This window comes from Bidens hawaiensis, unplaced genomic scaffold, assembly GCF_021521415.1.
Source record: "Bidens hawaiensis isolate Kalapana, Puna unplaced genomic scaffold, B.hawaiensis_p1.1 tig00038090_1, whole genome shotgun sequence".
In the NCBI taxonomy this organism is placed as follows: Eukaryota; Viridiplantae; Streptophyta; class Magnoliopsida; order Asterales; family Asteraceae; genus Bidens; species Bidens hawaiensis.
Window position 1 is genome coordinate 10,146 of NW_027496672.1, and position 72,089 is coordinate 82,234.

General features: G+C 38.2%; 1 protein-coding gene and 1 pseudogene across 2 annotated transcripts; both read right to left on the reverse strand.

Moving 5' to 3' along the window:
* Positions 1–31,443: 31,443 nt before the first annotated feature.
* On the reverse strand, positions 31,444–35,111 carry LOC143590012 (metal transporter Nramp7.2-like; annotated as a pseudogene). Its single transcript, XR_013145389.1, has 12 exons — positions 34,969–35,111; positions 34,811–34,889; positions 34,698–34,738; positions 34,530–34,608; positions 34,145–34,444; positions 33,716–33,897; positions 33,544–33,613; positions 33,275–33,448; positions 33,077–33,181; positions 32,810–32,941; positions 32,637–32,732; positions 31,444–32,553 (listed from the first exon to the last, which is right to left on the reverse strand). The product of XR_013145389.1 is annotated as a metal transporter Nramp7.2-like (transcript).
* Positions 35,112–52,103: 16,992 nt separating this feature from the next.
* LOC143590011 (putative inactive leucine-rich repeat receptor-like protein kinase At3g03770) lies at positions 52,104–58,340 on the reverse strand. The gene is made up of 7 exons (XM_077070615.1): positions 56,867–58,340; positions 54,239–54,372; positions 53,870–54,113; positions 53,396–53,586; positions 53,261–53,310; positions 52,877–52,994; positions 52,104–52,751 (listed from the first exon to the last, which is right to left on the reverse strand). Exons 1-7 carry the CDS (start codon positions 58,230–58,232, stop codon positions 52,494–52,496), a joined length of 2,361 nt encoding a protein of 786 aa, XP_076926730.1. The 5' UTR covers positions 58,233–58,340; the 3' UTR covers positions 52,104–52,493.
* Positions 58,341–72,089: the final 13,749 nt, after the last annotated feature.

Consider the following 72,089-nt stretch of genomic DNA (forward strand, 5'->3'; position numbering starts at 1 on the left):
TGTATGTATGTATGTATGTATGTATGTATGTATGTATGTATGTATGTATGTATGTATGTATGTATGTATGTATGTATGTATGTATGTATGCGTACGATGTTTTTATACAAAGCCACAAGTGAAACCGAAACGAGCTAAAACACATGGCCACCCATGCACATGCAATACCGTTGGCATTTAACAACCACTTTGCCCCAAGTATGTGTAAGAATAATATATATTTATATATGGCCATTATAATCATTTATATTATAATAGATCAAAATATTAAATATACCTTATTAAATATTAGTTTGGTAATTGATGATGGGTCATATTACCTATAATTAACTAATAAAGGGTTTTCCCTTGGGTGTATATAAAGAGAGATAAATATTTGTTGGTGCATAGATGTCAGTAGTTCATATGTATAAAGTCTGTAATTGAGTCTGTAATATTGTTTAGGTAATTGTTTGTGTAACAGCGAAGTTGTTGACAAGTTCGCTTAGGCGAACTTGTTAACCAAGCGAAGTTGTTGACAAGTTCGCCTAGGCGAAATTGTTCAACGAGCGAAGTTATTGACAACTTCGCCTGAGGCGAAGTTGTCGTGAATTTAAGTAACCTACGGGTTACTGTTTCAGAGTTGGTCATTTTAGGTTTTGGTTGATCGAGTTCAGTTACGTGTGAGTCTATTGACGTGAGTCTGTAAGCATCTCGGTTTGAGTTATCAATATAACGTGTGGTTGTTCGTATTGTGTGTACGTGTGTTCGTGAGCTAATATTCTACGTCCGTAACGATCTACACAGGGATTCCGCACCTGTGTATATCGGGATATCTCGTGTAAGATCCGTCCAGGAACCTACAATTGGTATCAGAGCAACCTCCGGGTTTTTCTACAGACTAAGCGAACTTGTCACGTGTACAAACTCGTCCCGGTAACACCCGAAATGAAACGAATTCTACACCCGCGTGAATATCCCGAACCTCATTTCGGGTGTTACCGGGACGGGTTTTTCTACAATTGTTTGTGGTGTTTTCTACAGACTAAGGTGAAAGATTTGGGTGCTAGATGTGAAGAGTGCGTTTTTGAATGGGATAGTTGATGAGGTTGTGTATGTTGAGCAACCTCCGGGTTTTCCTGACCCAGACTATCCAGATCACGTGTACAGGTTGAGCAAGGCGTTGTATGGATTACATCAGGCACCTCGTGCCTGGTATTCAACGTTATCGGACTACTTGCTAGAAAATGGTTTTGAAAGGGGTTTGATCGACAGTACTTTGTTTGTGAAGAGAGAAGGAAGTGACTTCCTGCTAGTTCAAGTCTACGTGGATGACATCATATTTGCTGCATCAAGAGTCTCCATGTGTCAGGAATTTGAGGCCGTTATGAAGAAAAGATTTGAAATGAGTGCTATGGGTGAACTAACTTTCTTTCTAAGATTGCAGGTTGATCAGAGGAAGGACGGGATGTTCATTCATCAAACGAAGTATGTTCATGATGTGCTCAAGCGCTTCAAGATGGAGGACAGTTCTCCATATGATACTCCAATCCGCGTCAATCACAAATTGGGTGCTGAAGTAGACGGTGATGCAGATGTGGACCCAACTCAATATCGGGCGATAATAGGTTCTTTAATGTACTTAACTGCATCTAGGCCTGATATAATGTTTGCTGTTTGTCTTTGTGCACGTTTTCAGGCAAATCCAAAAGAATCTCATTTGAAAGGTGCAAAGAGGATGCTGCGGTATCTCAAGGGCAAGCCGAAGCTGGGGTTGTGGTACCCGAGAGGAGGTGACTTGGAGCTGGTCGCTTACACGGACTCTGATTATGGAGGGTGCAATCAGAGTCGGAAGTCAACAACTGGAGGTTGTCAGTTTCTTGGTGGAAGATTAGTTTCATGGCAGTGCAAGAAACAGACGTCAGTCGCAATCTCAACGTGCGAAGCTGAATATATGGCAGCATCCAACTGCTGTTCTCAGGTTTTGTGGATTCAGCAACAATTGCGCGACTATGGTCTGAATTTCTTACTCACTCCTATTTTAATTGATAACACTGCTGCCATCTCAGTAATTAACAATCCCGTGAAGCATAGTAAAACTAAACATATTGACATTCGTCATCACTTCATACGGGATTGTGCTGAGAAGAAACTGATCAAGGTCGAAAAGGTCGATACGCTGGAAAATTTCGCTGATTTATTTACAAAAGCGTTTGATAAATCCAGATTTCAAAACCTAATTGAGCTAAACGGGATGATCAATCCCGAGTAACCATGTTTTTGTGTTTATTAAACAAAAAAAAAAAAAAAAACATCACTATTGCTTAAAATTAGTCGGTTACCTCAGATTGATGGACATATCCTCGGATATGTTTTGGTCCTCGTTTCTACTTAGAGAATGAGGGTCGCCATTAACCAGATGACTGAAAGTGACCGGGCGATTATGATGTGTTTTCTTTCTGTCGCTGAAAATTAGTCGGTCATACATAGTTAGAAGGACACATACTTGTATGTGGTCGGTCCAGTTGATCCATTGGATCTTCAGGATTGCCGTTTACCTGAAGACTTTGACGTGATCGGGGTGACTGAAGTCAAAATTTTTTTTGGGGAAATGAAATTACTTTTCAAGTCTAATACTTCGTAAAGAAGTTCTTTGCTATGTTTAACAGAAAATTGATCCAACCGTGGAAAATGATATATATACTAACTTTGTGTGCTTAACTGGTGAAGTTATTAGGCTTAAAAGGCTTTAGGACAATCATTGTATGTCATGGTAACTTTTTATGGTGCGTAAAAGTAGATGTGATACAAATTAAAGTTTACTTGATTTTATGTGGAAACTCCTTAAGAGTTTTGCATGTCTTCATGTATATCTTTCCGAATGATAGGCAGAAAAGTGATTACCCAGTCATACACGAGCCCGTAAGTGTTCTGATTCCTGTGAAGAAAGCGTTTCAAGACACTACAGTGATCCAGATTCGGGACTTGCAGTTATTTATTACTCTGAAGTCTATAAGTATGTTTGAAAAAAAAAATAGTACTTATGAAGTTATTGTAACATTAGAGAGTTCAAGATATCGAGACTTCTCAATCATGGAGTAAGAATGAATACGGGATCCAGACATAGAATACTTACAAGTTAATCAGACACTATGGGTCGAAGTCAATTCGGGGTGACTTGGGGAAAGCCAAATACGCTTTGAGGATAGATAGGAGGCATCAATATTTCTGAGTTGTTGCCCACTTAAATTTTAAGGATTAATTGAACCTAACTCGTATCACAGAAACGATGAAAACCATCTTAAGTATATTACCTGCTTACAACCTGTCTCTGTATGTCATAATACAGCTAAACACAGATCTATGTAACAGTCACGTAGTTAGTATGATTCCTGTTAGGATCTTTTCTAAAACGTGGTGTCCCTGACTAGACTGAAATTTGATCCCTTATTTGTTAAATTTTTATAAGTTTTTCCTATTTCTGTAGTTGTATTATTTTATAACTGGTTACTTAGACATGATCATATTTGTTTAACTCTTTTTGGAAGTTTCAAATGTAAATTGCAAAATGTTCAAACTTAAAGGTTTGATTTTGAAATTATAGGCGAGGTTGTTGAATCAGGCGAACTTGTGCTTAACTTCGCCTAGGCGAAGTTATCCGTAACTTCGCCTGAACTATACTGACCCTATATAAGGTTTTTCAAACAGTGATTTTCATTATTTTCAAAGTTATCAGCGAACTTAAGCTCCGAATTTTCCGGCGAACTTAAGAATTTTCCGGCGAACTTGTTTCCTATTCCGATTTCGATCTTCGTTTCCAGTTTCGATTATCAGTTGAGGGTACGTGTTGTCGATATACATCACTATCATGTTCTTTCATAGAAGTTTTTAGCCGGTTCGAGACCTCGGGTCGTCGGACTTTCAAAACCGAGTTTTTCAAACTTGTGTTACGTGTTCATGGACGAACTTTTCGTCTTAATAACATTAATATGTTGTGTTCTTCTCTCCTGGATCGTCAAATCGTGCGAAATCATCGGATTTTTGGCCGTTTGAATCTGAACAGTCGCCGATTCAGATGAAGGCGAAGTTAGGGTTTAGGCGAAGTTATCCGCAACTTCGCCTGGGGCTTAATTTCGCTTGAGGCGAAGTTATCCGCAACTTCGCCTGAAGCTTAATCTCGCCTAACTCTTATCTTCGCCTAGGCGATGTTGTGATAAGGCGAAGTTAACATCAACTTCACCTTGATCATTTTACTTAAATTTAATTAGACGAACTTAGAGATGAAGCGAAGTTGTTCCCAACTTCGCCTCACCTTTAAGTTCGCCTATACATGTTTGATCACAACTTCGCTCATGGTATAAAGCGAACTTGTGTGTTGCTTAACGGTTATCTAACTTGGTTCGTTTAGTGCAGATATGGCTGCTGTTGGAGGAGCTGGTGGTGATGACGGTGACGATCAGAGGCAATTCTTTCCAGCTCATAACCAGTTCATCACTCTAGATCCAGACGCAAAAGGCGTGGAGGACTACCGGGAGATTATTACCTTTCTACTGCGCTCAAGAATATTTCACGCTATCACCACTACCCTGCCTATTTCACTGCCGAATATTGAAGACTTTTGGCAGACGGTAGAGTATGATTGCCGGGTTGAGCCCCCGGTGATGCGAGCCACCGTTAATGGTCAAGTTGTTCAGTTTTCCTCTGAACACATACGGGTGGCGTTGCAATTTGGAGAAGAAACAAGAGATGACCCCACGGAGTTTGTTGCTCCTTTCCGTGATGGCGCGTTCCTAAGGATGGGGTATTCAGGTCTCTTAGGGGATACACAGCGAAGGAAAGGATTCTTGTTAGATCAGTGGCGCTTCCTAATGCATGTCATGATAGTCTGTATGTCGGGACGGAAGGCGGGCACTGATGGAATGGGTGCGACGATGCAGTCTGCTATGACTGCCCTGACTTACAATAAAAGATATTCTTTTAGTCAGATGATCTTTTACGAGATCGATCGTCAGAGGAGGGCTGTGGCGCGTGAGCGGTTTACGATGTATCCACGATTCCTACAGATGATTTTAAATCATGTGGCTCCGTCGCTACCCCAAAGACGCCCTATTCGATACGTGGAATGTGTGACGAAACGTATCTTTGCTCAGTGTCGCACTTCCAGCGCACGAAGCAAGCCTGAGCTGCGTCCCAGGCATACTCCGCTTTTTGGGTATCTTATTAACCCAGAGTATGTGCCTGCGGCAGGGGACGAGTTTAGGGATCCAAGACAACAACAGGCGGCAGCACCCCAGGCTGTATCAGCTGCGCCTGCTATATCTTCTGCTGCATCTGCTGCTGTGCCAGCTTCTGAGATTGATCTTGACGCCATGTTCGGCGGGCAAGGGTTGTTTGATATGGACCGATTTGATCCACATGAGAATACTCAAGTATCGGGTCCACAAGCTGATTTTGATGATGTGATGGAAGAGGCCAGACAGATGATGGTGAGACATGAGAGAACGGTGGGTAAGCAGAAGAGAATTGTTGATGACGAAGATGAGGAAGCTGATGAAGAAGAGGCTGTACAGCTGGTGCGAAAGCGCTCAAGAAGGGAAACGACAGGTATGGGTGTAGGAGCCGGAGAGACTTCAAGGTTTGCACGTTTTGCTCCACCTGCCTTGTCTGGTATGTCCCTTGTTCCTACCTCTGTGCATGTATCGAGTACAAGCGCTACGGTTGTTCCCGTAGTGGCTACATTGTCGGCTGACCTTCCACAGATCACAGCCGTCCAGACGTCGGCTCCAGAAATTGTGTCTCTACCACCTCAAACGCGTACTCCACCGGTGGTAGTAGCACGATTTGTTGAGTCTACGGTCACCACTACTGCAGGAGTATCGGGTACGGTACCACCTGCGGACACGCCCAGTTCTGACTCGGAACGGATAGCTTCACTAGAGCGGATTGTAGCTGAGCAGTCAAAGACTATTCAAAGCCTAGTGGAAGCAAATCAACGGCAGGCTTCCCTCATGGCTGAGCACGGGAAAATAATAGATACCTTGAAGGAGTTCTTGGCATCTCAGGGGGAGATGAGCTGTAGAGGAGATGAGTTGAGGACCAAGCGTAGAGAAGACCGAGACGATGATCCCAATGCACCGGAAGGTGCAGGTGGTGAGCTGCCAAGAACCTCACAAGCTCTTGGGGCTTCCACAGCTGAGGGGGAGTCTACCGAAGCGGCTGGTGGTGATGATGACGTGATCGATGCACTGAAGGAACTTGATGATGACATGTTCAGCGACGATGTATTATTTGATGAAGATGTTCTGCCAATCAGTGAGATTGAAAAGATTGGTGCAGAAATTATTGTTGAGGATGTGATAGAGGAAGGAGAGATTGTGGTTGAAAATGTCGAGCACGAGATCCCTGAAGTTGAGAAAGCCGATGTGAGGGCTGAGATGGATGAGACTACTGAGTGGGAGAAGCAGCCTAGGTGGAAGGAAGGCTGTGCTCATTGGTTTATCAAGACCAAGAAGCCTGCTGTTCCAGCCATGTTCAAGAAAAGCTATAACATTAAAGGCTATGCTGAGGCGAAGAAGGGAATCATCTGTTGGATTTATGATGAACAGATCAAGTTATTTGTGGTAAAACGTTATGATGGCATTCAATACTTCAAGAGAATGTTGAGATCTCTCAACACGTTGCCGGAATGCGAGGTGAAAGATTTGGGCAGATTGGGCCTGATAAACAGAAGTGACAACAATATGGCAAGAATGATTGAGAAGATTGTGTGGAAAGAATGCGTAAAAGAAAAGAAGTTTGAACTATTAACGCCACAGAAGGGAAAGCTCGTGGAGGATACAGAGAGGGGATTGAGAGCAGATGGCAAGCCATGGATGGTGATGAAGTACAAGCCGATCCGATGCATCAAGGAGGTTCCAATGAAGAATATGCCTCAAGATGTGTTGAAGAATCTAAAATGGTGGTACGTTGATTGCCAGACTGCTGAAGCCGTGATGGAAGACGAAGATGAACAAGAAGTGCTGAGGGTGTATGACCCGATGCATCTTGTTAACTTATCGAAAGCTGATTTGCAAGCGTTGAACGAAAAGAAGATATTCTATATTCCTGCTTGGAAAGATGAAGCAAGGAAATATCAGCGAGTAGTCACGGTGTGTGTTAGAGAAGGAGTGCACGCATGAAGATACAGGATTACAAGACACAAGCTATGAAGATCAAGATATGAAGCTACTGCCAAGGGGGAGTCTGTTGGTGCATAGATGTCAGTAGTTCATATGTATAAAGTCTGTAATTGAGTCTGTAATATTGTTTAGGTAATTGTTTGTGTAACAGCGAAGTTGTTGACAAGTTCGCTTAGGCGAACTTGTTAACCAAGCGAAGTTGTTGACAAGTTCGCCTAGGCGAAATTGTTCAACGAGCGAAGTTATTGACAACTTCGCCTGAGGCGAAGTTGTCGTGTATTTAAGTAACCTACGGGTTACTGTTTCAGATTTGGTCATTTTAGGTTTTGGTTGATCGAGTTCAGTTACGTGTGAGTCTATTGACGTGAGTCTGTAAGCATCTCGGTTTGAGTTATCAATATAACGTGTGGTTGTTCGTATTGTGTGTACGTGTGTTCGTGAGCTAATATTCTACGTCCGTAACGATCTACACAGGGATTCCGCACCTGTGTATATCGGGATATCTCGTGTAAGATCCGTCCAGGAACCTACAATATTAACATCATAACCTAATCACACACACATAACAATTTTGTGTGCCTCCTCTCTCATAAAACCGGGTTCCTCTCAAGAACCCTAACCCCATCCTTAATTATACATCCTAAAGGGGAACTCGATCAAGATGACAAACATGTCGACTACATCATACTCAGCTGCGATGACTGCTCTCCATGTTGTAACAGGTTCATAGGATTAATATTTATCATGTTTTCTATTACTTACATGAAGAACTGATCAACATGTGGCATCAGAGTGATGTTGATTAATCAGTTCTTCATGTTTCCCTAAATCTGGAATTGAATCGGAAGACATGGACTAAAACTTTATAAACCCTAATTTTTTCGGTTTCTTTTTCATGTTCTATTACGAAAACAATATATGAAACTGTTTAAAATTGCTAAAATTCATATTTAATAAACCCTAATATTTTCGAAATCTGTTAAAATCATGTTTAAAGATTTCAATTCCAGTTTTGTATATGTTTAATAATTAAAAAAATTTCAACGGTGTTATTCGTGTTCATCATAATTTTTTGAAAATTATAACATATTTTTTTTCAAATCTGGAATAAAATCTGTTTAAGTTAATTTAGGGATATAATTTTTCAAATCTTGAATTAATTAAAAGTTTTGGTATTTTTTAAAAAAATTTGAATCTCATTAAAATAGGAATTAGATATAGATGCTAATCCTTAAAAGATTTGAACCAAATCTTATTATTATCCTTTTAGTTTTCGAAATCTGTTTAGGGATCAACTAGTTTACGGAATTATTTGTATGGGTTTTATTATTGTTTTGTGTTTTCAGTTTAATTAGGATAATATTAATTTTTGGATTTTAGAGTTCTCGGATTCTAAATTATATCGCCTTATACGGGGTTTTTTTGGAATAGTTTTCCAATCTTTTTCCCGCAAACACGCTAATTTTCTGAAAACTCATTACTTTACCCAAAAACCCATACTACTCGAAAACCTATTAACCAAGAACCCATATCATCTGAAAACTATAATTTACCCAAAAACGTTATTTCTCGAAATCCTTAACTTTACCCAAGAAGTTTTTGCTATTAACTCATTAAAATGTTTTGCAAATACTTAAATATCATAAAATTTTACAAAACATAAAGGCTTAACTTGAATGAACTTTTGATGTATCACTTCTGCCAAAGGTGATGAGTTACATTTACCAAATCATTCAAGTCTAGCTGAAAGCTTTTGTTAGTTTTTGCCTAACATAATATAAATATCTCACTTCTGCCAAAAGGTGATGTGTTACATTTTTATTCAGCAAAACTAGCATGTGCATAATTAAAATAATTGTCTCACTTCTGCCCAAAGGTGATGTGTTACAATTATTTTGCACACATACTTAAATATTTAATTCTGCCCAAAGGTAATTTATTTTTTGTTTAAGTAGGACTTTTAATTATAGTCTATTAGTTTGATGTTAATAATAGACATATCAAATCTTCAATAAAATATAATGATCCTCACATTAATGATCCTTCATTAATCTAATGATCATAAATTTTAATCTGTATTATTTGATATCCCATAACATTACTCACTATAATTTTCTTCTATAAATAACTATCTCATCCAAATCATCAACTCTAATATTAAAACATAATATAAGTTTTACTTCATAAAGAGTTTCATTAACTTTTAGCTATTCTCGTTTTTTTGATTATCCTCAAGACATAACCATCTCGTTGCTCCTTCTAATAATATTAATAACGAAGAAACCTAGAGCATGAAAAATGGGATGAGTCAAACATAGTGTCTCTTATGATAATCAATAAACTCATGCAATCAACTAGAGTTATTCTAGATTTAGTTTTTCCTAAGACTAATCAAAATAACTCCCAAGATTCATGCACTCCTTAATTTAAGGTTAGATGGTATTATTGAATATATTATAATGTACAATCATCCATAAAATTAAGGGCTCACACATGATATTAAGTACAATATTCTAGTACATTGCATACTTAAATTTTCAATGGTACAATTTGGTGCCTTAAAATCAACTATAATACTCAAAAGTACCAAAGGAAAATGAGTGCGTTGATCAGCAACATATGTACAAGAAAAGAAGCATCTGATACTGGAAAATAAGATGTTATTCAACTCACTACCACTAAAACCTAAAAGAGAATCATTCTAAGGTTCATAGACAAAATACAAGTATTACTTCCATCTTTAAGTTCTCTAAGAGGAAGTCTCATTGCAAAAATATGCCATTAGATTAGGCATAGGCATTACAAGATTATCCATAACTCAAAGAACAACTAGCTAAAATTGATAGTTATATATTAATGATATTTAGTCTGCTAACCTAATTCTCATTAACACATGATTGGTTGAGTCTAGTTCTATATGTTTACCCAAGAATCAACAAATAACTAACATGAGGGTTAGTGACAAATTTAAATGTTAAGGTTATTAGAACCATGATAAACTGTCTTCAAATTACGCTTTATGATACCTTAAATATTCTGGAGATTAATCAGAATTTAGTATCAATACTTAAGCTACATTATGACAGTTATAAGGTTTGCATAGCCAACATAAAGTCATTATTATCTTAAACTCTCATATGATTTGTTATCAATATTTGGATTGAAACATTTATAAAATACAACTAGATAATACCATATATTTTCACAACTTTTGTTATCATGCAAATAAAAATGTAACAAAATACAAATTAGACATATAAAATTCATTCATTAAAACCAAATTTCATGAGAAATCATGACATGGTTAATGAGGGTGATTTTTCATATAATCTCATTCTCAGTGATTTTAAATCATGTGTTAGATGCCATAAACATTGTTTGGCTTAAGAAATAAGTATGGGTCCACCAGAAGTTATATTTCACTTACATTGGTGGAACTTATTCATGCAGAATATTCAGACATAATTATTTTATCATTTAAAATGATATTTACTTGTATCTAATCTGTCTTCTATCATTCATGGTCTTAAAGAGATCCATTCGTATATACATAATATGGTTTCTTCTAAATATGTCTCCAAGTTTCTTATGACACATAAAGGAAATCAAATTAAGTCTAACGTATGTATGACAAATTCCCGCATCACGTACATCATTGAAACTTCTCATGTAGTTTTTCCTAGAGATATCGAATATTAATGGGAGCCTTAAGTATCTCAATCATAACTTACAAGATTTGCAAGAGGTGAAGGAGTGAAAAATTGATATTATCTTAATTACACCTCTTATACAAGACACTGCTCCATCACAACACTATTTCATCAAAACTTATCTCTGTAGAATTTACTACTACTCTTACAAAATTTTCGGTGTTTCTTAAATGTGAGCATACTCCGATTTCTTACTGAAATAATCCTCACAAAGAGAAACTGCGATGACTTACATCATTAACTCGTTTTTCTATTAGAATCTATTGGTCTTTAAATATTGACCCTAAGCATGCTAATTTTCCTAAAGGCTTCTAAGGTCAATAAGAGTAGTAAAAGTCCTTATAATGACTTGTAAGAAGTACAAGAGTATGGGGAAGAGAGTCAATAAATTTTACTCCATATAACTCTAATTGCACCTCTTGTACACCATACTGCACCAACTCTTATATACTTAGAATCCTAAAAACGATAGCAACCTAACCAAGAGCTAATCCATAAAACCGAGACTTTTAAAATTACCCAATAACCAACTCAGGAGGCCATCTAGGTTTTAAAATCTACTAACACTAATGAATATGTAACCTTCCTAACTAAAGTTGAAATGGATGTTGGAAAGTTTAATGATCCTACCCCTTATAATTAAACCATTAGCATCAATCATAATTGACTCCATAAGTCAGGATAATGTTTTGAGATTTGGTTTAATCACCTTAGAGTGTTCATAACTAAACTAAATCCTAATACGAAACGTTAAGACAATAAGAAGCACGATTGATTGTTAAAGGTTATATTCAAGGATAAACCAATTATCAAAGAATCTTCTTACCTATATTACAAAAGATTTCTTTAAGGGTCATTATTGTTCTAGTTGCTTATAATAGTTAAGAGCTACATTAGATGAACATTAAAAAAACTTTCCCTAACAATCGGCTTACATATTTATATTTTCATAAAACAATCTAAAAGTTATAAACTGAAGGGCAAGAACATTTAGTCTATAAGTCAATAAAATCCATATAGTGGTTAATTCAAACATCAAAATATGATGAAATCTTTATACAATTATTTTCATCAAAAACAAGTGGATTAATGTACCTACCTCAAGATGAGTAGGAGCAACTAAAAATAAACTTGTCCTTATATAGATGACATTCTTCTGACAAGTATATGTTACATGAGTCAAAGCATTTTTCACACATACTTTGATATTATAAATCTCAGAGATATTCCTTACACATGTAACAAACAGTATTGCTTTACTTTAGAGGAGTAGGATCACATAGATTATTTCCTTACGCTTCATCAAGTAGAAGCCTTATATAAGTTCAAGTCTATACTCGTTTAGATATTACTCAAATTGCAACACACTAGATATGTCTAGATTAATGTGAAGCATTTAATAGAGTATTAAAATATCTTTAAAAGAAACGAAAGACCATAATTTAAAAAGAAGTGAGAATTTAAACAGGTAGATTACTCTAAACTTTGTCATATTCAGAGATAAGAAAATGTAATTTTCGGGATGTATTCTTATGTCAGTAGATAAATCTATCTCATGGAGAAGTCATAATGAACTGATAACAACAACCTAAGTCATAACGACATAATATGTTGATTCATTACAATGTTGTTGTCAATAAATGTTGTTGAACATTTATTAGTGGACTCATAAGTTTTATTAAACTCCATATAAATTATATATTGAAGACTTATTGTGATAAAGTCAGGTACCATGTTTTCTCATACAATAACAGTTTGAGAGGTGCTGCATTAAATTTTGATATGAAATTAATTATTCGTTTATAAACGAATTGAGGAATCTAGTTTTTCGTATCGAATACCTTCTTGATATGCTTAAGGATCCAATAACTAATGGTTTGTCACCCATAAGTCTTATGAAAGCGCTTAATAATTAAGACGGGATTACTAATGACCATGTATAATTGCATATCGTACTATGAATGACTAATTGTAATTTTTCCTCAGTTTTGATTTTGTACTTCTCTTAATATGTTCTGCATGCATAATGACATATAGACGAATTAATATACAAATAAAACGTTCTGAAGGGCTTACTTGAAAATTTTGATCATAACTACTTAGGTTTTAAATAAGAACTACAGTATGATTAATGGGGGTCTTGAGCTGATATTCAATTCAATGACTGTATTTCTCTGCTCTAGCTTAAGTTTAAAGCTAAAATGAGTGTTAACTCCTGATCAGGCTTATCTAATACTCATAATAAATGATTACTCGGCCAAGTGGGAGAATGTAAGAATAATATATATTTATATATGGTCATAATAATCATTTATATTATAATAGATCAAAATATTAAATATACCTTATTATATATTAGTTTGGTAATTGTTGATGGTCCATATTACCTATAATTAACTAATAAAGGGTTTACCCTTGGGTGTATATAAAGAGAGATAAATATTAACATCATAACCTAATCACACACACATAACAATTTTGTGTGTCTCCTCTCTCATAAAACCGGGTTCCTCTCAAGAACCCTAACACCATCCTTAACTATACATCCTAAAGGGGAACTCGATCAAAATGACAGACATGTCGACTACATCATACTCAGCTGCGATGACTACTCTCCATGATGTAACAGGTTCATAGGTTTAATATTTATCATGTTTTCTATTACTTACATGAAGAACTGATCAACAGTATGTACTATGTCTAACACCACATAGCCGAATGTAATAAATTTAAATGACAATGTGCAACTGGGTTAGCATGTTCCGGAATACCCCTCTGGTCCTGTCAGTTTGGTTTGTCAAACTGATAGTACTATCCAAACGTCTCCGGCGCGAAGTTAATCACTTGTGTTTGTGGGTACTTTCAAGTGTTAGAACTTAGAAAATTCACATCATCACAAGTTTTCAAGTATATAAGTATATGTAAACATGTTTTCCACCCAAAAGTTCGTAAAATAGTTTAGAAAGTTGGGTCGTGAAACTCACCTTATCGCAGTTCAAGTTGGTAATATGTGTCAGTAACTAGTCTGCCTCGATTATAGCTTGAATCCTATAACCGTATAGTACCATTAATACTAGTACAATGTTTAAACTAAATTGGGTTGTATAACTAATATGGGTATGGTTGTTAGGCCCAGAACATGTCAATAGTCTTAGATTGTGACGTTGTACGTTATGAAATGTTTAAACCACACTTGGCTCAGTTTCACCATTTTTCATGCCTGACCAAATTGATCGTTTACGCGTTTCAAAAATAGGTAAGATCACACAAACTTAAGTAAACATACTGTTTGATAAAATGATTTGATTTATAAAAGAAGTTTAAAGTTTCGGTATATGGATTGATCGCAGGGTTCGTTTACGTTTTCATACGAGTTTGATTATACAAAACGCGTACAATACAACCGAATTGTCCGGAAATCTCGTAAAAAGTTCCTTTTTATCAAATTCATCCAAAACTACGATATTTGAAAAGTTTTGACGTTTTGAAATGCCAGTCAGTTCGTTAAACACAAAACTACTGATTTTGTTAAAACATATATAATTTAAATCTTTAATTAATCATAACTATTTATATAATTATATATAAATTATAAAAATTTTGTAAAAATAAATTCAAAACTGTAGAATTTTATAAAAGTGTTTTCAGAATTTTTATACTTAATTATTTATTTATAAAAATATCATTCTATGAGTATAATTAACCGATAAATAACCTTTTTATACCAAACGACATCCGAAAAATCCAAATAAATTTTCTAAGTGGTCATAATACTATAATAAAAGCCCTGTAAAATTTCCAGTGAACTTAAACTCAATAAAAACGCCAATGCACATTTTTCGGCTGTTAAAACTCAATAAAAACGCCAATGCATAACCTATACTTAGACATCTTCAAATGATCCCAAATTTTTTCAGTGAACTTAAACTCACATTTATGAGTTCCAAACCAAAGTTCATAATTTTTCATAAAGTTTAACTATTTTTCATAAATAAACGCTAATAAACGGTAATAAATTCGTCAAATATTCTCCGTTTATTAAAACATTACCAAATTTGAACAGGGACTTATTTATATGATCCAAATGTTCCTGAAAAGTTTCACAACCTAAAAACAAGCATGCCACAACCTAATACTCAAAAACCCCTAAACGAGTAATACAGTAATTACCTTGTCGGTTTTCGAGTGTTTTTTATGGTTTTATAGACTCTCCGGGTTTTGGGTCACAAGTTCAGTGTATCTACATATCATATAACATAAAACCAAGCATAAATCATCCATAGTCCAGCCTTTTTAATTAGGGTTTCGGTTAGGGTTTCAAACCAAACTTTTAAACCTTAAAAACGTTATATCCATGTTCTAATCCGTGTTTTTGGTCAAAAATCTATATGGTTCTTCTTTTTGAACATGTTTAAGATCAAAAAATGATTTTAGGTGATTTTAATAGGTTTTGGATGGTTAAACATGTTTATTACTAATTAAAACCTAAATTTCTATGTTTAAATCATGTCAATCAAGCATGAATTTCATGAAAAATTGATGTTACCTCTAGGGTTTGGCTGGAACAAAGGAAGAACATAAGTGCTTTTGAGTTGGTTTTTGTGCAAAATATCCAAGTTTGGAAGCTTATACAACAAGCTAAAACAAAAATGGGGTCCCACCCTTATTTGTGGCCGGACCAAAGGGGGGCATTGGGCCTCTCTTTTGGCCCATTCATGCCTTGGTTTTCATGCTACATTTAAATCTTGGTCCAAAATTTAGTTCGGGTTCGCTTTTTCGCAATAAAACTAGTTCGGGTACAAAAAACAGCGCGAAAACGAGTGTTTTTCAGCCCATTTTTGTAAAACAAGAAAACGTACTAACTCATTGTAAAACTCCAAAATATTTTCACGTACATCTTACAACATGTTATATAAGTGTTTTATACATCCTTTTCGGTTTGACAGATGCTACAATGCTCGTTTTGATGTTAACGATTGCGTTTAAACTCATAGCGTATCATTAAACGAAACCTTTTTCGTTTAAATGGTTTTAAACGTACTGGGGCCTAAATATCAATATGTTATCCACTATAATATATATATATATATATATATATATATATAACTTATATATGACCCCTTAGTAAATATATACGAGTCATAGTCAGTATCGGTCGGTTACTCGTTTAATCGCTACGAATTAACCGATTTATCGTTTACTCGCTACATAGTGAATAAAGTATACATCGTTTTGTCACAAACGTCACAACTCCGGCTCTCGCATTTTGTTGAAATATCAAAGAAAAATTTATGTGACAAAAAACATGGGGCCGTGCTTCTTGAAGCACGAGGTCGTGATCACCCTAGAATCTTCAGCATGATACGCGTTGTCTTCATACAATTCTCTTAATCAAAAACATTTATTCCCATAGAAGCACGGGGCCGTGCATGAACGGGGTCGCACTCGACGTTACATTCTCCATATAGTGCATGCAAACCTCACTATTACATTCATACCAAACAAAGTTTACTGAAATGGAAAAGAAAAAGATGGAATGGAGACCAATGAGGAGCAAGAATGGTGATTCTTCCTCAAACCTTATGGAAGAAGTCATTAGACTCCAAAGCATCGTCAGAGACCAAGTCGAAAGTAACATCCAAGCCGAAGCTCACCTAATCGAGTTGACCAACAAAGTCAAACTGCTTAGATTTGAGAATTTCCACATCGTCGAAAGTCATAACAAAGATGTGGACTATAAGCTCAATTATCAAAGCCGGTAGATCGCAAATCTAGACAAGAAGCTTTCCGAGCTCTTGGAAGCCAAACGAGCCCCACCACACATTCAGGACTTGTTCGGGAATGGTGGTCGTTAGAAGTTCGGACTTTGTCTTGCTAGGATTTACTCTTGCTAATTTTATGTTTTTTTTTATGTTCGGGATTGTCATTTTATCTTTCTTTCTATGATGTTTAATTATGTTTAATGTTTAATGAAAATTAGGAATTTTTATTTCTATCTTAACCTTAATACTTAAAGAAAATCAGTTAAAAATCAAACCAGCACGCTAAATAAATGTCATTTTACTTATATTATTTTTGTATCATAAGCTATACATTTACTAATTTATTTTTCTACCAGATCGTATATGGGCCGCTTTCATCGTAAGTTGTACGTGTCCTGACACTATTTTGGGCGTTCACATAATTTTTTTGATTTAGTGTAGGTGTCCTGACGAACTTAATCGATACCGACCGAATTTGTGTCAAGACGTCGCCGCAACGCGACGGGTTTCAAACCTAGTTACAATTAAACACATGAATACATATCTCTAAACATACTAGAAAAATCTGGTGCCTCTTGTTTTTTACAATATTAGCAAGCTTATATAAACGCATATGTAGTATTTAATCTGTGTATAGTGATGAAGATTTAATTCTGATAACAGATTTAATTTGTGTAATAATCGAAATATATATTCTTATGTTAGCAGATAAATCAGCGCTAATGGAGGAATTATAATGAGATGATAACAACCTAAATCATGATGACATAACATGTTGATTAATCACAACACAATTATCAATAAATGTTAAAAATTTATCAGTGGACACATAAGTTTATTAACTCCATATAAATTATATATTGAAGACTTATCGTAGTAAAGCTAGCTACCATGTTTTCTCAACAATAGCAGTTCACGAGGTGTTGCATTAAAATTCGATATGAAATTAATTATTTGTTTACGAAAGAATTGAGGAAGCTAAATCTTTGTATTGAATACATTCATGATATGTTTAAGGAACCTATAACTAATGGTCTATCGCCCATTAGTATTATGAAAGCGCTTATAATCATAACAGGGTTATTGATGACCATGTACAATTGCATACCATACTATGAATGATTAACTATTTATTCTTCCTCGCTAGTTTGATTTTGTATGTCTCATAATATGCCCTGCATGCATAATGATACTATACAAATAAAACGTCTTGAATGGCTTACTTGAAAATTTTGATAATAAATACTTAGGTTTTAAATAAATACTCCAGTATGATTAATGGGTCTTGAGCTGATGTTCAAATCAATTACTGTATTTCTCTGTTCAAGTTTGAGTTTAAAGCTAAAATGAGTGTTAACTCCTGATCAGGCTTATCTAATACTCTTAATAAATTATTAATCTTCCAAGTGAGTGAATGTAAGAATGAATATATATTTATCGCTATGGTCATCCTTATCATTTATATCATGGATCAAAATATTAATATACCTTATTATATATTAGTTTGATAATTGTTGATGAACCACATTACCCTTACTAGCTAATAAAGGGTTTCTCGTTGGGTGTATATAAAGGGAAATATTAATTAACATCAATAACCTAATAACACAGATTCATAGTTTTCGTGTTCCTCTCTCTTCGTAATCGATTTCATCAAGAAACCGTAAACCCCATATTTAACTATACATCTTAAAAGGGAACTCAAACAAGCTGATGATAATGTCGTCTGGATCTTACTCCTCTGTCGTGGCTACCCTATCTACTGTAACAAATACACATGTTATAATAGATTTATCATATTATCATGTCTTTCCACTACTTACATGAAGAACTGATCAACACCTACTACTTTTAAACATTATATATATATACACACACCATGCTATCCATTATGATTGTATACTTTTAAAACAGATGACATTATAAGTTAAAATAAAATTTGATCTATATTTTTAATAATTTTAGTTTAAAGTTATTATTGATATGAATTATCCAAAGAACCTTGAAAAAAATTCTTAATTCGCTATATATATATATATATAGCTTCGAGCCGTTGTCAAACCATCAATGGTACTTACGCAGTTATGCGAGAAAATTTATTTTGAAATTTAGGAAATCTCTTTAAGATGTATTTTAACTATTGTATTAACAAGTATCTAATATAAATTATGATAGTAACTCGCTTAGAACATTTTTAAAAATAACATGTCATTTCAAAATATTTTCGGTATGATAGGAGGAGCATTACAGAATGTACATCCCTCGGAAATCCATTGGTGATACGGGGTATTAATTTATGTTGTATTCGTCCCCCGCCGTACCTCTTAATTCTATATCTTGGTGTTTGATGCAAGGTTTTGAAGCCCGGTCGGTCGGACCGGTCCGACCGGGACCCGACATCAATACAGGTCTGGGTCATGGTGTAAAACCCAATTTCTAATGGGCCGGCCGGTCTTCACGGGCGCTGGTCAGACCGAACCCGGTGACTTGGCGGTCGAACCAACAGTTTTGCTTTTTGTTTTTTTATAATGATAATAATATCAGATCCAGCCGCTCCACTCCACAAATTAAACCCTACCTTTTTTGCTTCTTGGCAATTTCCACTCAACCCTCCATTCTAGCCGCCCCTCCTAAAAGATGGCCTCACTACCGCCGCTCGTTTCATCGATCTCGTTTGGCTTCATGGACGGAACCAAAGGGGGGTCAGGAGGGTCCGTCCGTTGACGCTCCAGCCGCTGGAAAAGTTATATATCCGGTATACGATGTCGAAATCCTTTAGGTATTTTATCCCTTCTAATATTTGGCAAAGTAGTTGAAAGCTAAGAAAAGAAAGGTGAAATAGACTTATCGGATTTTTTTCCCGACGGACTGAATGAGGTTAGTGTGTAGTTTGCTGAAGAAGAAGTATAATAAATAAATAATAATAAAGGATAACCTATACGTATAAAAGGACTGTTGGAGTATACAATAGTAACATTACAATGACAAAAAGTTACAAATGTTCATATTTACTTGTTTTTTTTTAACAACTTTCATTTAAACAAAGCCAAAACCAATTCTACCGAGACGGTAGCAAAGGCCGGCACCAAAACAGAACCGGAAACGAGTTACATAACCAAAGACTTCACCCTTCTAACGAGAACAAAGTAGGGAACCGGATTTTCAAAGTATCATCGGTTAACCAAAGACTTCACCCTTCTAACTAAAACCGAATATTAAACCCACTTACCCTTTGATAATTCTGGTTAATGAAGCTTGAGAAGTATTTTTCAATCTTTACAATTCTATCCCATGTGCCATTTAATCGTATGTTGTGGGGAATAGACGACCAAGATCTAGGCGTGTGATGAATAGCCATTATAACCTTTTTCCAAAGACTATCATTTTCTACTTTAAAGCGCCACCACCATTTTGATAAGAGGGCTACATTGGACTCTTTGAGAGGACACAAACCCACCCCCACCCCCCACCCCCAATCGTCTTTACTCGAAGTTACTCTATTCCAAGCAACCCAAAAAGTTTTCGCCTTTTCCTCATTTCCTCCCCAGAGAAATCTCCTTCGCTTAGCCTCTAAGATCTTTAAAATTTTAACTAGGGCTTGGTACAAAGAAAATAATAGCTAGGAAGGCATTCGAGAACCGCCTTAATCAACGTGATTCGACCACCCATAGAAAGTGTGTACGCTTTCCATAAACCAGGTCTTTTGTCAAAAACATCCACCACTTGGTGCTAATTATTAATTTTATTCATGTTAGCTCCCACTTTTATACCAAGATATAAAAGTGGTAATTCCCCCACCTTGCAATGAAGTATTTCTGCCATCGCCTTTACCTCTTGAAAGTTAACTTTCACCCCAAACATCATGGTTTTGTTTAATTTTTGTTCAGGCCCGAAACCAATGTAAATATCCTCAACAACCGGCTTAAGGCTTGAGCATTACTAATCGACCATTCTCCCACAATTAACACATCATCAGCAAACAAAAGGTGGGATAAAAGAGGACCTTCATTCGGCATTTGAAAACCTTGATACAACCCATTACTACGCCTGTTTTTGAACAACACTGACAACACTTCCATTGCCAATATAAATATATTGGGTCCACTTGACGAATACCTCTTGAATAATTAAATTCCAACGTAGTAGACCCGTTGACTAATTAAATTCAGATTTACTTTGTATACTTAATTTATTAATATTATTATTTTTATGTATCTTTTTGAATTAGATTATACTTTGGATTTAATAATCCTATGATATATTTTCAAAAGTATTTCTATGCATTTAACAAAATATATACTTAATGAATCATATTTACTAAAGTGGACGTTTTACAATTAGTTGAACATGTTTGGGCTTGCATCCGGGTCAACACCGGTCCGCCCTTCCGGGCCGGTCCAACCTTTGACCCGGTAAGGCGTCCGGGTCAGGTCTGAAAACATTGGTTTGATGCCCATGTTGGAATTGGGGCTATCAAGATTAAAACATGACAAAGTTGGGCTTGGGTTCCCTTATTTTTCTTATAAGGTTACACAGTTAATTAGAGGTGCACAAAAAACCTAAATCTCGGAACCGGACTTGAAATAAAACCCGGAACCGGTTTTTTTAATACCCGGGTTCTTAATACCTGAACCCGTACCCGACCCTACCCGTAGGGTACAGATAGGGTATGCACTTAGGTACTCAAACCCGAACCGGACCCGATTTGTTCCCGGTGTTACCCGATAACCCGAACCGGTTCCATACCCGGAACCGGGTTTTTCCAATACCCGAAACTGAGTATTTCAAATACCTATATATACCTGAAAAATACCCCTAAAAGTGCAAACTTTTAAAAAATCCAATTTATATCCGAAAAATACCGGGGGGAAAGCCCGAAAAACCTGATAATTGGGTTTTTTTCAATACCAAAAAATAGGATATTCAAATACCCGGTTTTAGAATACCCAGGAAAAAGCCCAAAAATAGGGTTTTTTCAATACCCGAAATAGGGTATTCAAATACCCGGTTTTATAATACCCGGCTCTATACATGACCCGAACCCCGATGCATAAGGTATGGTTTTTAGAGACAATGCCCGAACCTGAACCCGAACCAGGTATTACCAATACCCAGTCATACACGAACCCGGTATACCCGATTTGCGCACCTCTAACGTTAATGCATGTAATAAGATAACAATTCAATTCATCTTGTGCAGATCTTCGTCTAGTGGGCGCTAGGACTTGGGGTTATCAGCATCAACATTTACTAATACACCACCTCATTTGGTTATTTCTTAATCCGTGTCTGATTGCCTAGAGTTACTAATGTGTTCATTGGGCTTATAATGTTTCGGTCACATCATGGCAATCTATATATTATTGGTACTCTACCTAATGTTTTCATACATTACAAATATTGTTTACATGGTAATAGAAGTGTTACGATATATAATGTAGAGGGTCCATTTTGAAATTGTCATATAGTCAAGGGTCTAATTTGCAACTGTTGGTTGTTAGATTTGTACTTAATCGACCAAATGAATGAGAATGGGCATCGATGAATTGAGATTACTTCTTATTTTCTTAGTTTCTTCTTCTCTTTATCGATCTTTTGCTTGATTACCGATTTGTTCGTAACAATGGTATCAGAGCTATCTTTTCTCTTGACATGAGGGTTAGGAAACAGTTTTCAATTGGCGGGAGCAATTACGTTGTTGTAATTCAATTCTACCCAATCAACAAATCAAAACAAGCAGATTACCATGGACGAGTTAATGTCCTTAAGCCAAGAAGGTACAGTTGATGAATATTATGATATATTCAAGTTCTTGCTTAATAAGGTCAAAATTTCGGAAGAAATTTATGAAGATTACGCGGTGTATTTCTTCATTTGCTATCTTAAACCAGAAACTGGTGATATGCTTATAGCTCATCACCATTTGGAAATATGTTTAAGTTTAGAGAAAGCGATGTCTATGGCTTTACAATAAGGTATTCTAAATGGGGTTTCAGTTCATGGTACAACTCATAGAATGCCATCAGATCTTGAGGTAATTTGTACTTTACAACATAAAAGCAATCTTGTTACTTCTAGTGTTAATGAAAAGGGTTTTGAATCACCGTATTCTTCTCAATATACAAAAATTGAGACTGCACCCCATGTGTTTGATGAAATGCCTAAGAAAGTTAATAGCAAGATAAAAGAAATTTTGGGTAATGGGATTCAAGAATTGTTTGGGGCTGATGTATTAGAAATCCATGATGAGATTCAAGAACCTATTAATATTGAAGTATTGGAAATTCCATAAGAATCTAAAAAGGAATCAAATGTTACATTAAAAGTTGGAAAAATGGGTAATCATGAGATAATCAAAATGACTTATTACTCTACTGGAATTGAGGATGGAATTCCTCATATTAGAAAACAATTTAAGTGGATAGATACCGGTTGGGTTTGTCATCTGGAATGCAAAGGTGGTGATATTATAGAGTTTAAATTCATTAAAGAACAACCAAATAAAAGCACTGAGATGAGGCCATCAAATGTTACAATTTATAAAAAAGATAAAGGGGTTTTGCTACTAGGTGGTGAGACCATATGCTGGGTGTTAGTTGATATTATTGAGGTTCCAAGGAGGGTCCCACCAGATTGATCTCTAACTCTTCATTGGTATAAATTGAAAGATAGGAAATGAGAGAACAATGATGTTAGTGGTGTTAATACTAATGTTAGTGATGATATAAGAGTTGGTTAGTTAAGTGGAAATATAAATTCAAATGTATTATGGATGTTGATATTGATATGGCTGCATTCAACTGCATTGTCATTAGACTCCGTGAGTTCATTATGGATGTTGATACTGATATGGCTGCATTCAATTGCATTGTCATTAGACTCTGTGAGCTTGGCCTTCTAAAAGAACTCATGAATATAATTGGTTAGAATAAGCAACGACAATCAAAGAAAAATGCATCAGGTCTGACATTGATAAGTTCAAATGGTGTTGTTAGAATTAAGTTCAATGTGGGGAAATTATGTGAAACGATTGCTTTTAACAAGAAAATCATTTCACATGGACGATGTGTTGAGCTGTGTGTTGCTGAATACATCCCATTCAACCTTGATGAAGAGAGATCCTTTGCAAAATCCGCCCAGAATTATACATCAATTATAATCACAGCTGAAGATGGCAATTGTCTCAAACTCGCCATTACAATTACTAAATAAATTCTTTATTTGGTGATATTTATAACCAGCCCACTTAATCGCATGCTATTAATCCTTCAACAAAGTAACGCAGAGTGGCGCTACTCTTTATCCATTCGTGATGTTGATCCAGCCTTTCAAAGAACATTAATTTTTGTATACAAGTGGGGTAGGCTGGCATTCAATAATATCAAGTGTGTTTCGGGTTGGTACCATCCTGCTACAAGATCAATGGCTTTCGATGCACTTCAACACATTTTTAAGAAAATTGCCACTAAAAAGAAGTAACAAGAAATGAAACAATTAGTGGGTTTGGGTGAAAATCGTAACGCGGTCCAGCTTAGATATGAACCTAACTTTCCGCTGGATGTTGCTCATGATAAAGAAGAACATGGTTATCTTAGTGGGTTGATTCAATCTACTATTTCAAAAAAAAAATCATTTAACCTTTGCATGGTGTTCTTAACTGAACATCAGGGTCATTTGGTTAACAAGTCACTTGAAAAGTACACAAGAGATCAGCAATCAGGAATAAAAGAGTGGGCTTGCAATTTGTTGTTCTTGATTTTTAATTCATCAAATGGTTTGCATGAAGAGCAGTCTATTCTAAGGTACACTAAACCAGATAACTTAGTACCGGTAAGAAAATGGTTTCGGGCCATCTAAAGTTGTCTAGTTTTGATATGTGTAAACCTATAAAGAGCAAATTCTGGTTAATAGGGTTGGAGGTTGATGATTATGAAAATCCAGGTCCAAAAAAATGACAATGCAAGGCAGCAAGTTTATTGGTTAATGCAAACGAAAAATAAACATGTCTTGGCATATTGTACAGCTGCAAACTTTTATTACATGACACGTAAACTGTTGCTAATTTTGGAATATGTTGTGGAGTGTGTTTGGTGGTCGGTGGGGAAAAGCATTAATGGGAAGTATATAGGATACTTTCCATTTTGTTCTAATAATATTAGGATTGCGTGGCACAAGATCATGAATTGGGATTTCATTTATAAGTTGCAATGTGATGTGGATGCACAGATTAGTACTGGAGGATTTGAAGAAATCAAGGCACTAATAGTGCCAAAACAATTGAGTAATGATGATGGATGGAAATGTTTTAATAATACTTGTCAAATGTGTGAATCCATCACCATAAATGTTCAGTGGGATACCCTAATATCTTCACAGGATTCTTGGAGTGAACACATTTTCTTCACATTAGAAGAATCAACCTATTACCAAACGCAAAATAGACTAAAAGTGGGTGGAATTTTTTTCATTGTGCTTCTTGATTCTTGAGGTCAAGAATCTTTAATGGGGGGAGTATTGTTACGATATATAATGTAGAGGGTCCATTTTAAAATTGTCATATAGTCAAGGGTCTAATTTGTAACTGTTGGTTGTTAGGTTTGTACTAAATCGACCGAATGAATGAGAATGGGCATCGATGAATTGAGATTACTTCTTCTTCTCTTAGTTTCTTCTTCTCTTTATCGATCTTTTGCTTGATTACCGATTTGTTCGTAACAAGAAGGCAAACGGGCAACAAGTTCCACATGTTGTCGTCACCTTTATCAAACCAGCAAAACTTGATCTGAGTGCACAAGTTAGCATGAAGATTAACGATAAGACTATTTTCTATGGTTTGGGGGGGGGGGGCTATTGAAGCCCCTCCATAGTGCCACGTAAGCACCGAGGGGCATCGAAGCCCCAACCAATAATGCCCAGATGTGGTTTAAATCCCATTGGCACCCATATTATATTTATATATATATGTGTGTGTGTGTGTGTGTGCAAATATATGTATGTGTGTGTGAGATGGAAGAGAACGACACCCATCGTCCTGGCCACCCTCATCCACCGTGCCCCACCACCAAGTGCGTCCCTTGGTGGTGTTCCGCGCCCGAAGGCGCTCATCTTCCTCCTCCACGGCGCCCATAGCATCTGGTCTAATGGTGCTAGTAAAGGGCATAAGATGATAAATGTTCCTTATTAAGAAGAATTTGTAGATATCCGACTTGCAAAATGGAGAAACTAATTGGTAGTTTTCATATTTGAAGGAACGAGATGTTGTTGACTGTACAATATATAAATTATTATTCTCATTAAAGTTGTATGTGTTTCTATACCTAGTAATTGTTAAGTTTAGGGTCTTTATAAACATACTGATAACCAATAGGTAAATGTTAAATAAGGTACAACTGAATTTATGTGTGGCTTTTATAGAATAAAAAATTACAATTTTTTCTCATGTGCTTTATGTGCGGGAGCACTATACATGTCTCATTCTTAATTGAGTGATCTATGCCATTGAGCTTTTTCGGCGGGCACATTGTTGCTCCTGTCGTATGTTGACGGTTGGTTGACCCGTGTAATTAGTGGTTAAATGACCACTATACCCTTCATATTTGTAACATCCTAAATATTCTAATAATAAATAAAGAAAGTTGCTTTAAATTGTCGTGCGTTTAATAATATTAACTAACGTCTAATATGGAAAAGATCATGGACTTGGATTTAATTAGGATGGGTTAAGGATAATGGGCCTTAGGTCCATGGGCCTTGGGGAATATAAATATCCTCCTAAACCACCATAAAACCCTAAACCTCATTTCATTCCATCTTAATCTCTACACACTCCAAACACACACACCATACGCGGCCGAGCGAGAGAGAGGTGAAATCCGAGCAAGAAAACGTGGTTCAAGATTTATACAAGATCCAAAGTTCATAAGCTAGCTAACCGAGACCAAAACGAAAACATAAAGGTATGATTTCGATCTTAAAGTTCATGTTTTAATAGACGGTTAGCCATGAAACTTGAAACGATAATAGATCGGATCTAAACGAAGCGTAAAGTAGCGAACTTGATGCTAGGACGAACCTAATAAACCCTTAAACATGTACGGTTCGTTTAAGATAAACCGTAGGCCTTGTATTGAACGTTTCTAGAATTAAAGGTCCAAACTTTACGTGTTTTCGGGTCAAATCTTAACCAAAAACGACCATAGGAATGATCGCGGGTTAGTCAAATACCATACCCATGGATTTCTCGGTAAAACGATGATGATTTTGGGGATTTAGGATGAACAGTGGCGGCTGCTGCACAACTTCGCCTGCAAGCGAACTTCGCCTGCAAGCAAGTTCGCTTGCAAGCAAGTTCGCCTAACTAATTAACTTCGCCTGAGTTAAGTTCGCTCAATGCTAACTTCGCCTGAGTTAAGTTCGCTGAATGCTTAACTTCGCCTAATGTTAAGTTCGCTTATTGTTAAGTTCGCTTATTGTTAAGTTCGCTTAATGATAAGTTCGATGGAGTTAGCAAATTAGAAAATAAATTAAAAACCTAATGAAAAATGTGCTAAGACAGTTAATGTAAATAATTTTTTTCCAAGCTGACCTGGCAGCTCGACCCCAGCAGGGCTCTGCCCCTTGGACCCTGCTAGGGGCTGCCGCCCCTAGACCCCGCTGCCAGGGGCGCTGCCCCCGGACCCCCGTTCGTTGTGGGTTATATAAAGATAGAAATACAACATGAGTAGTAGTAGTTAATTGATACATGTAAATATTATACAGTTAGCCGTGCACAGCTCAAGAAGGGAATAAAGATTAACGGATAGCGTAACAGGATTCAGGTGAGTTTCTAGCCCCATTTATGTGTTATGTTTTCGGGGCTGTGTGCATACTCAATATGTTTGTTAATACGCTTATCCTAAGAGATAAGTGTATGCCTTATGTGAATAATGTGAAATGTATGAATGATTGCTTGATGGTACATGAACGATCTTCGGATATTGCACGTACTGTCAGGTTGTAACGCTATATATAAGGTAAGTAAGATATGTATGCTTATGTGTATGAACGTGAAAAAGTTAATAAAAGAAGGAAAGGATGGTTGTATGGTTGTATGGTTACGAAAAGGGTACCGAGCCCTAATAATACTCGAGGTATGATGTATGGTTGTATGGTAACGAAGAGGGAATCGAACCCTACTAATATTCGAGAACTAGGGAACCGAACCCTACTAATATTCGAGGAAGAGGGTACCGAGCCCTAATAATACTCGAGGAAGGAGGGTACCGAGCCCTATAATACTCGAGGAAGGAGGGTACTGAGCCCTAATAATACTCGAGGAAGGAGGGTACCGTGCCCTAATAATACTCGAGGAATGTAGGGCGTATTGCTCTTTATAACGTAAGATATGAAAACAAGTTAATACAAAAGAAAGTATGAAAGTATGATTGAAAGAATATAAGTTTATGTGCATTGTATAATGTATGATTAACTAGAACTCACTCAGCGTAGCTGACTTTTAGTATGCACGCAGGTGAATAGGATGAGGCAGCTCGCTTGAGGAGACACGTGGCACTGAATAAGAGGCTGGCATCGGAAGACTCAAGACGTTTAAGTTTAATGTTTTGTTTATTTTGAAAGACAAGATGATGTTTTAAGACAAGATGTGTTTTGTTATGAAATGTTTTATGAAAGCTTTTATATTCCGCGAATGTTTTAATTAACTCTGATATTTAGAACTGCGTTTATGAGTAAATCCAACACGAAAGTAGGGCTACCGGTAACGGGGCCTTACAATATTCATCTTTTTCATCAACATTCAACATCTATCAAGAACCTTAACCTAACCCTGAAAAATCTCCAACTAAGTTTAGATCTATAGGTTCATATCGAATTTCAAATATAGAAGTTAAATTAAATTCATACAATTAAATACAACTATAACTATAGTCATATACAAAAAAGCACCTAAATTAACATTATATCTACAACTAGGTTTAATAACGAGATCAAATACTATAAGAGAGAAAATTTGATATGTTCTTCCTTCCCAGAATCACACACAGCCTGTAATGGTTATGAATTCATCTTGTTATATTGACGGAAATTTAAATATTATATATTACTAATTAATTCAGCATATTGTAGATCATCTCTACCTTATCGAGCACCACCACCACAATCTTCGAGCACCACCATAACCATTCGTCAGCCACTATAATATCAACTTGGGATCGTCTGATTTCATCAAGCTACAATGGTTAACGTGTGAGCACATCTAGGCCCTAGTGCATCATCCTCTGTGTCTCAGTACGTCTTTAACGGATGATACTGTAACACCACGTAAAATCAATCATAGAATTAAGTCAGAAATGCTAAATTATGAATCTTATGAACTAAAAATGATATTTTTTTGATTTTTAAACCCTTCACGAGACACGAACAAGTCAGCTAAAGTATATTTGCGCTACGCGAAGAAACGTAAACAATGCCCAACTTAACAAACACTTCGGGCTACGCGAACAGACGATCCGGACTCCTTCGCGCTACGCGAAACCTAGTTAAGTAATCTGAGAAACGTGACCAACCACATGTCAACACATGACACGATTGTACAGGCCACATGTCAGCACGTGGCACAATACTGCTTCGCGCGACGCGAAGGGCACAGACAAATTTCCTTCGCGCGACGCGAAGGAACTATATTTCTCCTATAAACAAGGGGCTACGGGATTGAGCCTCTTCATCCCAAAAACACCTCCATTCACACACACTTAACCTAGGTAAGCGTGCCCAACTTTCCCGGCCAACCGATGACTCATTTTATCGAAGTACGTGCAAGAAACGAAGTCCCGAAGCCCCGTTAACGTTCAACTGTCTTCATTATCGAAACCCTACCAACGATTTGCTGCTCTTTTTCTTATTATTACTTTACGAGTGTTCGCATTAAGGTAGGGATTATGTTTAAGTTATTTGAGTTATAGCTTAGACATTTGACGAGGCTATGGCCTTTAACCTTGAATATATTTTTAAAGCATTTGTAAAGAATTTTTATAAACATTACTTCGTGACGAAGTAATGTTAACAAAGTTTATTTTGACGGGCATGCAGTAACTGTAAGGGAAATATCACTAGTAGTGAGTTTCTTGCCGAAGGAAAGTAATTCGTATAAATCTCAATCAACATTGGGTTGTTTACTTACTTGGAGAAACTCACCGACGTGTTGTTAGAACTTATTAAGCAAAAGCATGCTACATCAAACGTCACATTAAAACAAGTGTTTTCATTAAAAAGACAAAGTTGAAAACTTTATCAAGGTTAAATTAAGCTCAATGGCAATAGCTTAATCAAGAAACATCATCCAAATATTTATAAGAACCTATATATGTATAGGTTAATATCATTCTCATTTACAGTCAAGAAGGTTTTCAAACGCACACCGACGGTACAAGTGAATACGTTAAACCATTACAAACAGTCAAAACATATTTATACTCTATAAGATGAACGGGTTGTTTATCTTAAAGAGTCAGTCAAAAGTTTACATGTGATTACGTGATCTCTAAAACGTTATAATACAAAATAGAAAATAAAAGCAACTCAGACCGATTACACATGTGTATAAATTCAAACATAATTGTCTAGCCTAAACAATCTAAGGCTACGTGGCCGTGGGCTAACAATAATAATCAGTTCTTCAATAGGGGCTACATGGCTTGATGAACTTTTATGTGTATAGGGCAGTGGCATAAATCCCATAAATGAAATACTTTCTGTTGAGCTTGTACAGATGACTATGTCTATATTGTAACTGTAGTTTAATTATTTTTAGAGTCATACGTGTTCACCAGCACACAGCTGATGTATTTTTGCCACTCATTGCAGGTAACTAAGTTAGTTAGCAATAGCAAGGATTGGAGACATCATGAAGATAGAAGCTCGCGTTACAAGATGGCTCAGTCTTGATAAAGATTTTCTTGTAATAAAAACAATATTATGTAAACGAATACTTGGGTGTTTAATTCTCGAGTAAATTTTCAATGTAAATTAATATTTTAAACAACCTAAAGTCTTCCGCTAAAATTAACCCATAAACTCTGATATATTTACAAAATATGAATCAACTAGCGGTCACACTCCTAGGCCGAAAGTCGGGTTGTGACAGATACTTTGGAGCCGGTTGTAGCCACGACTTTGGAGCCGGTCTGATTGTTGTTGTTGTTGTTATGGAGATGATGTTGTTGATGAGAGATTAAGAGGGTCTGGGGATGTTTATGAGATTCAGATGGATTCGAGATGATGATGAGATCCGAACGTTCTTATTGTTGTTGTTGTTATTATTATTATTTATCTAATTACTAAATTACCCTTGCCATCGAACGGCCAACAAATAATCAACTAACGACAGGCACATATCACTCAATTTGAGAATGGAACATGTTTAATGCCCCTACCCATAAAGCATAGGGGCACAAATCATAATTTTATCTTAAGGAAATTCAGTTGAATTTCGAATTGAGAATATATGGCATTCTGAAACTTTTTATTCACAAAATACTAAGCTAAATTTTAATGTTTAATTACTAAACTAGTAGATAAAGATTGATTGAAATATGACTACAAAATCTTAATTATAAAGAAAAACAAAGCTAAAATGTTGCTTCAAACAATTTTTAGATGACCCTCTGATTTTTCCATTTTAAATAGATTATCTTTTGAACTATCGTTAAGCCTTTTCATTATGAAGTCCAGATTATAATTAAGAGAATAACTTGAAGTATATGAATTCAAGATTAAGGGGGAATCTAGACTTATATTAACCAACTGATATCTCTAAGAGACACATTGGTTGGGTCACTCCTATTTGGATTATCATTGTACTCCTTAGTGTTGATATCTCTAAGCCATTGCTGTTGCTGCTGCTTTGCACGCCTCTTGTGGGGTTACCGGTTGACTACAAATAACAGGGAGAAGGAATTGTTAAACTGAAACAGGTCAAAATGTACCAGATTAAATTGAAACGGGTTGAAAGGCAGCAATTTAAATTGAAAAAGGTCAAAATGCACCAAATTAAACTGAAACTAGTCAAAATGTATCAATTTAAATTGAAACAGGCCGAAATGTACCGAGTTAAATTGAAACGAGTCAAAATGTATCAATTTAAGCTGAAACGGGTCAAAAAGTAGCAAATGAAGTTGAAATTGAGCCGTTACCATTGTTACTGGGAGTGGGTAAAAGATGCATTAAATGTCCTACAATGGCAAGCAGCATAGGCAATTGTATCTTCTTTATGTGTCCATACTCGTAGCATTAACAGGCAACAGCAGGCTGATAAAGAGTGGCTTGAAATTATTTAATAAAATTGGTGTAACAACATGAAAACTTCATATCTGTATATGTATATTATATTTTATATAACTAAACCATATTATAACATCTCTACTACTCCAGAAAACTTCTCAGATTACATTCATATTGTTTTGTTAACTCACAAACATTCAAATTTATATTTCATCACTCAACACTTATTCGGTATACAACTGTAAATCAAACACTTGCGGGAACAATACATGTCTTACAATTCACTTAAGAAGATACACTTCAGTTTCACTATTGTGGCAATGGGATATCAGCAAGATCTTCTCTATAAGGAACACTCGTCAAATTCCTGTTTCTATCAACACCAAATTGTCCGCTTTCCAAGCTAACTTGCGCGTTAGGGCTAACTTTTTCGGGTTCAATGAATGTGGTAACACGGTCTTTTCGAAACATAAGGTAGATTACTGAGAGAATGTAGACGGCCATGGCAGGAAACACTAATATCCCGATGAAGACATTTGCAACTTTTGGCAAACTATTATCAATTATCCAACCGACAAACGCTGTGATCAAGTAGTAAATGTTGATACAGATGATCGCAAGTCCTAGTACCCATGAGAAGACAATGATCTGTACAAGGAAAAAAAACATGAATATATGTTACATCCACGTCAGTTACTTGAAAATGTGGTAAATACAAGATCATAACTCACAATCATCGAGTTTATGTAAGGTCCCATTTTGGTGGCTGAGCTGCTGAATTTGAGTAGTGGAATGAGTGCAAATGGAAGCTCGAATGACAGTATCATCTGCAAAATGTCGGTCATTAAAACCAGTTTTTAAGAAAGATTGAGATGTATATAAAGCTTAAGATTGAAATACAGACCGATGCTATGACAATAAGTCTTCCAGCTCCAGCTGATCCACCAATTATTGAGACTATTAGACTTGGTGTAATGGCAATGCACCTTGTCATTAAGTTCCTGAGCCACTTCCTCATCTTTAAGTCCAAGAAACCCTGTGATAACAAGTATTACACTGTTAACTTTTATTGTTAACATGAAATATTGGAGCTCTAAGTTGAAATATGGGCCGGGTTCTCATATTATTAAGAATAATAATGTTACTTCTAGAGAACTCTCTTCTAACCAACCTGCATTATAAATTGACCAGCGTAGGTGCCTGTGATGGTTGAACTCTGGCCAGAAGCTAACAGTGCAATTCCATATAGTGTGGAGCTAGATTTTCCCAGAACATTCTGTACATTTAGTAAAAGTAGGGTTATAAGTCTTCTCTCAAAGCTCTAACAAGATGTAACTTATATGTAACTGATATCATATCAGACGCGTACTTTTAAAAGAAATGAAGCTGAGTTAAGGTTAAGATCACTGCAACGATCCATTTCGTCACTGGGTAGGTTTTTGGCTGAGCAAACAGTGCCAGAAACCGAAATCATTGAGACATTGATCAAAAATGCTACAAAGAGAGCAATACCACTCTCAATCAGAAAGTATCTGCATGCATCCTGCAATCAGAAAAACCATCATTCAAAACATTAGATCATACGAAATAAATTTTCAACATATGTTTTTTCAAACATTTTTAGTTGGAAGGACTAACATTGATGCCGCGAACTGAATTCGGTATCTTCCGAGAAAGAACAAGAGCCGAATGAAGAAAGAGGTTATGCCTATTAAAGTGAAGAAATTGGTGTTAAGATAAAATAGACCCGAGATTTAAATATTCCCAAATATGTAAAATTATCTGAGTTTTTTTGGCAACGGGATCATACGGCATAACAAGGGCGCCAAGTAGAGCGATGGCATCGCCAGTGGCCCCATGGCCACTAAGTTTAGGAATAAACATTCCCTTTAGCACATCACCTGCTGGTGGCCTCACATAGCTCATTTCACCAAAGAAACAACCAGCCATTACAAAAACAAGAATGGCTATCAGTATTTCAAGCTTCCTCACCTACATATGTTAAATTAAATAGTTAGTTAAGATCAACTTTTCTTGAAATGCAAATTCCACGTACACTATATTCTCCTGTTATGTCTTTAATATTAATTTGAATGTGCCGATTTCGCTAATGAATAATTAACAATTATAGTGATAATGTAATCATGAGTCCACAGATGTATATAAACATCTTTCCACTTCTGCAAAGGATTTGGAAGTTTGGTGGCAATATTCGCGCTTTGAGACAGTTTTTACTTACACCATATTTTTGAAGGCCGAGGAGGAGGAGGGTGCTGAGACCAGTGAGAAGAACTCCAACCCAAACTGGAATCTTGAATAAGATATTCAGTCCAAAAGCCGTCCCAATCACTGTAAGCGTCAAGAGATTGATCATTAATTTTTATAGAGGAAGTAAACTAATTGAACACATGGATATGTTTTAATAATATCATGCCTTCTGGAATATCTGCTGCAATGACCGAAATCTCAGCTAGCAGCCACAAGCAATATTTAACAAAAATGGGATATTCAGCCTTGCATAACTCTGATAAATGTTTCCCTGAATAGAAAGTCACTATGTTTTAGATATTTGCTATTAATCATCAAATATATAAATAATTCATATGATAAATCCAGAATCTTACCTGTGCTCACGCCAAGATTGGCTGCTAGAGATTGAATCACAAGTGCGAAGATTAACCCGATCAAAATGATCCAAAGCAGCTGAAATGATACAATCACTTGATGATTAAAACCGCATGCATGCCTAATTACTTAACTATACAATGGTTGCTCCTGGCATGAACGTTTACCTCGTATCGATGGTTCGCTCCTGCTTGTAAATCAGTTTCCACTGCAAACATAACATTGATAAGTCATGAGAATCAAATTAGACATAACGGATATATGAAAGATCAGGACTTACTGTTGCCAGGATCAAGATAAGCCAATGAAACTAGGAAACCCGGGCCGACAAATGAGATAAATTTTTTCCATCCAGGCTTCTGATTTTCATCAATCACAAATAAATCAAGATAGTTGCAAACTGAAGAAAATAAACATGAATAATGGGTGGTGGGAAACCTGCTCATTGTTCATGTGTTTCTGATCATAGTCTTTAGTGTTAGGAATAGAAGGAACATCACCCAGATCAATAGCTGAAATACGGTTGCTCCCTCCGGAAACTCGTGGTTCGTGTTGCAGGCTTGCCATCTCTATATATATTTTGGTGTCTATGGAGTATGATATATATATATATATATATATATATATGATACCAAGCTGATGAGTGATGAGTGTGCTTTCACTCAAAGACGTCTCATATACACTTGAGTTTCACAGATAAAAACTACCTTAGTTTTGAATTCCAATAATTGCTTCTAAATTTAGAACTTGCATGATTTTAAAGAAATGGCAATGCCGTTTGGAAACATTAATATACAAAATAAATGTATTGGGCATCTAATGACACAACAATCAAAACAACCGAAGTCTCTTTCAACAGAACCAAGCTGTGTTTTTTTATATACTAATTAAAGAAGGAGTCAACAATGGATATGCACTTATGAATACTAATTTAATGTTACTAGAATATTAAAGTTTAGTAATTAAATTATTTAAATAAGTTTTGAAGATTAGGATCCCTTTTTGTATGTTAACTAATCATCTAACATGTTCAATACACAAATTGTGTTTGCGTTTCACATATTAACTTTCTCACGGATCCTATTGAAGGGAGGTCTATTTTACGACCAGCTGATATTCTTGTGTTCGGGTGGGCAGGGGGGAAACACGCCTGTGTGGATCTTACAGGAGTGTCTCCTCTTGTTGGGCTCAGGGACCGTGGGTTTGTTGTGGGTCAGGCTGCGTTGAAGGCTGAATCGGGCAAAGTTGTTAAACACGAGAAAGCTTGTTTAGATAATCAACATGTCTTTCTACCATTTGCCTTTGATACATTTGGTTTTCTGGCTCCAGAGGCTGTGAAATTTTTGAGTAGGGTTCAGCGCGTCGTACACGGAACCTCTTCAGCTTCTAGGTCCCAAAGCTTCGTTTTTAGCAGGATTGGCTTTGCTGTTCAAAAGGGGGTTGCGGCGCAGCTTGTTGCCCGTTTGCCTGCCACTTTATTGTAATCGTTTTATAGTAAATTATATAAAACTTTTATTAATCCAAAAAAAATATATATACATTTTTTTTGTTTGGAGACAACCTCTTTAGAAGTGAGAACAAGCTTTTAAGAAACAAACTACTCTTTGAGAGCGAAGCCACTCTATAACTACAGAGGTATCTTTTAAAGTTAATATTGTGTAGAAATGTACTAATTGGCGAGCTTCCGGAATAGTCGGAGCCATACCCAACCAAAAAATGATGTTATCCATACACATTTCAAGTAATAGTAAATAATTCGTGTGATATTTATTTTTTAATCTTAAATATTGAAAAGTAAATAAAAAAAAGGGTATGATGATCATCTATTAGAGGGAAGGAGGAGTGGCGGTGCGGTTTTAGGCTAAAACTAAACCGATAATCAAATTTTCAGTTTTTTGTTCTTTCATACTGTTTTGTTTTGTTTTGTTTTATTTTGTTTTTTTTATTTTTGGGTTCAATTAAAATTAATTAGTTAATAACAATAATCTGGCTTTTATTAAATCTTTTGAGCTTTCTTCTATACAAAATAGGGACAAATACAATTAACGTGCTAAACGTGATAATCAAGTAGAGTAATTATATATACAAGTAGAGTAATTATGTAATTATATCATAGTATATATAATTATTCTACTTGATTTTTGAAGAAACGTGGATCGACTCACTGTAGACGATCTACTTTCCTCGGGTGTGATTATACTATTTCACCGATGGTTTTCTTGGATCTGTGTTCTTCCACCTACAAAATGAACAGCACCGTCAACTTACCCCTCAGAAAGGGACAGAGGGGTCCTCTTTGGGGTAACCATCCGGTGTGAGAATAAGTATTTGTGGGAGAAGATAATAATATCTCAGTAAGGAAATCTGAAGAGTATTGCTTAATAGCTGAATACCCTGTAATTGGATGTGATTGGATGTGTTACTTGCTGTAACTTTCTGTGATTGAATGTAATTGAATATGATTGAATGTCTCTCCTTGTGGAGTTGATGCTGTATTTATAGTGCTAGGGTTTCCACTGATTGGGCTCAGCCTTGTTGGCCTCCTCCAATTGCTCTGCGCCACGTGTCCTCTGAGACACCTGGTGCTTTCTCATTGGTTATAATCACGTGGTAGCACATGGGTTATGCTGAGTTGTCCACCTTTCATTTGGCAGCTGTCAAAATCAGCATATTCTTACTCCTTAAAAAGATACCTTCTGGAAGGTTGTCTGACGTGCACAATCAAGGTTGCCCTAATCCTGATTTGGATAAGGGCGAGGTTGATTATGTGCATGTATGATATGCGCCTATCCTGAGGATGCGCGAGGTCTTCTCTTTATTCTCACGCGCAGATGTTTCATGCGCAGATGTGATATGTACAAGCATGTGATATGCGCCACGCACGGATGCGCCACGCGCAGATGTGATGTGCGTGAGCATATGTGATGCGTGAGCATATGTGATGCCTGAGCATATGTGATGCCTGAGCATATGTGATATGCGTGAGCATATGTGATGCCTGAGCATGTGATGCATGAGCATATGTGATGCATGAGCATGTGATGCATGCGCCATGCGCATAGGTTTTGGCTTTGTGCCTTCATAAAGTCTTGATTTCAAGCCTCTTGTCTATATCTTGTGGGTTGACCCGCCTGGCTCGGTGTTGAGGCGGGTACATACCTCTTCAAGCCCCCCCAGTCTAATGTGTGTCTTGTCTCGCGCGAGCGAGGTAAGATAGATATTAGACTTAATAGTTTGCTCTTTTAGTAGGGGTTTGTCTTTTTCTTCTTATTATTCATCGTTGCGCGAAATTCTATCCTTTTGTTTGAAAACGAATCGTCCCTATACGTGGTTGGTTGTTGCTGACATGCGTCAGTGATGGAGACGTGTCAGACCTTTCGTGTGCTCGAGGTGCTACAGTTGCCTTTCGTGTCCCCTCAAATAGTGTCAGGGACACGTGTCGCGCTCGCGTTGGTCTGTTCGTGCGAGTGGTGGCGCGTGAACTCTGGCAGCAGCTGTACAGTTTCTTTTCGTGTCCCCTCACACAGTGTCATGTACACGTGTCGCGCTCCCGTTGGCTTACACCTGCGAGTGGGGGCGCGTGAAGTCCGATCAGCACCAATTTTTCTCTCTCCTGGGCCTATAAAAGCCAGCCCTTAGAGTTTTTTATCCTTCATCTTCTTGTTTATTATTCAGAGCTCTTTTCTTTCTTTCCTTGTCTTCCGATTACCTTTGTTCTGCTTCCAAATATCTGTTCTTCAGAAGCAACCTTTGTTCGTTGTCACAGTTGTATGTCTGATAGCTCAGACAACACAATCTCCCCCATCCATTGCCGTAGAAAATCGTTAGTAATGTCTACATTGAAGAAGACCGGCAAGGGAAAGAAGGCTGCTGAGGTCTCATCGGAGGAGGTAGGGAGGACCAAGGCCGTGAAGAGGTGGAATGAAATCCCCTGCAAACTGAGGCAGGCTGATCTTGACAGCCTTATCGCCTCTCAGGGTTTTCTCCCTGTGTTTGGCTGCATGTTGCCTGTGGCCGGGCAAACGGCGGCGGACCCGCCTGCCGGCTATATATCCCTTTATAGCCATTTTTTCACCCACTGCAACCTTCGTCTCCCGATGACAAGGTTTGTGGGTGCGGTGCTTAGGTTTTATGGGATTCATATATCCCAAGTCCATCCGTTTGGACTCGTGCTCATGACTCACTTTGAGTTCATGTGCAAATCTCAGCGCGAGGAGCCCACCCCTCGGCGCTTTCAGTTTTTTTACAAGCCCAAGATCCAAGATTCTTGGTTCTCCTTCATTCCTCGCAGTCAGAAGGTGAAGTGCTCCACTGTTTCATTCAAGAGCCTTCATGACTGGTCTGAGAGGTTTTTTTACATCAGGGCTGGTGTGATCCCCATCCGCATGACGATGCGCGCGATTTCTTCTGCGCCTGCGGATGTGGGTGTCCTCAAGAACCCAACTGGCGCCTGGGTTAATAAGTTGACCGCTGAACCATCCCCCGCCAAGAACATTTGTGAGGAGGCGCTGGTGGGGGTTGGTATGAGCAGGAGGTGGGCGGACAGCGCGACTGAGCCCGTTATCCAAGTCGACGGCTTGTGTAAGTTTATCTCATTGCTTTACTTCTGCGCGAATATAATTCTTTTTGCTGATATCATTTGACTTGTTTTGTGCAGTCACCAAGGAGTATATCCACGCCGCATATGATGAGCATATGGAGGGTGGCTCCGTCGCGCTCGGCGCTGGGGAGGTTGGTTTCCCCGATCGCTTTGATGACAAGTTCATCCCTGTTGATCTGAAAGGAGGTTCCAGGAGGACCGCGCTCTGAAAGGAGGTTCCAGGAGGACCGCGCTCGCGACGACTTGCTCAACGATCATATGTTTGCTGGGTCGGCCTTCTTTGCTGCCTCCCAAGAGCTTCGCAATGATTACGTAAAAGTACGTGATGCTCTTGCGGAAGCCAAGCAAGAGGCTAAGGTGTCTGCTTGGCATCTTTCTGATGCTCGCGAGAGAGCTGAGAAGCTCCAAGCAGAGCTCAGTGAGAACAGAGCAAGTGCCAACAGCGCCTTCGTGAAGCGCGGTCATGAGCTTCAGGCTGCGCGGGAGAAGCTGCAGGCGGCGGAGGCGGACGCGGCCAAGTACGCGCGCAGAGCGCGCGACTTGGAGCTGGAGGCGGAGGCGCGTGACCAAGCTCTTGTCCAGTCTATCACTGAAAAATCATCACTGGAGAGTGAGGTTGCGCGCCTGAAGAAGGAACTGGCGTCCGCGCAAGCCGAGAAGGATGAAGCCTTGGCGATGGCAGCGTCTAGCCAGGAAGCACTTGATTCTGCGCGGGCGGAAAAGGAAGAAGCCTTGGCGGCAGCAGCGTCCGACAAAGAGGAGCTAAAAAAGACTAAGGAAACTGTTGAGTTGTTAAACTCTCAGGTTCCTGCCCTCGAGACGACTGTTTCTTCTCTCGCGCAGGATCGCCAATGTCTAGTCTCACAGGGCATGACTCGCTGCGCTTATGCGATGAAATATTCAGATGAGTTTCAGGCCCTTGTGATGGATTGCAACGCTTCCGCGCGCTTGGTTGGTCGAGCTGAAGGGTTTAAGGATGGCTATGAATATGGGATGCTGAAGAAGAACCCATCCGAATACCCTTATCAGAGCGACGTTGCCTGCGCGGACATGGCCGCGATGGGGGAGAAGTATTTGAATACTCCCATTCCCATCCTTGGGCAGGTATTTTAACTTTAATGAGATTACTTTGATTTATTTTCCAAGTATTTTTTCTCATATTTTTCCTTATGACTTGCAGATATCTGCGCTTGCTGACCAGCCCGATCTTGGCGTGCTAAAGAATTTACTTGACGAGTGCGAAGGGGCTGGCAGCGGCGATGATGGCGCGGGGAATACTGCTCCTGCTAGCGGCTCTGGCGTGGCCAAAGGATCCGCTCCTGACACTGTTGTGCTAGAAGACTCCATTCAAGATGAACAACTTGACTATGGTCAGTTTGGAGATGATGAGGAGCAGGCTGCGCCAGATGCTGAGGGCGATGATGAGGATGATGAAGAGGCTGATGTCAACGTGGAGACTTGAGAAGCCCTTCATGTTTTTTTTTTTATTTGTAGTTTGTATCTCATCTTGTAAACTTAGAAATTTCAATGCTTTGGAATGAAATTTTGTTTTTCCCTTCTTCGAATCTTGCGCATTCCCATTCATCTCTTTATATCGCATGTTTGCTTGTTGAATATAAGATATGCTTGCACGTTGGAATAAGAACAAGGTTGTAAGGAATTTATTGTACTTAACCCTTGTCATATTGTAAGTGATTCTGCCATATCTTGATTATGTTAACACGTGTGTTGGCGTTTTCATTATTCCTCTTTTGCGCGACGTTATCGCGCATGGAATTATGAGTTTTTTAGCCTTTACGTGTCAATATGTGTTACTCAGATATCCATTACAATTTCATGCGCGACCTCGACCTGAGACCTTAACAACTATGTTTTGGCATTCGCTTTGCCTTAGTTGTGCTTAGGTATTTTTATGGTCAGTCTGCGCAGCATGTAGGATGGATGTTGTGAGTGATTTGAGCTAAGGCTCACATTATTGGGCTAAGGCCCTGAGCTAAGGCTCATAATTTTGGGCTAAGGCCCTGACGTTTTAGAGTTAAGACTCGTTAACGCGTTTGCGCATGTATGTTTTACTTCGTTTTATTTTGTTTTGATGTCAATACAGTGTTGTCATATTGCTCAAAATTAATAAAGGGAAGTGTGAAACATGTATGCAAAAGGTAATAGAATTGGGCTAAGGCCCTGACGTTTTAGAGTTAAGACTCGTTAACGCGTTTGAGCTTGAAGCTCGCGCATGTATGTTTTACTTCATTTTTATTTCCTTTTGATGTCAATACAATGTTGTCATATTGCTCAAAACTAATAAAGGGAAGTGTGAAACATGTATGCAAAAGGTAATAGAATCCACATTAAGAAAAGATAGCGCGTATCATTATTCATAATGGCTTAAAAAGCCTTGATTACAAACTTGACATTTTTACATGAAACATTTTCTAAGCTGTGCCGCGTTCCATGCGCGCGGGATCTTCTTTCCATTCAAATCCTTTAAAGCGTATGCGCCTTTTCCCAATTCTTCCGATACTTGATAAGGTCCCTCCCAATTGGGGGACATTTTTCCCGGTGGTATCGCGCGGCTTGCTTCATTGTTTCGAAGGACAAAATCATTTTTCTTGAAGTGGCATTCTTTCACGCGCTGGTTGTAATATTTTTCCAGTTTTTTCTTGTATTTGGCTTCACTGATGATAGCCGCCTCTCTGCGCCCTTCAAGTAAGTTGAAATCCAACCTTCTTTCGCGCTCGTTATCAATCTTGCTCATCATGAGCACTCTATGGGATGGGCATCCAACTTCTGCTGGAATCATTGCCTCTGTTCCATAGGTTAGGCTGAACGGGGATTCGCCATTGCTGGTTTTGCTTAATGTCCTGTGTGCCCACAGGACATTAGGTAGCTCTTCGACCCAAGAATGGGATTCTCCCTCCAACCTTTTCTTCAGCCCATTTAACAAGCTTTGGTTCGCGCGTTCCACTTGTCCATTCCCCTGAGGGTGATAAACTGAAGTGAAAATTTGGTTGATGCGCAATTCCTTGAGCCAGCTGGATATCTTCTTGTCAGTGAATTGCTTGCCATTATCGCTCACAATTTCCATGGGCAAGCCAAAACGGCATATGATGTGGCTCCAGATAAACTGCTTCATCGCTTCGGATGTGATTTTTGCTAGTGGCTTGGCTTCAACCCATTTTGTAAAATAGTCTACTGCCACTACCAAAAATTTTACTCGCCCTGGCGCTTGCGGTAGGGGACCCACAATATCGATTGCCCATTTGTGGAAAGGCCATGCGGAGGTCACCGGAATCAAGTTGTTTTTTGGCCGCATGGTGTTTGGCGCATAGCTCTGACATGCTTTGCATTTTTGGATCTCTTTTAGAGCGTCCAAGTACATGCCAGGCCAATAGTAACCTGCGCTCATTGCCTTGGCAACCACCATGCGCGGGCCAGCATGTATTCCACAGATTCCTTCGTGTATCTCTCTGATCACATAGCTTGCTTCCTCAGCATCTAGGCATTTCATGAGCGGTCCAAGATAAGAGCGTCGATAAAGTGTACCATCAAGCAGTTCATAGTTTTGCGACTTGTGTCTTATCTTCCTCACCTGTGCGCGATCGTCTGGTACTTTTCCCTCCTTCAAGAATTCCATTATTGGAGTTATCCATGATGAAGGTGTTGTATGAGTTACAAGGACAGACTTCGCTACCACCGACGGGTTGCTCATTACCTCTACCCTGACATCTTTGCCAAAGTGATCGAAACTGGTTGACGCCATTTACTCAGCGCGTCTGCAGATTTGTTTTCACTGCGCGGAATATGAATGATTCTGAAGCAGTCAAATTGCTCGATGAGCTTTTTCGCCTGCTCTAGATACAGAGGCATGGTGTTCTCCTTGGCATCATAAAGGCCATTGACCTGTGCTGCTACCAAGTATGAATCAACATGGGCCTCTAGCTTTTTAACCCCGAATTTGTGCGCGATGCGCAGGCCAGCCAGCAGGGCTTCATACTCAGCCTCATTGTTGGTGCTCTTGAAGTCCAACCTGATGGCGTAAGTATATTCATGATTCTCTGGATCCACCAGTTTGAGGCCTGCGCCGGACCCTTCATTGTTTGAAGCTCCGTCAGTGAACAATCTCCAAACATTTTCTTCATCATTGGCTCGCGGAGGGTCTACCTCGCGCTGAGCCTCTTCAATTTTTCCTTCGGGGACTTCTGCAATGAAATCAGCCAAGACTTGTCCCTTTATTGCTGGACGGGGCTTATAGGAGATCGTGTGCTCTCCTAATTCCAGCGCCCACTTTGTCAGCCTTCCTGAGAGCGCGGGGCGCCGCAAGACTTGCTGGATGTTGTAACCAGTCAGAACTTCAATGGGATGACCATTGAAATATCTATGAAGCTTGCGCGATGCGTGTGTTAGTGATAAAACTAACTTTTCCATGATGGAGTAGCGCGTCTCAGGATCTGTCAGCACCCGACTCACATAGTATATTGGCGTTTGGATTCCCTTGCGATCCACCAATAATACTGCGCCGATGGCGCGCTCTCCTGCTGATAGGTATAATGTCAAAGTTTCACTAGGAAGTGGAGCTGTGAGCGCGGGCAGATTTATCAAACATTCTTTTATCTCCCTGAAAGCTTGCTCGGCCTCAGGAGTCCATTTGAATTGGCTTTTCTTTAAGCAATTCCTCAATGTGTTGACAAATTGGGTAGATTTGCTTGCATGGTTCGCTAGGAACCTGTTGATTGAAACCAATCTACCATTCAGCTTCTGGACCTCTTTCATGGTGGATGGCGAGGGCATGTCAAGGATGGCCTCCACCTTCTCAGGGTTCACCTTGAAACCATCCTTGGTGACCATTACACCTAGAAATTTTCCCTCTAGTACGCCGAAAGTACATTTGCTCGGATTGAGCTTCATGTTAACTTCCTTTAGGCGCCCAAGGGTTTCTTCGAAATCTTTGAGCATTTGCTTTTCCTCCCTGCTCTTGATCACCAAATCATCCACATAGACTTCTAGGTTTCTTCCGATTTGCTCGCTGAAAACGGCATCCATAAGTCTTTGGTAGGTGGCGCCCGCATTCTTCAAACCAAAGGGCATTTTTGTGTAGCAAAAAACACCCTTGTCGGTTCTAAATGCGGTCTTGTCCTCATCTTGTGGTGCCATTTGAATCTGGTGATAGCCTTTGTAGGCATCCAGGAAACATTTGAGCTTGAATGGCGCCACGGAGTCCACCTTTGCGTCGATGTTTGGGAGGGGGTAACAATCTTTTGGGCACGCTTTGTTGAGGTCTTTGAAGTCAATGCACATCCTCCACGACCCGTTACTTTTCTTTACCATCACAGGATTGGCTACCCACGTCTGGTATCGTATCGGGCGGATGATGTTTGCGCGCAGTAAATCCTGAACCTGCTCATTCATGGCCCTCGCTTTCTCATCCCCCATGACTCTCTTCTTTTGAGCAATTGGCTCTACAGACTTGAACGTGTTGAGAGAATGTTGTGCCAGGTCTCGCGGAACCCCAGTCATATCAGAGTGTTGCCACGCGAAGACCGACATATATGCTGTGAGCAACCTTTTCATTCTCAACCTCGTGTCGTCTGATATCGTAGCGCCAATTGTGATTTTTTGCTTCGGGAATTTCGGGTTGAGAATCCATTCCTCTGGCGCGTTTTCTGCCATTGGAATTTTCATTCTCCCCTCCCGCGGAGTATTTGTCACTGCGCACAAATGATCTCGGTATACAAAAGTTACACCTGTTGGTGTTGGGAACCCCAACGCGCCGTGCGCTGGCGACGGTATGGCGTTGAATTGGGCAATCGTTCCCCTACCCAAGATCATATTGTGGCAAGAAGTGGTGGGCAAGACCAAGAAGTTAACAACTTCGGCTCGCTTGTGTTTCTCATCCCCCATAGTTAGCTCAAATTGTATTTGACCTAGGGGATGAATGATTTTATTTGAAACACCAGAGATTGGTGCATTCACAATTTCAAGCCTTGCTTGGTCTACCGGATCCAGTTTCCTGAAACATTGCTCATACATGATGTCTGACTCGCTGCCAGTGTCTACCAGGACTTTTGACACTTCGTAATGAGCAATGTGTGTAGTGATGACCAGAGGACTGCTAATTGAAGGGCCTCCCCTGATTCTTGGGAAGATTACTTGTTGCTCGCGCCAATCTCCTTGGATTTGCGCGCTTCTTTTTCTTGATGTTTGCCCTTGCCTTCCTCCCTCGGCTACACAGATTCTTTTGTACTTTTTGCTGGCAGAGGCTCCTTCTGGTTGTTCATTTTCTGGTCTTGAGTTTTTTACCAGGTGAGCCAGCTTGCCTGATTTCACATCCTTTTCAATTGCATCATTCAAGTGGTGGCATGCATCAGTGTTGTGTCCTGTGGACTTGTGAAACTCACAGTACTTGCCACTGTCTGATGGTCCCTTGTAATGTAGTGGCTTGGGGCTTTTGAACTGGACATTCTCAGTGCTTAACACCTGTGAAGGCGTTTTAGTGAGGGGAGTCCATATTCTTGGCAGAGGTCTGTTAGGATCTCTGCCGCCCTCCCTCTTGTCACCCTCCCCGCGATTACGAACATCTTTTTGGGGCTGGGGTGAGCTTGGTTGCGCCTGCTTTTCTGCGGAAAAAACACTGGTTGGTTGCAACCTGGACCATACAGAGTTCTGTTTGCCCCTCTTTTCTTTGCTGCGCGGTGACTCAGCTTGATGCGCTCTTTCTCTTGCCCTATCTTGGGCAATTTGTTTTTCATTTCTCGCGAAGACTCGCGATGCTTCCATTAGTTTTGCCCAAGTGGTGGGCATGCCATCTCTGCTTACGAGAGCTCGGCGGAGTTGATCACTGCGCTCGCCTTGTATAAAGGCCACGCGCAGGAGTTGCTCCGTTATACCTCCGATTGCCAGAGACTCCTGATTGAAACGTGTTATGTAGTCTTCAATCGTTTCATCATTCCTGCGCACGCAGTGCATGATGTCATCAGGGTCGCGCGTGTGTCTGCGCTGCTGTACGAAGTGGGCTTGGAACTTTTCCAATAGTTCCTCAAACCCATCGATTTGCCCAGTCGGCAAGCTCTCGAACCAGACACGCGCCGCGCCCGTGAGGCAGCGAGCAAACATGTGACACCATGTTGGCATCGTCCAGCTCTCTAGGTTTCCCGTGTTGTAAAAACCTTGCAAGAAATCGTCTGGATCTGTTGTGCCGTCATATTTGCCCAAACCACTTGGCATCTTGGTTTTGTGCTGGATGGGAGCCTTCGCGATGCGCTCAGTGAACTTTGAATGTTTCACCAAGATGGCTGGTCTGTACGGTGTGGTTACGTCCACTTGCCCTCTAACTGGTGGGCTGTACGGTATGTGCAGATCCAGATCGGCTCTGGCTCCAGGCGCCATGTTCACAGGCGCGCGGAGCTGTGAGCCTCCTGCATGAGTATCTCGCGTCTTCCTCATGCTGTGCACTTCTTCATCACTGAACTCAGTGTGTGCAGTGTGAACAGAATGTCCTTCTTCCGGCGCGCGCGGCCTTTTGGTTCCATGAACAGTTTGCTTATCAAACGCTTGCCTTTGTGTTAAGTCGGCTAGCTTTTTCTGTTTGACCATCTCATTGTACTTGTCCATTAGACGCCGCTGCTCGTTTATGAGCCACTCTTTAGGATCATTTGTTTCATCTTCTGGACCCATTGGTCCTTTTTGTTTCGCGCCGGCAAGATTTTGTAACGTGAGATCGTCTGGAGGAGTTTCAGTCTGGCCGTGAGGAGTTGTGATGAAGGGACGGTTACTGGTGGTGCGCGTAGAATCACGCGGCCCCCTCAGAAACTGCTGTCCCTCATTAACATCCTCACGTTCAATATCCTCCAGAACTTGATCAACATTACGAACGCCAGAAACCATGGTGATTTTTTTTTTATATATAGATCTGATGAGATCTGATTTCCGTTGTAACAGTGGATGGCGCCAATGAAGAAACGTGGATCGACTCACTGGTAGACGATCTACTTTCCTCGGGTGTGATTATACTATTTCACCGATGGTTTTCTTGGATCTGTGTTCTTCCACCTATAAAATGAACAGCACCGTCAACTTACCCCTCAGAAAGGGACAGAGGGGTCCTCTTTGGGGTAACCCTCCGGTGTGAGAATAAGTATTTGTGGGAGAAGATAATAATATCTCAGTAAGGAAATCTGAAGAGTATTGCTTAATAGCTGAATACCCTGTAATTGGATGTGATTGGATGTGTTACTGGCTGTAACTGTCTGTGATTGAATGTAATTGAATATGATTGAATGTCTCTCCTTGTGGAGTTGATGCTGTATTTATAGTGCTAGGGTTTCCACTGATTGGGCTCAGCCTTGTTGGCCTCCTCCAATTGCTCTGCGCCACGTGTCCTCTGAGACACCTGGTGCTTTCTCATTGGTTATAATCACGTGGTAGCACATGGGTTATGCTGAGTTGTCCACCTTTCATTTGGCAGCTGTCAAAATCAGCATATTCTTACTCCTTAAAAAGATACCTTCTGAAAGGTTGTCTGACGTGCACAATCAAGGTTGCCCTAATCCTGATTTGGATAAGGGCGAGGTTGATTATGTGCATGTATGATATGCGCCTATCCTGAGGATGCGCGAGGTCTTCTCTTTATTCTCACGCGCAGATGTTTCATGCGCAGATGTGATATGTACAAGCATGTGATATGCGCCACGCGCGGATGCGCCACGCGCAGATGTGATGTGCGTGAGCATATGTGATGCGTGAGCATATGTGATGCCTGAGCATATGTGATGCCTGAGCATATGTGATATGCGTGAGCATATGTGATGCCTGAGCATGTGATGCATGAGCATATGTGATGCATGAGCATGTGATGCATGCGCCATGCGCATAGGTTTTGGCTTTGTGCCTTCATAAAGTCTTGATTTCAAGCCTCTTGTCTATATCTTGTGGGTTGACCCGCCTGGCTCGGTGTTGAGGCGGGTACATACCTCTTCAATTTTCATGTTTAGCTCGTTAATTTTATTTGTATTTGATTCAAACCCTACCAAAATAAGTAACAATGTTTTGTTAGCCATTTAATTGTAACTCTTGACAGCAGTTATAGAAAATCCGATCGTTAAACATTTAAAACCACTTATTAAAACCATTTAAATTTTAAATGCAACAACATTACGGTAAAAATGATTCAAGAAATGACATTTGAAATTGTAAGGATTTTAGTAAAGGCTTCAAATTTAGTATTCATTTAAAAAATAAATAAATTAGTTCATTAAAACACAATAAAAATACATATATTATTAGTTGGGACAGGTTTAACTTTATTATTATTTTGGAGTTTTAAAACTCTATTGGTATTAAAATATTTGTTACTTATAATGGAAAAGAATGTTTTAAAATATTGTGTTGCAAGTGGTATGTTTCACGCCATTTTCTGGCACGGGTTCGGTTTTCTTTTCTTTTTTTTTTCCTCTTTTTTTATCTCTACGTTGTTTCATGCCGCTTACTCCTCTTATTATTTTAATTATTTTATTGACCTAATGGAGTATCTCTTCTTAGGCTTAGTGAAACTGGGTTTGTTGTTAGGTAGATTGTATTGTAGGCGAAATCAGAAAAAATTGCTAAGCATGAGAAAACATGTGTCGAGAATCAACATGTTTTCATTCCTTTTGTTTTTGATACATCTGGGTCCCTTGCCCCTGAAGCTATTACGTTTCTTAAAAGAGTTCAGCTGGTCGTGCACAGTAACTTATCGACGCCAAAGAACTGTAACTTTGTTTTCAGTATGATCGGATTTGCCATTCAAAAGGGGCGGCGTCGCAGCTTGTTGCCCGCTTATCCACCTCTATATTGTAATATTGAATCATTTTATTTAATATATGAATGCCATGTTCTATATATATGTATATATATATATAATTTTATCTTTTGATATATTAGTACTCTAAAAAAGTTATAAAAAAAATCCACATAGTATAAGACAATATCAATCAATGGTAATGTTAAAATACAAAGGTAGACTAAAATGAGAAGTGTAAGAAGAATTTGTGATCACACAAAAAAACCTTTAAAAAACAATAAAAAATCATAACTCAAAACATAAATAAAAAACGAAAAAATTTAAAAAAAAACAAATTATTTCCTCCGTCTTTCCCGTTCCAAAAAAAACAAAAAAATGACAAAAATACACAATGCCGATAAAAAAACACAATGATGAAAATTAACAAAAGACACAATTATAAATAAAAAAAAGACACATAAATCACAAAATATAACACAATGCTGAACAAAATATACACAATGTTGAGTAATATAACACAATATCAAAAGAAAAAGACACAATCAACGACGAAAATAAACAAAAAACACATTGATAAACAAAAAGACACAATGATTTTTTTTCCTCAACATTGTGTCTTTTTTTTTAACCGGAAAGACGGGAGAAACATTATTGTTTTTTTCACTTGTTTTATTTATTTATTTATTTGTTTGAGTTAAGATTTTTTTTTAATTTTTTAGAGGTTTTTTTATGGCCACAAATCCTTCTTATTTTTGTTCCCCTTTGTAGAATAACCTAACCCTAACTATTAACCAAATACTTAGTTTCAAAATTTTAACGCAAAATACCTTTCAAAACGTTATAAACTAAATGGGCCAGCATGTAAACCCGTTAAATTACTTAAAAACACACAACCACTGATTTAACCAGATGTGTTTGTATAATTAGCTCTAAAGTAATCTTAGCCCATTCGTATTGAATTCGAAACTAAGCTTTTTATATTAGCTAGGTTAGCGTCATAATTACCTATTATGTCATATTCATCTATTTTATGATTCTGCTTTCATATCAGCTCTAAAATGGTCTGAACAATGTTATAATGTCATGTTCATTTATTTTATGACTATGCTTGATATTTGTTTGTGCATGTGTTGTTTGTATCTGTTGTGAGCCATTTTGGCTCCTAACGAGTGGTATTAGAGCTTTAATCAGACTTTGAGTATTGTTCGATCTTCCCTATGTTCTTCAAAGTGTTGATTAAGGGTTTCGATCAGTATAAGTTCGAGTTCCTTGGCTCGTTATGCATATAAAACACACTGAAGAGATGATATGCTGAAGGTTGGTCCAAATTGTTTCGAATTTTCAAGATCATCGATTGGGGTTCACAATCGGCTGTTAGTCCCTCCAGTTAGGGTTTGTGTTAAGTTCGTATTTTACTATTTATTGATTAGACGTATTCGAAGGAACCATGTTTTGTGAAGAACATTATTTTGGGTTAGATTTGTCTACAGATTGATAAGTTCACTATTCTAATTTCGTTAGTAGAAGTTGCAAATTTAAGCCTTTTATGTCAAAAAGACTTAGATGTAATACTAGGGTGGATATAGGACAAACTGAACAACCTATTTAGAAATCAAAGGGCAAGAATGGCGGCTATTACATTGAATTTGAAGATGTGCGTTGCTTTCAACATCATGAAGGAAACCACGGGTCGTAACGAAAAGTCATATGTGTCTAATATGTTTGAGAAACTGTCCCCGGCTAGTAAGGTATTATTGATGAATGAGTTTTTTTAGGACAAAGATGAAGGAAGTGATCTTAGTGACGAATCACATTAATAATCTATTTTTTCAAATCTTTCTAGGTTAAGTTATGTGGGAATTAAAATTCAAACCATTCAAAATATGGTGAATTGTTTATCGAAGCATAGATTTTGTTTCTGAAACAATAGTTTAAACCTTAATCAACCTTAATGTTTAGATAATGACTTAATTAATCTAATATGACATAATAGAGTATTAGTTTATCATTGATGCTATATATCACACACATGTCCCTTAACTAAAGTTTATTGATTATCATTAGTCACAATTAACCGACAAAGTATTAATCAAGACTACACACTCAAGATCGAAGTTAGAAAATTAACAAGTCCGATTCTACAAAGTGTTATATGAAGATCACTACATCAATATGAAGATGAACAAATCACAAGACTAATCTATTAATGATTAATTAACAACTTAGTCAAATTAGGTTGTTATTTTTATAAACTTAGGATAGGTTTATAAAAATATATTTATGCATTATTGGCTAAATATATATTATTTAAAATTCAAATAATTCTTGAAAACATGTTCTTCTTTCAGAATGTCTTTCATTCGATTCATGCATTCGACAACCAACCTTCATCAAATGGGAAACTCAAAACACTTGAATGGCAAGGGTTGAAGCTTGGGATAAAGATCATAAAGTGTTTGTAACATGGAGTAGTGGGAAGTGATGGGGATGATTTTTCACAAGTGTTTGTAACATCCTACTTTTAATAAAGATAAATAAAAGAAATTTTATTTATTTAATAACGTGTTATTCAGTTTAGATAAATGAAATATTTGAGTGTAGACTTGGACATTAAAAGATGAAATAAGAGATGGTGATGGGCCTTAGGTCCATAGGCTTAAAGGGTGTATAAACCCCTTAAACCTCCCTAAAACCATAAACTCTCATTCTTATCATCTACACACTCAAAAACACAAACAAACACCTTCTTAAGAGCTAAGAAGAATATGTTGTTTTAGTTTTAGCATTATACTTTTTAAATTTTTTTATGTTTTTTTTTCTTCTAGGATACTAGAATCCCGATTAACCCAACCCGAAAAACTTGAACCCAAATGACCCAAACCCATAAAAACCGTGAGAGATTTGGATTAGGTATGGGTCAAGATTTAAAATTTTGAAACACGAAGAACCCAACACGAAAACCCGAAAAACACCCCTATTTATATCTTTCACTTCGATGGCAAAATTAAGTTAAACAAAACACTAAAAAAATCTGGCAAACATATTTCTTTGAAATCCCGATCCAACCACAGGCCCAAGTCTTACTTTTTTGTCTCACTAATATACCTCGGGCCCATTTAATTGTCACCTGATTATATAACTTCATGTTGCATATTGCATCAGGCCGGTTTTCATTTATTTTATTTCCTAGACCTACTAAATAGTTTATATTAATTAGGCATAGCTAACTCAAACAACTAACAATAACGCAGCTTATATATCATCGTTATTCCTTTTAGTTATTATTTTAAATTGATTTACTCGTTTTGCCTGATTTTCACTTGAAATCTTTAAAATCCAAGTATAAACCAACTAGGAGTACAATTAAATAAAACTAACCCTAAAACTATTCAAAGTGTTAGAAATATTTATATAAGTTGTGTATAATTTAGACCATATCAGACGGTTGCAAACAAAACCAAGGATTTTGCGGCTCAAAGACAAGGCTTGTAATTCAATACTTCGATGGTACCCTTGTAAGCGAACTTTTCATGTCAACCTCGACAAACACCATTCATGAAACTCATATATGCATTAGAAAATTATAACTTATTGAACTTCTTCTGTTATACACTCGATGGATGTTGGCATTTGACTACTAACTGAATCTTCCATCGATGATGCATGCGCCTGAGCTATGAACTCTAGATTCCATAACACGTCGTCGATAGATGGTCGAACCTTAGACAAGCATCTGACACTAAGCTCCATTAGACTCTTCAAAGATTCATCACAACATTCATTGCAAAGCAAAGGATCCACTATACTCCTCCTAGCGACTTCATCCGCAACCAAACTTACTTGTATCTAAAACAAAGGAAAAAGTTGTATCAAAGGCCCAACATGTAACAGTTTAAACCCCAATAGGTTGAAACAACCAATATCTGCCCATTTATAAGTAAATAACTGTAGATATACCGTATATGACTTACCATGTCTCGAGCAATAGTTGTATCATTGATGCAATTAATCGGTCTTCCTAGGATGAGTTCTAACATGATAACTCCCAAGTCATATACATGATCATGATCATCCTCCTCTATGTCAAACCTATAAAATGTATTATAAATTTATAATCAACTGTTAAGAGTATGAAAAATTAGTTAAGTATGGTAGTTGGTTGAGTTTGTTAGTATGTAATTAGCATCCTAACTAGTATAAATACATAGTTAGCTAGCTCCATTGTAGCTTATAATTTCATACTCTCTCTACTTTCTTTAGATTATTAGAGATTTTCATTTATTCAAAGTATACATACATACATTAGGAGACCAATGATGGGCGTTGACCTCGGAAAATGCAAACAATTCTGTTACCTTTTGCTAAGAGTTTCACTTGATCTGGTGACAGAATGTCCAGCAGCCACCTGCAGTCGAATTCCTTATTGAGTTATAGCATTGCAACTTGCATTAAAGACGTGTTACGCACTTAAGTAGCAAGAAACTACATACCTTAGCTTCTGCTAACAAAGGAACATTGTAGCCACTTATCTTCACCTTAAAACTTTGATCCAACAAAACATCAGTTATTTTAAGGTTGTTCGGGAATATTCTTTCTGTGATATGTGTACTTAGAAACTGAATCCCTTTTGAAATCCCGATAGCCACTGCAAGCCTCTGTGCCCAGGAGAGTTTCTGTCCCGCTGCAATTTTAATATTCAGTTAAGTTAAACTCTTGGCAGATTGGTGATTTGACTTATGGAGTCAAACAAACTGACGGGGATTTCTAATCCAAATTATTATTAATCTTTAAAGTTTTATAATATTTTTTAGTAAGGAAGCCAAGCTATAAAAAAAAGTAAAAAGGGTATGTATATATGGTGCTACAATAAGGCAATATGCATATCAATTAACAATTCAAGTTAAAAAATGTTTGACCTCAAAAGTCAGGACATATTCCATTGTGTACTAAAATTGAATACTGACCTGTTAGGAACTCTCTGAGTGTTCCATTTGGGACAAATTCAAACACGAGAAAGACACCGCGAATGATGGCTGACTCGTCCTGCTGGCGGTCAAAGCAATGACCGACCGGGTTGACCACATTGGGGTGCCTGAGTTTAGCGATTATTTCAAGCTGTCGAGTACAGCTCTGAATGGTACACTTCTTTTTCAATTTGTAGTTTCTAATAGCAATCATAGTGCCATCACTAAGCTGCCCTTTGTAAAGCTGTCACACATAAAATTAATTATATATCAAAATGTGTTTCAACTGAGAAAACTAATACCATATATCTAAATTTAAGGTAAATCATTTCATGGGCTAAACAAGTCACAAGATGTTGAGTATCTAACCTGACCGTGCGAACCATTGCCAATGCGGTTGGATTCGTGGAAGTTGTTTGTGGCTTCAGTTAGTTCCCCCAAAACATAAGTTCGATATGCCATAATTCCGACCGCTCCTAACTTCATTGTCTCGGAAATATATCCTGAATGTATTGTGTATTATTATCATAAAAGTACAAACTAATCAAATCATAGCTTCTAGTTCAGGTAATATAGTTACAATTAATTTATCCACATACAAAAATTTTACTTCCACTTATAAACTATTTCTTAAAATTTTATTTTTATTAAAGATGAGGCCACTTTCATCCTTGCGCAAATACTAAACGCCTAAAAAGAACATGAGCATATGTGATTCATGTCATGTCATTTCTTGTCTCAATGATATTATTTTTACACTTAAATCATAAATCGTTCAGTTTCAAACCCAACGATTTGAGCTGGGCCCATATTCCATTTGTTTGGAGGTTGGCCTTTTTTATTTTAAATATTTTAATTTGTTCATAAATTTGTTTTTTGTTTTAATTCGGTGCCAACATATACTTGGTTGGTAGAACCCACACACTACATTTGTACATTTACTTTTTTGAGTTTATTGTCGACCGTTAATAACCTAAACCTAACCGATGTCGACTTAATTAGTATATGCGTACTGCCACAATGCGGCGAGTTTTGATACCTAGTTCCGATTTATTATCAAGGTTTATACTTACAAAAATTATACATAGGAGTGATATGGATTATGGAATAGTCATAATCAGCCTAAGAGCCAATGGAAATCTCTAGGCCAGTTTTGTCCTTGGGTTTGGACCCACAATTTTCAGAATACTTGGATTTTGTCTTGTTTTTGGCAAAATGTGAATCTTCAAGTATATAATAATTACATACATATCATGAAAACGTGGCAGGACAGAGCCCCAACACCACCCACCGTTGGTTAATGTTTCCACGGATAGATGACGGATGGCCCAAAAGTTATTTAGTTGTGTAAAAGCAGAGGCGTTTAGGGATCGATTTGTGTGGTTTAGATTAAACTTTCAGCCAACCGTTATTGTAAATCAAAATCAAACCGTTACCAGCTAACTGGATAGATCATAGATGTATTGAACTATTCTTATAAAAAAATACATAAGTTATAGTTAATATTAATGCATAATATATAGTTAGCATAAAGATACCGAACATTTAAAATATAAAAGTGACTTTCTTTATTGTTATTCTATCAAGAAAAATTCAATCATATATAAGGTATATTTGGTAAAACTAGCTGGTAGCTGTAGCTGGGAGCTGTTAGCTGATAGCTGGTGGCTGGAAGCTGTAGATTTTTAGATATATTTAGATGTTTGGCAGAGTAGCTGGAGCTTTTAATAAAACGTATAAAATTACTAAAATAGGCATAACTAAAAACAATAAAAGTAAATGTTTTTATTTTGGAAGGTTATTTAAGTAAATTAATATACTAAAAGCTTGTAGCTCTTTCTAAACGCTACTAGTAGGAGCTTTAAGCTTTAAGTTTTTTCTTCTTACCTAAAAGCTTCAAGCTCCTTGAACCAAACAGAGCTTTTAATTGAGTATGAGTTTTTTCTTAAAAGCTTCTTGCCAAACATACTCATAATCTAATGTATAGGGTATGTTTGGCAAGGAGCTTTTAGAAGTTTTTAAGAGCTTCAAGCTTTAAACTCTTAAGAAACTCATATTTAATAAAATGTTGCATTAATTAAAATACCAGTGTCCTGGTTTGGTATTTTCAACATGTTTCTAGCATAACCTTAAAACAAAATTGGCCGACCTAAAATATGTAAAACACTAATCATGATACCAAATTGATTTTATTATTTTTTTAATGAAGAGTTTCGTTTAATTCTTTTCGTAAACAGGAGTACTTGAAAGTTGAAACCTCATACTCTCAAACCTAGATTTGATTACTGTTTATTCAATAACACCTACAGTAAAAGTGGAATGAAAAAATATATAAAAACTTTATGAATAACCGTTTGTGATTTATTCAATTCATAAAGTTAAAGATATTTAACAGTAACGTGGGTGCAATTTATTATAAAATACTGAGACTTTTAGCTTTTTCGGGAGTGTTCATTATTCAGTTCTGGTTGAATGTTCCACTCTTTTGCTACAAGTTATCCAAAGCTTAAACTTCCTTTAATATTATTATTTTAACGGTCATTTGAATCACTACGGAATCATTCATCCCACCTTTATTTTCACTATCATAGGTGAGACTAACCCCTTGTTCAATAAAACCTTGTTAGATTTGAACCAAAGACATTTCATTCTTTTTTTAACTGAAGTATTTGGGTTTCTCGCTTTAATTATTTGGGCTGAGTATCATTGACAAAGTTCGGTTAGAACCTCACACAATATTAGCTTATTACTTAGCTCACTCGTTTTTTAATAAACGAGTTTGTTGCACAGTAATTAGATACTTAAACATTTTACTCAAGCTCATTATTAATTTCGATTTGTTAATTAACTCGTTTAATTTCAAGCCCGAGTCCAACCTGCCCGGCTGGAGTTGTTTGTGTCCATCCTTGAACTACCATTTGTTTGTTTTATGATTAAGTATAATATATATAACCTACAATTAAAAAATAAAAAAAAAGCAGGTAGTGAGTATCTTACTTGCATCCGTAAGCATTTTAACGGTATAAGCCGGTGAAACCTTCTCAAGCAAAACCCTAATCTGAGGCGTTGCCGCACACCCTCCACCAAACAACTCACTTCTAACCGCCACTAACACTATCCCAAACACCACAAACCCTCCAACCACAACACCACCAACCACACTAGAAGCCACTACTATTTTCACATTTGACGACTTCGAACCATTCCTACTTGCATGAGGCTCGATCATAACCGCCAACGCCTCGTTTCGACAAAACGAAACATTATGCTGCTCGTCCACATTGGACAAACAGTTCCAGTCAACACTGCCCCGTTGCATGGCTATGCAACGGGGCAGTTCCCCAGTGAACCGGTTGAATGAAATATCAACCGATTCTAGTTGTTCGCTACACGACACGTTTCTCGATAACTTTCCGGTAAACTTGTTACCGGAAATGTTGAGATACGTTAACGATGGAAGCGAAAACAAGAACTCCGGGAACGGACCGTTGAATTCGTTAGCCGAAAGATCGAGCTTTTGCAGCTGGTAAAAGGATTGTAAATCATACCCTTGAATCCCATTACCGAATCGATTATTATTCAACGATAAAACGAGCAACCGATTATGCAAAACCGGGAAACTCGGCCCGAATTGGTTGCTTTCAAGGTTTAAAACTTGAAGATTAGTCAGGTTTTTGAAATCAACCGGGACATCACCCGATAAACGGTTAATCGAAAGATCAAGAACACGAAGAGAGGTTAATCGAGACAGCGAATACGGTAATATCCCATTGAGTGAATTGTTCTTGAAGCTTAACACGGTTAATGATGTAAGCGAACCGAGCCAGTCGGGCACATTACCATTGAAGTTATTATGATCAAACCCTAGGGTTTGCATGTTTTTCAAATAAGATAGCTCAAAGGGTATGTTCCCATTAAAATGATTTGTACTAATATTGAGAATCTCTAACGAAGACAACGCCTTAGCGATAATATTCGCGGGTAGTGGTCCGGTTAGGGACAACGACACGATTGACAACACCTTCAAGCTAGGAAACATGTTGCAAATGGTGTAGAAGAACGAGTTTGTTGACATGTTGTCAAGGTATTGGTTGTCATTGTTGTAACTGTTTCCGGTGATGTGAAGTTGAGTGATGGTGTTGTTGTAGCACACTAGTGTTAGAGATGAGTTTGGAGGTGTCGGGAGGTTGATTGCCACACTGCTGGTGATGCTGGTGGTGCAGTAGTTGGTTGTACCTCGTGCATTGAAGGTGGTAAGGAGGGATTGGAGTGTGAAGAGGGATTGAGATTGGGCATGGTGGAGTTGAAGAAAAGATATTATTGCAAAGAGGAGGTGGAAGATCATGGAGTATTTTGATGCCATTGGAGGTTGTGAAACTGAAAGCTGAACATATGCAGATGCTTACAAGTTGATACTTGTTTGGTACTTGAAGTCACGAGCTAGCTTGTGGTTAGGACGGTTGTATTTTTTTTTAATGACCAACTAAGTAACGCCGGATATTTCGTACGCGGCCCCCATTGGCTAAAGGTAGCACGAGCCGGCCACTAGTCCAGACGGACGAAGCCCCTAGCGGTCCACATATGAGGGATTCACCGGATAAAACCCGAACTCCACGCCCGCCAAATGGCACGACAGCGAGTAGCCGGTAAAACCGGGTGAGATCAGGACTCGAACCATGGCAAACCATGGTCATCCCTCATATCTCCCATATAAATTGGTGGTAGTGAGATTTGAACCCCCTACATTTCACTAGTAAAATGAGTGCTCTACCATTGAGCTACAACCAATTTATATTAGGACGGTTGTATTAATTTGTTATATTTGACATGTGTTACATACACAAGGGAATAAATAAATAACATAACTAGCAAAGATTACTAAAATGAACATCTGAGTGCTAAAGTTTAACAAATAGGCAAATTGATATTTTTTTGGTTTTATTTATGGATACTATTGAATAAACCTTTAAGATCTTGACATGTTATATGAATGGACACTAAGTGTGTAATGAGACGTCGCCATAAAAGAAAAAAAAAAAGAACTAACAAAAACGCGCCGTATAAGCAATCACGCATACAATTTAAATCATAGTGCTTTGTCGTGCTAGGTCACTGTCTTATAGATTTGATTGAAACGACTTTTCTGTTGAAGCCCTTTGTAGACTTAGCCTATGCTTGCCTTATCCGTCCATAAATAATTGGGCCATGAATGTGATGTTGGGCAGAATGCTGATGATTTCGACAAGGATCTTCCCTTTAACCCGATTTGCCAGATTCATTACAGGTCATCTCGTACTGTAGAGCATAATATGTAAACGTGTCTTGCACTAAGATTTAAGCAAGTTGACGCATTGTGCACTAAGATTTATACCACCGGTGTAATTGACTACATGAGCGTATTTAATGATTCTTTATTTATTTGTGCCGTTAACTCATTGCGGATTCTTGGGTTCATTCCCGCAAGAGCTCTATGATTTATTTGTTAAATATTATAAAGGAAAACTAAAAAATCAATACTAATTTTGACAGGTATTTTATGAAATTTCACAATATGTATAAACCTACAATATATTATATGGTGTTTTATTCGAATATATATAATGCTATTTAAAGACATTTTCAATGGCCTAGTTATAAGTTATAAGATGTAATAAGATAAAGAGAGGTAGCGTCATCGTGTGATGTTTATTCACGGGGATCGCCATAAGCATCCAAAACAAGGTTCACGTGTTTTGTTTGCTATGGATTCAAAACCCAATGCAGAATTCAATAAAGCTTTTTCTGAAAGAGATATGTTCTACACTTTTAGTTTTGATTTATATAATGTATTTAAAGAATATTTCCGAAAATGTTGATTAAATATAATTATATATTGTCATTTTGTATATAAGTTCTTGTAACAAATTTTGTGGTGTAGGGTAGAGTACTGTTGCTGATCAATGAGATGTTGATGTCACTGCTTTATTTTAAATTTGGCAAAATTTTTGTTCAACTTCGTCGTGTCAAAATTTGGTTGTATAAAGTAAATCTGTTGCTACTATTTTTCCCCTTTTTATCTTTTTTTTCCAAAATTGGTGTTCAAGAGAAAAAAAGAAACCTTTTTTTTTTCTTTCTCATGAGAAACAAGTTTACATGTACCATTATCATCGTACTCAATATATCATACCAATAGCAAAGTTATGATATGATCTGAGGAGGGTAAGATGTAAACAGCCTTACCCCTACCCCATAGGGATAGAGAGACTGCTTCCGGTGAGACACCCGGCTCAATAGTAGTTTTGCATCAAGTCTTGGACATAAGACACATAACGCTCAACCATCAGGACACCGACCGATTGGTGCATATACCCTTGTCTTTCATCTATCAACGCCATCACATGATGTCTGATTAACCTTCCGCCAATTTTAACATTATTTTCATGAGATTAGTAAAATAACATCAAAATTAGTGCAATTTCACTTTTGCTCAGCCGAATGTTCACACACATATATATTATTTTCCCGAAATTAGTAAAATAACGTTAAAACAAGCTTACATGTATACTAACAATAAAAAGAATATCAATGGTAGCACAATAGTAGTAAATGCGTTATCAAAGTAATCATTAATGAGACTGAATATGATAACCCTCTCTCTCACCCTCAAACATATTACTACTCACTATATACTACTAAAAACATATTTCATGATAATGTTAATTAGATACTCATATAAATATACTAATATTTCTGTGTTAGTTATGTAACTTACGTTGTTTCGTTTGAATCGTACTAAGAAAACTCACTAAAACAGAAACTTTGTTAAGGAAAGAAAATTTTCAACGTGCATAATAAACCCTCCCAATCAAGTTAATTAATGTCTTTTAGCCCACGGACTCCAATCTTTTCCAGTCAGTTGCTCAAAACTTTTTTTGGCTAGAGATTTATAGGGGAAAACGCTATAAAATAGTAACTAAATTTCAAGTTTGTTCTAATTAAGTCACTCATATTTTGTTTTGTCTCGTTAAGGTCACTCAACTTTCAATTTGTCTCAATCAGGTTACTTAAATTTAATTTGTGTTCTAAAACGAGAGGGACAATGATATACGTCTATTTATACATCTCGAATCCCTTGTAAAGTTATGTTTATTTAATGTTTTAAGTTCGTTTAAGTTCGAGTTTTGTAATCTTTTATTATTTAAGGTTTTGAGTCAAGTTTTATCTATTTATTATGTTTTATATCTTTTGGTGTCTTGAATTTTAAGCTTTAATTATTTCTATCATATCATGTGAAGGTTAAGTTCGTGCTTATGTTCGTTTTGTTTGTCAAACGGTTACGTGATTGCTTCCCTAATGTTTTGTTATATTTTCATATATATGATGGCGTGGAGAAGCAAGGGAAAGAAGATCTAGAAGGTTCCATGTGTTACTTGGAGTTCAAGGAAGTTGATTATCAAGAATTGACGACAAATAACAACAATTAATAAAAAAAATCCGGAAATCACCCAAAAGAGACGCCGCCGCGCGCGAAGGTGAGAGGCAGTATGCCTTCGCGCGGCGCCTAGGCCTCCCTGGTCAGCCATCTTTGCAAGCCCAAGCCAGGTACTCGTTTATATAAACATCTCTTGCAAAACCCAGCCGAATTAGACATAATTGGAGCCGATTTTCCAAGGGTTTGTGAAGGTTTTGAAGCTAGTAATCAAGGAAGATCATCAAGCTTTCATCCAAGTGTCCAAGGGTCGATTAAGACGGGTTCTCTCGTTCTATATCTTTGTTCTTGTTCATTATATTTCATGATGTTTTTCTTTGTTCTTGGTTTTAGTTATTTATCTTTTATTAAGACTATGCTAGGCTAGACTTTATGTCTACCTAGGTTTGATGAACATGTTTGAGACTTGATTCTTGCTTTGGATAATGTTTTGATTATGGTTTCGTTATATTAATAGTAAAGACTTGGTTTTGTTTTCATGATGCGTATAAGTATTTATTATCTTGGTTGATTATTAACTATTGCTTCACATAGATCTTTTATCTTTTGATTGTGTTCTTTAGAAATTAGGGTTTATGTTTAAATCATTACTTGGTGTTTTGATTATTGTGATTAAATGGGCCCATTAGATCATAGAAGCTTGTTAATTGTTAATTAGAATTTTGAATGTTTTGCTAAATTCCAATAGCTGTAAGGTGAGAAGTTATTCATGTGTCTTGGTCAATTGCATGCTAGGATAGATAGTGACAATATTCTTACTTATTGTGTTGATCCATGTTCATGATGTCATGTTAGCTTATCAAGTTATCTAGGGTTTAGTGTTTCATAAGATTGCTTGCTTTAGATACTATTAATTAACCCTATTTGATACTTTGCGGAAATCAATTCAACTGATTGCTTAATAATCTAATAATTGTTCTTTGGGATTTCATTTGATTCGGTCAAGGGTCCTTTAGGGTTTGTTAGATGAATACGTTTAGAAATCATTTTCCATAATCATGTTATTTGTCCATTGCTTGATGATTGTTGATGCATGGGATTCTTACCTAGGTAGATTCCTTCTCTATTTGGTTTCGATCTTGTGTTTGGTTGTTTGTTTCTCGTTTACTTGCTTATTTGTTTTCTTAGTTTAATATTAGTTTTAAAATCCCCCTTAAAACATTAATAATAAATAGTCGTGTTGTAAGTCGAGTCTAATTAGCTAATTTACGTAATTTATAGAGTTCTGTGGGTTCGATATTCCGGACTTACTTAGCTTAGTACAATTGATCGGTTCACTTGCCGGTGTTTTGTTTATTTGAGTCTTAAGTCTAGTTTTTTATTACTTGTTTAATTTAGTTAATATTTAATTGACTGCTTTTAGCACATCAAGTTTTTGGCGCCGTTGCCGGGGATTCTTAGCAATTGCGTTATTAGCTTTACTTGGACTTATTTGCTAAATACGTGCTATTTGTTTTATTTTTTGTTTGAGTCATAGGAGTCTAATTTAAGTTTTAATTTATTTAGGTTTAGTTTTTAGTATTCGAGTCTACTCACTTGGTGTCTTGCGTTTTTCAGGTTTATGCCACATCTTCGTTCGCAAGGACCACCGCTGGAGAATCTGGAATTGTCTCCGTTGAAAACCGAGGCTAGTTCGTCAGTAGAAGAACAACCGTCAGAACCCGCATCTACACCAAATTCGTCACCACCCAGTTCACCACCCGAAAGTCCTAGACGTCAAGATCCAATGGCCGACAATAGGACAATTTCTGCTCAAGCTTTTGACGGATTAACCGGAAACCAGTCAGGCATCGTCGTTTCCCAGATCGAAAACCCCAACTCGTGGCAAATTCCGTCATACGTCATGAACAACATCGTTCAAACCAACCAGTTTAATGGGCGTGATGACGAGGATGCATCGGCTCACATTAACAGACTTTACCACGTTCTCAAAACTTTTAACTTACAAGGTGCTACCGAAGATGCTATTTTTTTACATTTATTTCCGTTTTCACTTGCAGGTAAAGCAGCTACTTGGCTTGACACGCAGCCACCTGGCACGTTCACCACTTGGGAAGCACTACGTTCGGCATTTATCAAGAGATACTTCCCACCTGCTAAAGCGGCTATTCTTCGCGATCAGATTCACTCGTTTCACATGGAGCCGGGGGAGCAATATTGTCATGCTTAGGAGCGTTTTCAGAGGTTGTTGTCTCGTTGCTCACAGAATGGTCTCACACCATGGGCTCTCGTGGAGAAATTTTACAATGGGTTGAACTACGAAACCCAAGTTCGGTTCGACACGACCGCGGGAGGAAGTCTACTGGCTAGGAAGAATGTCACCGAGTGTAACGAGGTGTTTGAGAGCTTCGCTCAATTGGACCTTGCCAAAGTGCCACATCGCGGGAATTCCACCCCCGTTAGCAGTACATCCTCATCCGCTCGATGTGTACACCAGGTTAATCTGGATACTAGTGTGGCAGCAGCTTTGGAATCACTAACTAAAGAGGTTAAGGAGCTGAAGGCCAAGGTGGACATGTGTGAGTTCTGTAGGGGTGGACATGGTACATTGGAGTGCCCGGTTATGAATCAACAGGTCGATTTTGTTGCTGGTCAGAATAAGTTTCCCAATAATTACAGCAACAATAATCAGAGTTGGAACACCTACAAACCCGAATCACAATAATTCCAACTGGCGTCCTTCAGGCGCACCACCCGGATTTCAAAATTCTTATGCTCCAGGACAAGGTCAGTATTTTAGTGATAATAATACCAATAATACTAATGTTCAAAATAATGTGTAGGATTCGAACGGTGGAATGGGACGTTTGGAAGAGATGATTGTAACGATTCCGGCAAATTCAGGTATACCCTAGCCGGTATATACTATTTATGTGTTATTTAATATGGAATATATGAATTATAATGAATTTATACGAGTATGAATGATTCACAGTACGAATTATACTCGATCATACGGCTAATCGTATTGGAATTACGATTAACCGATGAACGGTTATTGAAACCCGAACGAATCGGGGATTACGTTATAGACGAAATATATGATGTTTAGTAATGTTTACGAAGCATTAAAGCTTCGGGATTAGTGAATTATAGCACGGAAAAAGAATTTCGATTTAATGGTACGTCGGTACGTTAAACGAAACCTTTAATACCAAACCAAGCAAGAGATGATCAATCAAGCCGAAAAAGATGTGCAGTTATTAATAATATGATGTTTTAAGTCAATAAATGTCATGGTTTAAGTTTTTAAAGTTTTTAAATCGGTTTTATATAAATTTCATTTTTAAGCCGAAATACGACCGTTTTAGCCTCGTTTTAAGCCGAATTAAACGTTTAACCGAAAAACGAGCTGAACCAGATTATCCACAACGTTATCCGGATTACACAATCCGAATGTGTGGCCAAGATTGAAGGTGTGGGCCCCACCCCACACCCTTTATGCTTCCGATCGGACGAGGTAATATCCTCATCCCATTCATTTTTCTTTTTCTAACATCCCAACTCCACAATTCTCTCAACCCTTCATACATTCATCCTAAATCCTTGATCTTTAACCCGAAGTCACAAGGTAAAAACATGATATAAGGGTTGAATCTTGGTTTTTAATTCCATAATCTTGAGAAAATGAGGTTTCAAGTAAGAAATGGGTGAAAACCCGAGATGAAACCGATTCTTACATGATCAAGTGATGTATACAAGTTATACAAGGGATCTTGGTCCAAGAAAGGAGTTAAAAGAGTAAAAAACGAATTTTTACGGTTAAAATCTTGGTTTTGATGTCTTAACCGAAACCATGAAAGAAATGGCTTGATTGTGGGTGTAACTTTCTTGGTGTGGTGTTATTGTGCTTGTAGGTGTTGTATCTAGTTGCTAGCAAAGGCTAGAAAGCAAGATCTTTGCGATCTAAAGCTAGAAACACAAGGTAGTTCGGTTTTTCATATGATTTTTATGATTTGGACAGATAGTGATAAACTTAGAGTTGGGTCATGAAATTTCACAGAGATGATCTACACATGAACATATGAGATATGCGAAAATTTGGTAATTTTTGGATAAATGATGAATATTTGGTGAATTTAATGCTCGGTTTTGGCTAAAAATGATGAAAAATAGTTAAACATCATGAAAAATTCTGGAAAATTCCAGATAAGCTTTTTATAACATATAAAAGTCACACACAAAATTTCAGATCCGTTGGAGAAGTCTAAGTAGGCTTTTCGGTAAAACGAGTTCTAGGGTTTTCTAGCTCGGTTTTGGTGAAAATGGCATGAAAAATGAGATTTTGGTTCTGGAAAAATTACAGGGAACTATGTGGATGGCAGGGGTCATCCCAGAAAAATTTGATATTTTTCTAAGGTCGTTTGGTATTTTCGATATATTTGGTGTTTAAATGACGTTTAAAAATAGATAAATAAATGTTAAATATAAAAATTAATTCTGGAAATATTTTTATGAAATTCCTTACTGTCAAAAAGTGATTTGTGCAAAGTTTCAAGATCCGAGACTAAACGGATAATTATTTGTGCTAAAAAGAACATAAAAACAAACTTTTAAAGCTTAAAACGCGTAAACCGGCAAAGTTCGCCTAAGCGAGCTGACTGGTGTATAAAAACCTTAAAAATGAACCATTTTCATGAAACTAAATTAATCAAGTAAAAATAAATCATCCGAAAATAATTCGGATGATTTGGGTATTTTTATCCGAAATAACAGTTTCCGGTACCCTAAAGACGGAAACGGGTCCCGCGGCCAAACGGGGCGTCTAAACAGAGCTCTAAATTCACGGTTTTAACTAAAATATCAGTCAAACACTATTTTCGGGTCGTGTGTGACCAAACTCATTTTTGAAACATAAAAACGGATAACCGTGCTAGGCACGCAAAACGGGGAAAACATAATAATAATAAATTTTGACGGATAAACTCTAAGAGATATCACAATCTGAGTCCTGAGAAGTGTCCCTGGGTTAACATTGTCCCCGGATCGAGTACAGTACTGGGTTAACAGTGTCCCCAGATGTACCGGTTGACACGGATTTAATTTATGGAAATTGTATAGTAACGACTTAGGTATCATATTACAGATTCAGGCTCATAGCTGTTCACTGTACTACATACTGACTCACGAGAAGGTGAGTTTCACGAGCCCCTTTTTACTGAACTGTTTTAAATATTTTCCCGGGGCGGAAAGCATGTTTCTATCAAAATGTTTAAGTACATGCTGATCGCATGGAAATGAATGTATTTATATAATGTTTATTGTACGGGAATCGTACGGTAATGTATTAAGATGGTAATTGTCTGAGTTGCTAACAGTGTAAGGCCCGAAACAATGTTCTGGGTTAACAGTGTCCCCAGAGGTTATTAAATGGGTTTCTGGGTTAACAGTGTCCCCAGAGGGTATTAAATGTGTTTCTGGGTTAACAGTGTCCCCAGAGGTTATTGGATGTGTCTCTGGGTTAACAGAGGTTTCACTTGTAGGCTTAGCATAATTACATCGCTATTATATGATTATTATAATGATTTGTCATCGTTTACTTAAATTAGTGAAACTCACCAACTACTCGTAGTTGACCCGTTTTCTTTACATGCTTTCTAGGTACACCCAAATTGGAATGAGTGATACGTGCTTGATGATGTGTGCTATTTTGTGGAAGCTTAAGGATCTTTATTTTGTATTAAATATGCTAATGTACTATCGGTAAAACTTATGTGTTAACGCCTAGATGATAACGAAACTCGGAACAATGTATTGAGATGTAAATTAATGTAGTGGTGATTTCTTTATAAGCAATGCTGTTGATATCAGATGCGTCTGTTGCATCCCGTTTACGTTTCCGCTGCGGTTACGGGGTGTTACAGAACTTGGTATCAGAGCCATTGGTTATAAAGAATTAGGATGTCTTTAAAAATATACCTAAAATATAACCAGTAGCTCAAGTATTATAGGATCTGAATATCAACTAATAATTTATAGTGACGAGATCTGGATGAACTTGGATGGACAAGTGAGTTATTATGGTCCGGAACATAATAACAGACTTGTCTGCACGAGGGAATTCAGGGGAAGTCACGGGGGACTTTAATAGGTAAAATTGGCAACATATGTGTAAATATATGATAATATTGTTATGTGGTAAAGTTGTATAAGTAAGTGTATATTAATTTGATTATGGTTTACACTATGGAAAGAACTATATGTTTGATTAACTTGTGTGCAGGTAAGAATGTCGAGAACTCATAGTTTATCGGTGGAGGAGGACCCGGAGGAAGTCAGCTCCGGGAACTCTGGGAGTCTACGCATATCATCCAGCTCTGAGCCTAGCGAGGCTAGTCGTAGGAGCTCTAGCCAGTCCTCCCCAGTCAGGATTGTCAGATCCCTCACCCCACCCGCACCACAGGCCACCCTTATCCCTCCCGGATTCGGACCCCGCCTCACGGCGCGGATCAGTGTCCCGCATGTCCCACCTACCTCTCCCCCACCCAGACCAGCTACCCGTCGGGGCGAGTCCTCCCGCTCCCAGCCCGAGCCTGGGACTCCACCTGTGTGGGGTCTTCCTAGGCAGGAAAGGGACGCGGCGGCATGGCTTCGAGTGCTCACCGAGCAGGTGAATGAGCACTCCGCCGCCTTGACAGTGGGAGTGCAGAGGCGGATGTATCTGGGGGACTGCATACTGGACCACCAGTATGCGATTGCGCAGCTAAGGAGGGAGTGCTCATACTCCCAATTGATGATTGATCGGTTAGAGGCGCGGGTCCGGGGTGTGTTGGCAGTGATGGTGGTGTTGGTGGCAGTGATGGTGTGGTGGGTATACCACCGTGTTTAGTGATGTTAGGATGGTAGAAGTCATGGACCGCTTTTTGATACTCTGTGTAACCAGTTAGTGGTGATGCTAACATAGAGTGAATCTTGGGTAGTTATAATACAACCACTGGCCCTTAGGGGGTCTCTTTTGGGGTATATCATTATAGATACTTTTGGGTATCATTCAAGCACTGACCCATTGCGGGTTATGTCGAGATGATGCCGACATAGGCCCTATGTATGAAAACTTAACCAATATAATGATGACAGGAAAGTATGTGAACTGACGTTGATGTAATATGTACTGATGTTTATTAATGAATGGAATGTGGGTTGTGTGTTATGATTGGAACTTTTATTAATTATATGTATTTTCTTGATGTTGTGTAGAATGGCACCAAAACGATCAGCTCAATTGTCGGAAGTAGATGTGAGCCGTTTGATTGCTCAACAGTTAGAGGCGGCGATACCGGATATAGTATCGCGCATCGCCGCCAGTATTAACAATTCGACCAATCCAACCCCTCCGAGCAATCAAACGACCACCAATAATGACGGGGAACAAAATGCTAATCCTCCACAGAATGATAACCCGATTCCGGGAAATGACGCACCGCCTAGGGTGGTCGTTACAGACAGTAATGGCCCTATACCTACTGTAGAAACGAACCGTACTGAACCGATTCCTGCATCCAGGGGATGTTAGATCAAAGACTTTATGTTGTGCAAACCCCTAGAGTTTAGCGGGTCTGAATGATCAAATGGGTTGGTTAAGTGGATCGAGAAAATAGAATCCGTTGTGAATATCAGCAACTGCCCCGAGGATTGTGTTGTTAAGTATGCTACCTGCACATTCACGGACCATGCCTTGACATGGTGGAACACGATAGTGCAGACTCGCGGTCAGGCGGCAACAAACCGCATGACCTGGACAGAGCTCAAGGCTCTTGTACTGGGACATTTCTGCCCGAAAAATGAATTGCAGAAATTAGAAAACGAATTGTGGAACCTGGAGATGTAGGGGGCAGACCACTTGGGTTATACAAACCGGTTTAATGAGTTGTCGCGATTGGTACCATGGTTGGTCACCCCAGAGTCGAAGAGGGTTGAGCGTTATATTTGGGGGCTAACTCCAGTTGTCAGGAGTATAGTCAATTCTGGGGGACACCAGACGTATGAGGGTGTGGTGACGCAAGCTGGTATCGTCACCTACGATTTCGTGAGGAGTTGGTCACTGAAGGTGGCAGGAGAGTCTGCTGGGGGAAAACGGGGTACGTATGACCATAGGATCCAGGAGAAGCAGCAAGGTAAACGTGCTAGGCCCGCTGCCCAGAACTATGCCATGACTAGTTCAGGCGGAAGGCAGGGACCGCAGACAAGGACGTTTCCTAGGTGTGGGAAATGCGGTAACCAGCATGGTGGCGAGTGCAGGGGGGTAGTGTGCCATCGGTGTGGCAGGGAAGGGCACTACGCACCGAGATGTAGGACAGACCTGAACAATCTAAACCGACAACCTCAACCTATCCGTGCGCAACCAGTTAGGACCCAACCAGCCCGACAACAAAACCCACAAGGAAATCAAGTGATGACCACCAGCCGTGCTTGCTTTGAATGCGGCAGCACAGATCACTTCAAGAGAAACTGTCCGAAACTGAACCAGGGAGGAAATGGGCGGCAAACCGTGGGTCAGGCATCATCGTCCAACCCGGCAAGAGGCCGAGCATTCGTGATGGGGGCGAGCGAGGCACGCCAAGACCCCAGCGTAGTGACAGGTACCTTCCTCGTCTCTGATCATTACGCTTCTGTATTATTTGATACGGGCGCCGATAGAAGTTTTGTCTCCGTTAAGTTCCTATCGATAGCAAACCTTCCAATTGGTGAAACCATAGAACCTTATACCGTAGAAGTCGCTAACGGTAAAACCATGATAGTTAATCGAATAGTTCGGAATTGCCCTTTTATTCTGAACGATCAATCCCTTCCGATTGACTTGTTACCGGTAGAATTGGGTAGTTTTGACGTGATAGTGGGAATGGATTGGTTAGCACGTAACAAAGTAGAAATAAACTGTGAAAAGAAAATCGTCAAGATCCGGGTGTCGGATGACGAAGAGGTATTAGTGCAAGGAGAAAAGTCAAGCACCATGATACCATTTATATCCCACCTCAAGGTGTTAAAATATATACGCCAGGGATGCGTGGCGTATCTAGCAAGCTTGACGGCCACTGATTCTGAGGAGAAACGGGTGGATGATATCCCAGTGGTACGCGAATTTCCACAAGTTTTCCCAGAGGAACTTCCTGGATTACCGCCAACCCGACAGGTCGAATTCAGAATCGATCTATTACCTCAAGCTGGCCCTGTTGCTAAGGCACCCTACCGACTTGCACCATCAGAGATGCAAGAATTATCCAACCAGTTGCAAGAATTGTTGGATAAAGGATTTATACGTCCTAGTTATTCCCCGTGGGGTGCACCTGTACTATTCGTGAAAAAGAAGGACGGGAGCCTTAGAATGTGCATTGATTACATGGAGTTGAACAAGTTAACAATCAAAAATAGGTATCCTCTTCCCCGAATTGATGACCTGTTCGACCAACTGCAAGGTGCGAGCTACTTCTCAAAAATTGATCTTAGATCGGGATACCATCAGGTTAGAATTCAGGAGGAGGATATCCCAAAAACCGCATTCCGGACTCGCTACGGCCATTACGAGTTCTTAGTTATGCCTTTCGGGCTAACAAATGCGCCAGCAGTGTTCATGGATCTCATGAATCGAGTCTGTAAACCCTACCTCGACAAATTCGTCATCGTGTTTATTGACGATATTTTGATATACTCGAAGAGTAAAGAAGAGCACGAGCAACATTTAAGATTAATTTTAGAGCTTCTTAATCAGGAGAAGTTGTATGCAAAATTCTCCAAGTGTAACTTCTGGTTACAAGAAGTGCAATTCCTTGGTCACGTTATAAACCATCAAGGAATACACGTTGATCCGAGTAAGGTGGAAGCAATTAAGAATTGGCAAGCACCTAAATCTCCAAAGGAAATCCGCCAATTCTTAGGCTTAGCTGGATACTATCGTCGATTTATAGAGAACTTTTCCAGCATTGCCCAACCTTTAACCCTCCTGACCCAAAAGGATCGAAAGTATGAATGGGGTGAAGAGCAGGAAACGACATTTCAAACGCTAAAACAAAGATTGTGCCAAGCGCCGATCTTAAGTCTCCCCGATGGAGACGATGGTTTTGTCGTGTATTGTGACGCATCCCGTAGAGGGTTAGGATGCGTGTTGATGCAGAATAATAAGGTCATAGCCTATGCTTCCCGACAGTTAAAAGTACACGAGAAAAATTACACTACTCATGACTTAGAACTGGGAGCGGTTATCTTCGCACTTAAAATCCGGAGACATTATCTCTACGGTACAAAGTGCACCATCTTCACCGATCATAAAAGTTTGCAACACATATTTGATCAGAAAGAACTGAATATGAGGCAACGAAGATGGGTCGAGTTGTTAAGCGACTATGACTGTGACATCCGTTATCACCCCGGCAAGGCTAACGTCGTAGCCGATGCCTTGAGTAGGAAAGATCGAGTTAAACCATTGCGTGTGCGAGCGCTGGGGATGATTGTCCAGTCGAACCTTTCGGATTTGATTCGAGTCGCTCAACGTGAGGCGTTGAAAGAGGAACAAATGGAAAACGAGGGACTTTACGGCAATGAGAAGAATATCGAACAACGCGAGGACGAAATTCTCTATTTCAAAAAATCGGAATTGGATCCCGACCCTCCATGACCTTCGTGAATTAATCATGGACGAAGCGCATAGATCGAAATATTCCATACATCCGGGATCGGATAAGATGTACAAGGATGTGAAGGAGTTCTACTGGTGGCCGGGTATGAAAAAGGATATAGCCACATACGTCGGTAAGTGTA

What these genes read in the sequence shown, in the direction of transcription:
- LOC143590011 (XM_077070615.1), bottom strand. Translation starts at nt 58,232, where the DNA reads ATGGCATCAAAATACTCCATGATCTTCCACCTCCTCTTTGCAATAATA. An exon ending in CTTTGTTAGCAGAAGCTAAG is followed by an intron (nt 53,311 to 53,395) that starts GTATGTAGTTTC and finishes ATTCGACTGCAG; the next exon opens with GTGGCTGCTGGACATTCTGT. An exon ending in AGTGAAACTCTTAGCAAAAG is followed by an intron (nt 52,995 to 53,260) that starts GTAACAGAATTG and finishes TACATTTTATAG; the next exon opens with GTTTGACATAGAGGAGGATG.